Source organism: Hyla sarda, chromosome 4 (genome assembly GCF_029499605.1).
Source record: "Hyla sarda isolate aHylSar1 chromosome 4, aHylSar1.hap1, whole genome shotgun sequence".
In the NCBI taxonomy this organism is placed as follows: domain Eukaryota; kingdom Metazoa; phylum Chordata; class Amphibia; order Anura; family Hylidae; genus Hyla; species Hyla sarda.
This window is the reverse complement of record NC_079192.1, coordinates 202,430,395-202,502,483: the sequence shown is the minus strand read 5'-3', so window position 1 is coordinate 202,502,483 and position 72,089 is coordinate 202,430,395. Positions and strand designations below refer to the sequence as shown.

The 72,089-nt window shown below is 40.1% G+C and overlaps 1 pseudogene; it reads left to right on the top strand.

Moving 5' to 3' along the window:
• Nucleotides 1–46,301: 46,301 nt before the first annotated feature.
• On the top strand, nt 46,302–46,481 carry LOC130267823 (U2 spliceosomal RNA; annotated as a pseudogene).
• The last annotated feature ends 25,608 nt before the right edge of the window (nt 46,482–72,089 follow it).

Sequence of the window (72,089 nt, the reverse complement as noted above, 5' to 3'; positions counted from 1 at the left end):
CTGTGAGCCTAATAGCATGGTTTTATTACAGGGCTGGGTGATCGCTGTGACTACAAGTAACTACAAGTTGGGAAATACACTTTATTGATTTGCATGCGACCATTGTCGGCAAAGGATTACAGAGATTGCTGTTGATTTCTTAGCAGTTTTTTACTTCTTTGATTTGTTTCAGTGGCACAGACAGAATTAAAATACCAGTTATTATTAGTAACAAAGCTTTTTTTCACATGAAACACTGATATGGATGACCACTTCAAATACATTTGCTAAATTGCACATTGATGGTCTAGTACATAGTTCTTAAGAAACCAGTTAGATGAAATTCAAATGATGACTAAACTTAGATTATTGCTTTTATTATCGCAACTTATTGGTCTCCACCTCTTCACCACCTCCCTTATTTAATATATCCTGAATGCTTATTTCTATCTATGCTGATGCCCCTACCTTGTCCCAGCCATTGCATTCTCACCTATAACGCTCTTCACAGTGCTGCACAGCTTTATTTCTACTCCCTTATCTTTAACACTCTTTAACCCCTTAAGGAAAAGGCCAGTTTTCATTGTTGCCCTTTTGTTTTGTTTTTTTACCTCACCCTTTAATAGCCATAAGTCTTTTATTTGACAATTGGTGATACCAAATATGTTTATTTTTAAAAAATGAGGAGGAGGAAATTATAAAAGGGGATCAGGAAAAAACAAATATATTAAACAAATTCTTCTCCATTGTATTCACATAGGAAAATGAAATGCCAGGTGAAATACAGCAAGATAAGGTAAACTCCCCAGTACAGGTCCCCTGTCTAACCAGGAAGAAGTACAGTGCAGCCTACAAAAAATCTAAATAGAAAAATCACCAGGTCCAGGTGGCATTCACCCCCGTATTCTAAAGGAATGAAGTCATCTAATAGACAGACCCCTATTTTTAAAATTCAGGGACTCTATAGTAACAGGGACTGTTCCCCAGGGCTGGCGCATGGTAAATGTGGTGCCAATATTTAAAAAGGGGTCAAAAGATGACCCCGGGAATTATAGGCCTGTTAGTTTAACCTCCGTTGTATGTAAATTGTTTGAGGGTTTTCTAAGGGATGCTATTTTGGAGTATCTTGTTAAAAATAAATGTATGACTCCATATCAGCATGGCTTTATGAGGGATCGGTCCTGTCAAACTAACCTGATTAGCTTTTATGAGGAGGTGAGCTCCAGACTGGACCAGGGGCAATCACTGGATGTCATATATCTGGATTTTTCCAAAGCATTTGATACGGTGCTACATAAAAGGTTGGTGCATAAAATGAGAATGCTTGGACTGGAGGAACATGTGTGCAAGTAACTGGCTCAGTGATAGGAAACAGAGGGTAGTTATTAATGGTACTTATTCTGATTGGTTGACTGTTACTAGTGGGGTACCAAAGGGGTCAGTCTTGGGTCCTGTTCTATTTAATATATTTATTAATGACCTTGTAGAGGGGTTGAATAGTAAAGTGGCACTCTTTGCAGATCATACTAAACTCTGTAAAGCGATAAACACTATAAAGGAAAGTGCACTGTTACAAATGGATCTGGATAGTTAGAATTTTTGGGCTAGGATGTGGCAGATGAGGTTCAACACTGATAAATGTAAGATAATGAACATGGAGAAGAAAAATCCAGGCTGGGATTATGTATTATATGAGAGAACACTTGGGACGACTGACGTGGAAAAGGACTTGGGAGTCTTAGTAAATAGTAAATTTAGCTATAGTGACCAGTGTCGGGAGGCTGCTGCCAAGGCAAATAAAATCATGGGGTGCATCAATAGGAGCATAGATGCCCACGACAAGGAAATAATTCTACCGCTGTACAAATCACTAGTCAGACCACACAGAATACTGTGTACAGTACTGGGCACCAGTGTACAATAAAGATATAGTGGAGCTGGAGAGGGTTCAAAGACGGGCAACCAGAGTAATACGGGGAATGGGAGGACTACAGTACCCAGAAAGATTATCAGAATTAGGGTTATTTAGTTTAGAAAAAAGAAGGCTTAGGGGACACCAAATATCTATGTATAAATTTATCAGGGGACCTTACAGAGATCTCTTCCATGATCTATTTATACCCAGGACTGTATCTATAACAAGGGCGCATCCTCTACGTCTTGAGGAAAGAAGGTTTCTACACCAGCACAGACGGGGGTTCTTTACTGTAAGAGTAGTGAGACTGTGGAATTCTCTGCCAGAGGGGGTGGTCATGGTGAACTCTGTAAAAGAATTTAAAGGGGTCTGGATGCATTTTTGGAGAATAAAAACATTACAGGTTATGGATTCTAGATCTATATGGACAGAAGGTTGATCCAGGGATCTATTCTGATGCCATATTTGGAGTCGGGAATAAATTTTTACCTTGAGTATGAGGTTTTTTTTTTTCATTCCTCTGGATCAACTCAGTAGGGACTCATTAGGGTTATAGGTTGAACTCGATGGACTCTGGTCTTTTTTTGACCTTATGAACTATGTTATGATTTTTTCATATTTTTTGTATCGAAAATTGGAAAAGGGGGTGATTTAAACTTTTAATATGGAAGGGGTTAATGGGTGTTTTTGAAACTTTTTTGAAACTTTTTTTTTACTTTATTAGCTGAGGGGACTTTTAGGAGGAATTAATTAGATTCCTTATACAGATCAATTCAGTTCAGATCTCGATTGATAAAGCCTGGTCCAGCCAGGCTCTATCAATCACAGAGCCTCAGCGAGCATGGGAGAAGAGGTAAGCCCTCTGGCTACCTCAGCAGTGGATTGCCCCACTAGCCCACCAGATTCCATTTTGACAGCAGCGATCTAAAGGGTTAATCGCTGTGGTGATCACCACATGTCGGCTATTACCGGCAGCCCTCAGCTACAGAAATCTGAGCCTGCGCCATACACTGTTAAGGCCACAATAAGGTGTATACATGTCATTGATCAGTAACAGGTTAATCTAACTAATCACTATTTATTTATTACCTTCTGCAATATTTCTCAGTAACATAGCCTTAGTTTAACTGTAACCCATACATTTCCCTTATTTTACAAACCTTTCCCATTCCATTTGAATATACTTTTGGGTCTGGTTCAAATACTACAGTGGCAGTTAAAAAAAAAAATCCTGTTGTATTAATGCAATGTCTGTTTTTGTATTGTTCTGTTTTAGGTGTCCATTTAGACATTAGGCACTGTTCAGACTTTGTGTGTATTATCAGTTTCTGTGCTATTCCCCCTGCATGGGGAATAGATAATGCTCTGAGCCAATGACTACTTAGGTGTGGTTTTATAACCCGAGCTCTGTTGGAAGTCTGTGCTGGTTATTTGTGCAGCATTGCTACTATGATGTCTGTTTTATGATGTACCTTGCTTTGACTGTCTCAGTATTTATCTGAGTTTTAACCATGGTTATGCCTGTTTGATTTAGATTTGATTTAGATTTTAGTCAGATTGGTTTTTAGAACATCTATCTGTCTGTTAGGATTTGGATGTCCGTTTTGCTTTGCTTAGTTTGTGTTCACACTGTGAGAATCCTGTCCCTCCACATAGTGGAGTTTGATTTTGAATTGATCATGTCTTGTATCTTGAAAAATAGCCTGTCTAGTATCCTGACCAGGGTTCCTCTATGTTGTAGAGTTTGGTTTTCTTGTATCCATTTTTATGGATATAAGTTCATGTTAGTTATCTCAGTCCAGTGTGAACAGAATTCTATGTTCCTGATCAGTTTCGTATTTTACATTCAGTTCTTCTGTTCATCCCATTAATTTCCTGGCTTCTGATATTTACTCATTTTATACCTTGTCAAGTTCATTTACTCATATCTGCCGTTTATCTGGATTCTGGTTTGTGAACTGTTTGTTAATATCCTGCCCTGTTAGTATTGGTATGCTGTCTGGTTTATCTGTTCTGTTTTTTGTATTCACATTCTGTTTCTGTCCTATGACTGACTATCTATATTATCTTTAGTTTTACGCCTATTATCCTTTAGCGCAGGGAGGGACCGGCTCCAAGTTGTCGAACCACCTTTTAGGGTGGATGAGCAAGTATTCAGGGAGAGTATTACTAGGGGTAGCTTGGGGTTCAGTCTCCCTGTCCCCCAACTCGGTCATGACAAATAATGTTGAAAACAAAAAGTGTCTTATTAGCCAAATAACTGCAAACTAAGGGCAATTTTTCATTTTACCAGAGCTCACTAAGATATAAAATCTGAGCTGTAATTGGTTCCTTTGGGTAAATCAGACAGATGCTGTATGTGAAATCCTCATTAGGCCAGGTTCACACATAGGGGAGAAATTAAAAATTGTTGCCCAAAAATGTATTTTTGGACAAACGTATTAAGTCATGTACATTTTTCAACAATTTGTCTCATTGGGTTGTGCAGCAAACTTTGCTTACCATTCATTTTAATACTATTTCTCTTACAGTGCCTTGTGCATTGCCATAAAATACCTTACAGTTTTTGTCTACACATTCAATATATGCGTCCGAAACTAGAACTGATAGGTGGGAATGGCCACTTTTTTTTTTTTTTGAAAAAAAAAAAAAAATATGTAGCAGTCCGAAACAGTAGGATTTTTGGGCAACCAATGATAACATGTTTTAGTCAAAGTGTGCTCCAAAAATAAGGTGGTTACCACCAAATACTTGTCTGCTGACCACTGGTAAACTTCACCCCCCCCCCCCCCCATAGTATTTTGGTCAGTATTTTTTTGCCAACCAAGAGTGGGTACAGATAGTCTCGGTCTACGTGTAAACCTGGCCCTATACTTGTTTTGAACCGCTTTGGTGACCATTTATGTATTATTGATGTCAGGGACCATCCAGGGGACAGGGAGAGTGAGCCCTAAACTGGCCCTAAAACCGCTCTCCCTGCCTACTTGCCCATCCACCCTAAATGGTGGATCTACAACTGGGCGCCAGTCTCTCCCTGAACTAAAGTGCAGGGGCCTAATAAAAAACATACATTCAAACCAGAAACATACAGGAACATAGAACTCCATAGTATAAAAGTTCAGAGGGCACAGATCAGACAATTATTACAGAGGACACTATATCAGAGGTCATAAACAGAGGACTCCATAGATCAGCGGACATGAACAGAGGACTCAGAAGTCGTGAACAGAGGACACTATAGATCGGCGATCATGAAAAGAGGACACTGTAGATAAGTGTCATAAACAGAACTCCAAAGATCTGAATAAAGAACTAACAAACATAGAGTTCAAAACACCAGACTGGAAAAGAGATGAGTCTGAACATCCTCCAGAAACAAAACTGGAATAAGCTGAATCCCCAAGAAAAACCTCCTGTAGACACAGGAATAACAATACCCTCTGAGTCCCCATGGACAGGTAAACAGGATCTATCACTAAACAGGAATATTTGCAACCCACATAAAACCTCCAGTAGACACGGAGTACCCATGGACAGGTAACAGGGATAACTAGATACACAGGATATATTTATAGAACACTGTTCACACTGAACACAAGACAGGATTAATCACAATCCCTTCAGAACACCTCCAGTAGACGCAGAAAAAACAATAACCTCTGAGTCCCATGGAGAGGTAACAGAGATGCCTAAATACACAGGATATAGATATGGAACACAGTTCACACTGAACACAAGACAGGAATAGCAATCCATCCGAACACCTCCAGAAGACAAGAAGTCCCCATGGAATGGATACAGGTATGCAACATAGTACACGGTTCACACTGGACAAACAAACTGTACACTCCACTAACAAAGTAACCATTAATCCCTTAAGGACACAGGGTTTTTCCGTTTTTGGATCTTTGTTTTTTTATCCTTACCTTTAAAAAATCATAGCTCTTTAAATTTTTCACCTAAAAATACATATGATGGCTTATGTTTTGCACCACCAATTCTACTTTGTAATGACATCAGTCATTTTACCCAAAAATCTACGGAGAAACAGAAAAAAAAATCATTGTGAGACAAAATTGAAAAAAGAAAACGCCATTTTGTAACTTTTGGGGGCTTCCGTGTCTACAAAGCACATTTTTTGGTAAAAATGGCACCTTCTCTTTATTCTGTAGGTCCATATGATTAAAATGATACCCTACTTACATAGGTTTGGTTTTGTCGTACGTCTGGAAAAAAATCATAACTACATGCAGGAAAATGTATACGTTTAACTGTCATCTTCTGACCTCTATAACTTTTCTCATAGGAAACCATTGATCAATGATTCTGCCGCTTGACTGCTCATGCCTGGATCTCAGGCACTGAGCAGTCATTCGGCGATCGGACACCAGGAGGCAAGATAAGGGACCCTCCTGCTGTGTCACAGCTGCTTGGGATGCCGCAATTTCACCGCAGACATTCCGAACAGCCCCCTGAGCTAACCTGCAATTATTTACTTTCACTTTAGACGCAGTGTTCAACTTTGAATGGCGCGTCTAAAGGGTTAATAGCATGCGGCACTGCGATCAGTGCCGCACGCTATTTGTCATGGGTCCGACCCACTATGATGCGGGACCACGTCATGGGTCCTGTAGGGGTTAATAATAAATACAAATAGACTACTGGCCAGCGGCACACTCCACAGTGTGATCAGAAGCTGACCCAGTAGGAATCCTAAATCCAAATGCTAAAATTGACTAAAAAAACACAGCTTAAAATCTACTAAGAGGATAAACCCAGAAATATAAAGTGCATGCTAAAACAGAGATAGTAGATTAAAAGCTCAAACAAAGTGTTTCACCAAGAGCTCCATGAAGCATGTCCAGCATCTAGCAAGTCAGGATATAATGAAGTATCACCAGCCCAGAGGCTAGACTGGGCTGACTTTAACCCCTTACCGCATATGGACGTTTATAAACGTCCATAAGCGGCTCCCAAGCTATGACACGCACTCAGCAGGTGAGCGCGCATCGTACCCGGTGGGACCCGGTTACTATAAGCAGCCAGGACCCACGGCTAATGTTGGATATCGCCGATCGGGCTGATGTCCGACATTAACTCTTTAGATCGCCGCATCGCGACCACCACGGTAAAAACGCGATGTCCCAATCAGCTAGGAGGGTGCCTTATCTGCCTCCTGCATGTCCGATCGGTGATTGATTGCTCCAAGCCTGAAATCCAGGCTTAAGCAATCAACCGCCGATAACACTGATCCCTGCCATTGCATTGCAATGGCAGTGATCAGTGTAATGAATCAATGTACTGCATTTTATAGTCCCCTATGGGGGCTATAACATTGCAAAAGAAAGTGATGCAACGATCAAAGTCGATCGCCGCATCGTGACCATCGCAGTAAATTCGCAATTTCCCGATCAGCTAGAACGCAACAGGAGGGTGCCTTACCCTAAAAATAAATATAAACATATGTGGTATCACTGCTTGCGTAAATGTCCGAACTATAAAAATATGTCATTAATTAAACCGCACGATCAATGGCGTACGCGAAAAAAAATTCCAAGGCCCAAAATAGCATATTTTTGGTCACTTTTTATACCATAAAAAGTCAGATAAAAACAACAATGGTACCAATAAAAACTTCAGATCACAGCGGAAAAAATAATCCATCATACCGTCCCTTACATGGAAAAATAAAAAAGTTGTAGGGGTCCGAAGGACAATTTTAAATGTATAAATTTTCCTACATGTAGTTATGATTTTTTTCCGAAGTAATACAAAATCAAGCCTATTTAAGTAGGGTATCATTTTAACCGTCTGGACATACAGAATAAAGATAAGGTGTCATTTTTACCAAAAAATTTACTGCATAGAAACGGAAGCACAATGTAGCACAATGTAGCACAATGAATTTTTTTATCTGTTTCGCCGTAGATTTGTGGGTAAAATGACTGATGTCATTACAAAGTAGAATTGGTGGCACAAAAAATAAGCCATCATATGGATTTTTTGTTGCAAAATTGAAAGGGTTATGATTTTTAAAAGGTAAGGAGGAAAAAACGAAAGTGCGAAAATGAAAAATTACCAAAGAGGGAAGGGGTTAAATAGACCCTAGGAGCTATTGGCTGAAAAAGCCAAAAGCATTAACTATTCTCTGACCAGGGAACATAAAACTGTTCACAAAACCAACCAATAGCTGTGTGTGAACATAGGCCAATACAGACATGACACTATCCCCCCTTTAATGGGGGGCCTCCAAACCCTCATAAAAACACAAACAAGCATGAAAACATCCCAAATATGTTAAAACATTTACAAAAAATACCTGGGCACCCAGGTGGCTCCATGATTGTCACCTGGACGCAGATGCTTGGTTCAGGAATGGAGGTACGGAATAGTGCAGTCTCCAGGATTGGTCAAAGAATTCCTTGTGTCTGGTCCACTTCCACAGGATTCGGGAAGAAAAACAACAAAGTTGCACCAGAACAAGTGGCAGGCTGGTGATTCTGTCAGGGACCGACCAGGGGAGAGGGTCAGTTTAGAACTCACTCTACCTGTTCCCTGGTTGGTCCCTGACAATTGATATGTACAGGTGTTGAAGCAGTTTAAATTTTAAATGTTTTTAACCCTTTCATTTGAAAATTTTTTTCTCCTTGCCTTCTAAAACCCAAAGCCCATATGTTAGAGTTTTTTTTTTTTTTTTTTTTTTGTAGGACCAATTTTACTTTGTAATGCCACCGGAAATTTTGCCACAAATCTTATAACAAAACAGGAAAAAAAATTGCTGTAGGGTGAATTAGAAAAAAAAACACAAAAGTGCAATTTTGCTAATTTGGGGGGTTTAATTTTCAAGCTATGCAACATACAATAAAACTCTCATGTTATCTGCATTCTGTGAGTCAGTACAATTACTGTTTTATTTTACAACTTTTGTTTATGTCTTATAAATTGAATATACATAAAATTGCTTTGTCATGATCCATATATGAGGGCTAATTTTTCACACCGTAATCTATCATCCTAATATTCTGGTATAAATGAGGCTGCTTTTAATAAAATGTGTTCTGATTTTGGCAAATTATAATTTTTTTTTTGTTTATGTCATTCACAACGTGGGAATTATAATGTTATTTTGTTATAGTTCGGACAATAGTGCATGTGGCGATACCAAATATGTACATTTTTATTTATTTAAAGAATTTCATTAAAAAAATTAAAAAAGGGGAAGATTACAATTTTTATTAGTACTGTAGGTATATGAAAGGGGAAAAAAAGACCGATGGAGGTGCCTTGTGTATTACCACTTAGACCCTTTGGGGAATAAGAGAAAACAAGCGGGCTCAAATGGCCCTTAGGTAGTGGCTGTTCCCCTTGAGTGAATGGAAAATTTGCATATCAACCCACCACTGTGGGTAACTGTAGATTGGGGAACAGCTGCTGAGCCCAGGGTCCCAGGACAAGGTGCAATCCAATCCTGATGCAAGCACATCTAGGTAAAAGAAAATACTACCCTTGAAAAGGCGCTGCTGTTTCCGGTGAAAGTAAAGCCAGACCAGATAGCTTGGTAATTCAAAACACTGGAATAGTTTTATTAAAGATGTAAAACAATAAAACACATGGATGACACATTTCGGGGGAGCCACACCCTTCCTCAGATCAGTATAAGATATACTGATCTGAGGAAGAGGTGGCTCCCCCAAAACATGCCATTCATGTCTTTTATTGTTTTGCATCTTTAATAAAACCACTTCAGTGATTTGAATTACCAATTTCTCTGATTTGGCTTTTACTTTTTTGTTTTCCATTGAAAAGCAGCACCATTTAAAGGATCATTTTTTCCTCTACCTTTATGTATAATTTTTATGAGGAGATGCACTACACTTTTTCAGTTCCCCTGAGGACTTTATAAGAAATCATATGATTGCTTATACTTATCCATGCAATGGCATTACATAGATGAGTTTAATCTGTGCTCTGCTTGTAGAGGCTACCTGAGGCAGAATCTATTAGCAGAGTTACCATGGAAGAAGAGAGGCATAGTAACCGATTGGCATCCCACAATCAGGTTTCAGAGGTACCAATTGGACAGCTGTGGCACCTGTCATTTAGCCATTTGATTTTCACGCTCGCTTTTGATCATGGCATTTAAATGGTTAAATGATCAATATCAGCATGAGCGATGATGTCAGTCTTTATTGGTAGCTGTTGTGGGACCTGCTGTGTATGGAGTGGTGTAACACTGCTGGATGACAACCACCAGCGTACCGTGTGTCCTGATTCTTACCAGCATTGGGCAACATTCTTTCTACAATGTGTCTGCTGTATTTACTGGTCTCCTTGCTCTGATTTGTCTCTTGCTACAGTTTCACTCTGTCTACTGTGCGCCAGCACTGGCTGAGTTTTATAGAAGCAGCGTGCTCTATAGAGCGTAATCCTCTTCTAATCTCAGTCTGGCACACTCTATATAAATCAGCCACACCTGCTGTTCCTGGCCTCAACAATGTTGTGTATTTCTGAACTGCTAAGGTCTCTGTCTGCCTGCTTAGACTGTTTGTCTGCTGATCCCTGTTTTCTGGACTTTGCCTTTGCCTCATCCCTTGGACTCTGACTTGCATCTCATGTGTATGAACTTGGATTGTCTCCAAGATTCCTGTCTGCTTGCAGCTTGTTCCAGCCAGCCTGCACCTGTAGCCATTTTGGGTTGCTGTAGTCACGGTACCTACTCTGTTAATTAACACCTTAATCGGTTTTGCTGCTTCTGACATTCTGTTTAGTGTCAGTTTTCCCCATTCTGCCTGCCTAGCCAGCTCGACTTGTGGCACAGTGAGTCCACACAAGCGGTCTTAGTTAGTACCCCAGCCGGACCAGCGCTGAAATCCATTGACTTTATTGAGCCGACCAGAGTCACCGTTTGACTCCGGTTGGCTAATTTCTGCCCCGTATCTGGTTTTGTGACCGGACCTAAAACCTTAGTATACTACAGTTTTAGGTCCGGTGAGAAAACCGGATACAGTTTGAAAATGAGCCGACCGGAGTCAAACGGTGACTCCGGTCTGCTCATTAAAGTCAATGGATTTAAGCGCTGGTCCGGCTTGGGTACAGGAGCGCACAGTTTTCCCCTCCCCCAGCTGTATCCAGCAGCCGTAGTCTGAAAACGTGGTGTGAAAGCACCCTTAACAAGTTTAAATATTTGTATATCAATGGAATCAGATGAAACCTTTATCTAAAGATATGCTATGCTAAGCTATAAGACTACAACTTCTATCTCTTTATTGCTTTATGAGTGATATGATGTAAATTTTGCCTAAAAGAATGTGTAGATATATGAATGTACGGATTGAGGTTTTTGTTATATTAAATGTGTATTCCAGTGTTTTATAAAAAATAATATGCAGCTAGGGAGGGGGTATAAAATAAGCAATATTTCCCTACCTTCAGTTCACCTCTAGTTCCCCAAAGCTCCCATTTGGCTCCTTTGGGTCCTTCGATCTTCTGTCTTCTTTTTGCTTCTGAAACAAGTGCCTGGTGCTAAACCTGCAAGCTCAGCCAATCACTGGCTGAGGCAGACCAACACTTTGGCCGGCATTTATCATTGTAGGTGCAAGTGAAGCATTTTTCTACACCTTTTTTGTGTGCTGGTAATGTGTAGGAGCACCAAATTTAGTAAATGGTCACAGAGCATTTGATAAATTTTGTGCAGGTCACATTTTCTGAAATTTCTCTCTTCACATACACCAAAAAGCTAAGCTAAGTCTGGTGTAGTTTAGAGACTTTTCAGTGGCTTTGCACCTTTTCTGCGCCTTTTCACAAAAAGGCGCAGTTCATAAAACCGTTCCTTATCATGTGTATTGCCAAAATCAGAGGACTGCAACTCAAAATCAGCAGAAATGTGTAAACCAAAAGAGGCAAAAAAAGGTGCAAATAAAGCCTACTCTCCTACCTTTTTTTTTACAGCTTTTCTAGACACAAAAAACAGTCTAAAGACAATGATAAATGTTGGCCTCTGTGAGTATCAGTCAGATTGTTTACATCTATATAGGAATTCTGTTCTATCTAGATACAGTTGCAAAAAAAAGTATGGGAACCTTTTGGGATTATATGGATTTCTGCACAAATTGGTCATAAAATGTGATCTGATCTTCATCTAAGTCACAACAATAGACAGTCTGCTTAAACAAATAACACAAAGAATTAAATCTTACCATGCTTTTATTGAACACACCATGTAAACATTCACAGTACAGGTGAAAAAAAAGTATGTGAACCCTTGGATTTAATAACTGGTTGAACCTCCTTTTCAGCAATAACTTCAACCATGATGTTTCCTGTAGTTGCAGATCAGATGTGCACAACGGTCAGGAGTAATTCTTGACCATTCCTCTTTACAGAACAGTTTCAGTTCAGCAATATTTTTGGGATGTCTGGTGTGAATCGCTTTCTTGAGGTCATGCCACAGCATCTCAATCGGGTGGAGGTCAGGACGCTGACTGGGCCAATCCAGAAGGCGTATTTTCTTCTGTTTAAGCCATTCTGTTGTTGATTTACTTCTATGCTTTGGGTCTTTGTCCTGTTGCAACATCCATCTTCTGTTGAGCTTCGGCTGGTGGACAGATGGCCTTAAGTTCTCCTGCAAAATGTCTTGATAAACTTGGGAATTCATTTTTCCTTGGATGACAGCAATCCATCCAGGCCCTGATGCAGTAAAACAGCCCCAAACCATGATGCCCCCACCCACCACCATACTTCACAGTTGGGATGAAGTTTTGATGTTGGTGTGTTGTGCCTCTTTTTTTCCACACATAGTGTTGTGTGTTTCCTCCAAACAACTCAACTTTGGTTTCATCTGTCCACAGAATATTTTGCCAGTACTGCTGTGGAACGTCCAGGTTCTCTTGTGCAAACTGTAAACCTGCAGCAATGTTTTCTTTGGACAGCACTGGCTTCCTCTGTGGTATCCTCCCATGAAATCTATTCTTGTTTAGTGTTTTACGTATCATAGATTTGCTAACAGGCTAGCATATGCCAGAGACTTTTGTAAGTCTTTAGCAGACAAGCTAGGATTCTTCTTCACCTCATTGAGCTGTCTGTGCTGTGCTCTTGCAGTCATCTTTACAGGATGGCAACTCCTAGGGAGAGTGGCAGCAGTGCTGAACAGCAGGGCTTTTGGATATACTTTTATAACCCTTTCCAGCTTTATGCATGTCAACAATTCTTAATCGTAGGTCTTCTGAGAGCTTTTTTTGTCCGAGGCATCATTCACATCAGGCAATGCTTCTTGTAAAAAGAAAACCCAGAACTGGTGGATGTTTTTATATAGGGCAGGGCAGCTGTAATCAACACCTCCAATCTCATCTCATTGATTGGACTCCTCAACTCACTCCAATTAGCTCTAGGAGATATCATTAGTCTAGGGGTTCACATACTTTTTCCACCTGCACTGTGAATGTTTACATGGTGTGTTCAATAAAAACATGATAAGATTTAATTATTTGTGTGTTATTAGTTCAAGCAGGCTGTGATTGTCTATTGTTGTCACTTAGATGAAGATCAGATCACATGTATTCTTTCTGGTAATTTTCACTCTAGATGTGCAAATTACCTCAAAGGTATGTTTCATAGCCATCTAGGTAAAGGACAGCAGGAAGGTTATATATAATCATCCCTGGCTGTAGTTTTCCTGAAGGTACAACACTCTTTAGGAAATAGGAACACTCTTTAGGAACACTCTTTAACATATTTAGGAATAAAACTATGGTACCATTAATACTTTCAATACATTTTAAATTCAAGTAATTTTTAAGTCCACATATGTGGGATGTGCTGGAAAAAGAAGTCCAATCCATGGAGGTCTCACCTCACAAGTTACAGGGCTTAAAGGGGTACTCCGTTGGAAAACCATTTTTTAAAATTAACTGGTTCCAAAAAGTTAAAGGGGTATTCCAGGAAAAAACTTTTTTTTACACATCAACTGGCTCCAGAAAGTTAAACAGAATTGTAAATTACTTCTATTAAAAAATCTTAATCCTTTCAGTACTTATGAGCTTCTGAAGTTAAGGTTGTTCTTTTCTGTCTAAGTGATCTCTGATGACACGTGTCTCGGGAAACGCCCAGTTTAGAAGAGGTTTGCTATGGGGATTTGCTTCTAAACTGGTCGTTTCCCGAAATACGTGTCATCAGAGAGCACTTTGACAGAAAAGAACAATCTTAACTTCAGAAGTTCATAAGTACTGAAAAGATTAAGATTTTTTAATAGAAGTAATTTACAAATCTGTTTAACTTTCTGTAGCCAGTTGATATATATAATAAAAAAGCTTTTTTCTGGATAACCCCTTTAAACAGATTAGTAAATTACTTCCATTTAAAATTCGTAAATCCTTCCAGTACTTATCAGCTGCTGTATGCTACAGAGGAAGTTATTTTCTTTTTAAATTTATTTTCTATCCGACCACAGTGCTCTCTGCTGACACCTCTGTGCATGTCAGGAGCTGTCCAGAGCAGGAGAGGCTTGCTATGGGGATTTGCTCCTGCTCTGAACAGTTCCTGACATGGACAAATGTGTCAGCAGAAAGCACTATGGTCAGACAGAAAAGAAATGTAAAAAGAAAATAACTTCCTCTGTAGTATACAGCAGCTAATAAGTACTGGAAGGATTAAGATTTTTAAATAGAAGTAATCTACAAATATGTTAAACTTTCTGGCACCAGTTGATTAATTTTTTTTTTTCCATCAGAGTACTCCTTTTTAGCAAGTTCTAATTTCTTGGTATCAAACACCACAGGACACCTTTAGGGGTGTTGTGGATTCTGTGCTTCAAGATTTGGCAGCACAAAGGGGACTCATACAATAGTAGCCCTTATTGTTATGGCTAATAGGTGTATATCCTTATTTATTTCTTTTGAAATAAACCTGTGTAAAATAATTATTCTATGAAAGCCAAGTATGATTGATTTACCTGCTCATACTCCTGTATTAAAACACAGTATTGTATATTTTGTACTTTAATTGCTTAGTCATATTTTCTTTCAAATTCTTTTTGGTAATATTTTGTACCATGCTGTTTTGACACCTCATACATTGGTCATAATGAGAAAAATAATAACAATGGCAGCAATATTATTTATTGTCCTCATTCACCTATTTAGTTTCAATATGATTTTCTCTTTACTTTTTCATTTTCCTCCTGATCACAAATTTCACAGTGAAGGCTCCAGTAGTTTTTTGTTGGCTGAGATAATAATATGAAATTGGATTGCCATTGTCACTTTCAAATAAATAGTTTTATTCCAGTAGACAGTTCTGTGGCTTTGGCTCAATACTTTTTCTATATTTTGTATGGAATGTCATTGTTATTGATTATATTACTTCAGGCCTGGAGACTGATTGGCTAGTTATTAATTACATGGGACACCATAATGATTATTGAACCTCCTGTCCCTGGGACAATGCTCAACATATGCCATATGCAGTTCACAAGCACATACATTTCTACTTGTCCTTGACGACTCCTGTTTTGAGTAATCACAAATTCTTGTTGGGTGCAGAGGAAAGACTTGCAGGAAGTTGTGAAAAGGTTAAGGATCAGGCAGGTGACCACACTCAGCTCCACAAGGAGGTTATGGTGCATTAGTAACAGGAGAGAGACACGGCTCAATGTTTGCTCTTATAGGGCACAAAGGTTTGGTTGCTCTACAGGGAGGAAAACTTATTGCACAGGTAACAAGCAAACACTAGCAGCTAACCAATACCAACAATATGCAATAAAATTCCTTACTAGAGATGAGCGAAGGTATAAAAAATTTGGTTCAGTTTCTTGGCCAAAGTTCAGTTCGAACAGAATAACTTTAAGACGAACCCAGCCCTTGGCATTAAATGGGCATTGCAAGATCTAAAAACTAGTTTTTATAATATACTTTTTATTTCACATTTTATTAAACAAAACTGCCTTTCAAAATCCCACCGCTTGGTGTCCTCATGCCTGCTGGGACACTGATGAGTCCCACAGCAGCATTAGCTTGTCCAAGGGTCATGGACAAGAGATGGCTGATGGACACAGCTTGTGGCAACACTGTTGTAACACAGAGTTTTACCAAACATGTGCCTCCAGCTGTCGCAAAACTACAATTCCAAGCATGCCCACACAGTCAAAGGATGTCTGGGCATGCCGGGAATTGTAGTTTTGAAAAAGCTGTAGACACACAGCTGAAGGCAACACTGCTGTAAAAAAAGAGTTATCCATAACATTTTAGTTTTTCTGTTTTATCTGACAGGTACGTTTTAATTTTAAAACTTTTGTATAACACTGTTTAACAGCCCTGTATAACACTGATAGGTTATCTAGGAGTTTCTCCGAGTACTTTCATGGAGTTTTTAAGGCTAATTTATTGTCAAAGTTATGGGAAAATGTGGTAACCTGTGGTAACTAACAATACATAAAGAACAAAGCAGCTCACCGACACTGCTGCATAGTGATGAGCAGCAGGGGCCATATTCGAACTTGCTGTATTTTGCGTATATATGGATAAATATTTGTCCTATGTTTATGAAATTCACTATGTTCGTTCACCTTTTTCAATGCGAAAATTGTGATGAAATTCGTTTAGTGCGCATGCGCAATTATATCTTTCAACTAACTAACACTATACCCTACACTAGAACCTATTTGCTAAACTAACCTACCCTCAATGTCCCTCAGTGGATCAGTCCCCTGGAAGTGCCAATATTCATGAATATTGGCATATTTGCATATACAAAATATTCACGCTCCACACCGATTCACGCTCCACATCCACACCAATAATATTGGAGCCTTCTTTAGACCACAAGCTGGAAGCAGGGAGGCATGTTCACTTTTTTTTTTTACACAGTACACATCATTGTTGTGATGTTTACTGTGAAGAAAATAAAGACAAAAAACGAATATTCGTCTTTACGATTATATAGCGCTATATTCTAAATATTTACAAAATTACGAAGTGCCGATATTCATGTTAAAAATTAGGATTTTGAATATTTGTGCTCAACACTACTGCTCTAGCTTGCAATATGTGGATAGGATACCATGCTCCAGCAGGAGAGGAAGATGCCTCATCGGCAACGCAACTGCCCCCTAAGAGATGGTGCTCAGTCTGGTGAATGTAAGGACTTAAATGCAGAAGAATGAAGAGATAAGACAGCACTCACCAATCACAGTGAGCATCGGCTATAGGAAGTGCATCATCGTACACTAAACGGTCGTCCCGATGCATCTTCCGCTGTCTGTCTGACTACCTGACCTGCCGCTGTATGTTCACAATTGAAGAATAAAGTACCCCACTGAGTGGTGAGTGCTGTCTTTTCTCTTCATTCTTCTGTGGTAACTAAATGCTTGTTTAAAAACACACTGCACTAGTGAATTTTTCAACATTTTTCAAATAAAAAAAGGTCCAAAAATGATCAAAATGGATACATTTTTTATTAAACTTGCCTATGAGTATCAAAACGCACACAGAGTTACCCAAAGAACAATGCCCTTACTTTTGTTCAAATGCTATTTAATTGCAAATTCAGGTGTGTAATTTGGAGGGGGCAGTAAGCAAATTGTTGTAAAAAGCAGTTCATATTGGGTTTTATGTAATTTTTCGGTTTAATCAAAAATTTAAACATGCCAGTTGTTTCTGCTATAGTGACTGTTGTCATAAAGTCTTTAAATGAGTTATCCAGGAATAGAAAACAGAGCTGATTTCTTTCAAAAACATCTCCATGTCTGTCCCCAGGTTGTGTGTGGTATTACAACTTGGCTCCATTCATTTCAATGGAACTGAGCTGCAGAACGACACTCAACCTGGACAGATGGGGAGCGTTTTTTTAAAAGAAATTTGTTTTTCTATTCCTGGATATCCCCCTTATTATAGGGTTTTGTAATAGTTTTCAAACTTCAAAATAAAAACGCATTTGGCAAATAAAAGGGTGGGAATGTTCAGGGTAGAGGAATCAATACTTCTGCTATGTACTCTGGCAGTAAGGATGTGTTTGCCAGGCCCAGAACAAGCACTGTGGGCACCAGCCATGGGCCCAGGCCCAGTATAAGCAGCAGTCATGTGCCTAGGCCTGCACATAGTAGTGGCTGCATAGTAGTAGCAACAGCCATGTGCATGGTAGTAGCAGAATCAGCAAGCCATAGTTATACATGTCCACTGGATGTATCAGAAGATATGGTGGTTGGCTCCCTTTCAGTCATCTAAAGAGAAAGTCTATGTTGCTACAATGTTGAGCTAAGTTTCGGTGAATTCCTACTCCTCTACAGTTACTTATCAGTGTACAAGAAGCAGATCAATGATTATGATGTGTTTTGGGACAAAATGTGTGAACCAGGTGACAAGAAGGTGACATTGTCAGAGTAGGATGTCAGTGGTAGAACTTTCTGTAATAAAGAGCCGAGCCGAGGTATTGCCAGAGCATCTTCAAAACATCCCAGGGGTAGGCCTGATGGTGTCAAGTCGGGAACAGGTGACAATAACACTGCTACTGCTTTTGTACGCTCCAACCAGAGCTGGTGAAATGCTTTTTTCTCTGCTGAATGTACCACTTTAGCAGTGTCACCAGGGGTGCCATTAGGGGGTACAGCCGGTACCACAGATAGGGGCCCCGGCACCCAGGGGGGCCCAGGGCCCTAGAGTTGCCACATGCTGGGACCTGTGCTGAAACAGTCCTTGCATGTGCATAACTGGCCCCTTCACCTGCAGGTCCCATTGCACCCCTGCGACTGGGCCAGCAGGTGAAGGGGGGTGGCACCCGCGGATTGGGGACACCTGTCCCGAATCCTCGAGCAACTGAGGATTTCAAGCATGCGTGTCGAGTGTGAGCTCGGCTGCGGCAGCTGACGTGACAGGAAGGAGCCGGAGGTTCCGTCCTGTCACTCCAGCCCGGGCATCCTGTGCGGCAGTGGCTCTGCAAAGGCTGTCCGCATAGGAAGCCTAGAAAGAAGCAGAGCTCCGGGAGAACGAGGCAGAGGTGAGTGGTGTTTTTGTGTTTTTTTGTGAAGGGACATTATTATGTATGTGAGCAATGTGAAGGAGCATTATTATGCATGAGGACCATGTGGGGAACAAAGTAATGTATGGGGGCAATATAAGGGGGCATTATTATATATGAGAGCAATGTATGGGGGCAATATTATGTATGGGGCAATATGAAAGAGCAATAAAATGTATGGGGCAATTTGAGGGGGCAATATTATGTATGAGGGCAAGGTGAGGGGGCAATATTATGTATGATGGCAATATTATGTATGGGGGCAATGTACAGTGGCATGATGGATGGGGCAATGCAAGGGGGCATTATTATATATGGGGCAAAGTACAGTGGCATTATAATGTAGGGGGCAATGCAAGGGGGCATTATTATATATGGGGGCAATGTACAGTGGCATTTTAATGTATGGGGCAATGTGATGGGGCGTAATTATACATGACGGCTATCTGAGGGGGCATTATTATTTATGGTGGCAATGTGAGGGGGCATTATTATATATGGCAGCAATGTGAGGGGGCGTTATAAGATATGAGGACAATGTTGGGACCTGAGGGGGCGTTATAGTATATGAGGACAATGTTGGGGCCTAATACAAAACAGATACACAGAAGGGACTTCTATATGGGGCAGTGTCATATTGGGGGGTTGTATAGCGGTGAGAATTGTGCTGTAGAGAGAAGCCTAAAATATTTGTCCGGCAGATTTGGTGGAAACGAGTTGTGGCCGGGAGACGTCTTCATAATGACCCAGAACAGATGGAGAAGAAAAAAAAAACATGAATGACTCCAATCAGAGAAGACTCCCCCTGTGAGTTTATAACTGTAGTCACTTATATGGTCTGCAGCCCCTGTGTGCAGCTCAAATATACTTCTATATGGGGGTTATTGATCTTTTGTATAGTGGTTTTTATTCAATAACGATTAAGCGGTATTAGTCAGTGGTCATGGTGTGGTGGAATTATATGTCCCTTGTATAGTGGTGTTATTAGTGATACTGGTCTGTGTATAGTGGCTTTGATTTCCTTATAGTATAGTGGTATTTGGTCACTTTAGAATTAAAGGGGTATTCCAGGCAAAAACTTTATTTTATATATCAACTGGCTCCGGAAAGTTAAACAGATTTGTAAATTACTTCTATTAAAAAATCTGAATCCTTCCAATAGTAATTAGCTTATGAAGTGTTCTGTCTAACTGCTCAATAGTGATGTCGTGAACATAAAATTTTCGGTTCGCGAACGGCGAACGCGAACTTCCGCAAATGTTCGCGAACCGGGTGAGCCGCCATTGACTTCAATGGGCAGGCGAATTTTAAAACCCACAGGGACTCTTTCTGGCCACAATAGTGATTTAAAAGTTGTTTCAAGGGGACTAATACCTGGACTGTGGCGTGCTGGAGGGGGATCCATGGCAAAACTCCCATGGAAAATTACATAGTTGATGCAGAGTCTGGTTTTAATCCATAAAGGGCATAAATCACCTATTCTTTGGAATAACGTGCTTTAGCCCCCTTTAGGCAGCACATAGAGCCCACCTTTAGGCATCACATAGTTAGATCCCCCTTTTAGGCAGCACATAGATTCTCCCATATTAGGCATCACAAAGTTAGAGCCCCCCTTTAGGCAGCACATAGGTAGAGCCTCAGTTTAGGCAGCACATAGAGCCCCCTTTAGGCAGCACATAGTTAGATCCCCCCTTTAGGCATCAGATAGTTAGATCCCCCTTTAGGCAGCACATAGAGCCCCCCTTTAGGCATCACATAGTTAGATCCCCCCTTTAGGCAGCACATAGAATCCCCCCATGTTAGGCAGCACATAGTTAGAGCGCCCCTTTAGGCAGCACATAGAGCCCCCTTTAGGCAGCACATAGTTAGATCCCCCCTTTAGGCAGCACATAGATTCCCCCATGTTAGGCAGCACATAGTTAGAGCCCCCCTTTAGGCAGCACATAGAGCCCCCTTTAGGCAGCACATAGATTCCCCCATATTAGGCAGCACATAGTTAGAGCCCCCCTTTAGGCAGCACTGGTTTTATTTCACAGCCAAAAAAGGTATTTTTTTTTATTTGAACAACTGTCACACCAAATGTGATTTGCACTAGTGTGACAATGAGCAAAAACGGATGGCAGCGGAGTTCCCCTTTTAAGCCTCCAGCAGGGTGCCTCCAGCAGTTGCAAGACACACGGAATGAACTTATAGCCCTTTTAATACTGTAGTTAGTTGCTTGAAGGAACTTAAGTTTTACTCTGGAGTATCCCTTTTAACCAGCGGTCCCCTCCCAACCAAGGTGCCTCCAGCTGTTGCAAGACACACGGACTGAACTTATAGCCCTTTTAATACCGTAGTTAGTTGCTTGAAGGAACTTACGTTTTACACTGGAGTATCCCATTTAACCAGCGGTCCCCTCCCAACCAGGGTGCCTCCAGCTGTTGCAAGACACACGGACTGATATCTTTCAGCCCTTTTAATACTGTAGTTAGTTGCTTGAAGGAACTTAAGTTTTATTCTGGAGTACCCCTCTTAACCAGCGGTTCCCTCCCAACCAGGGTGCCTCCAGCTGTTGCAATACACACGGACTGATATTTGAGCCCTTAAAAGGGCTTTTTTGGGTGCTATCCTTAAAGCAGATGTTGGACTAGTGCTTTAGGAGTAAAGTGGACCCTGAATACACCACCTAGCAGCAACCTAGCTATCGCTTTTCCTATTACAGCAGGAGCAGCTTCTCTGTCCCTCCACTTTCTAAGCCTGCAGCATGCCGAATGAAGGTAAAATGGCGTCCGTGCAGGAGATAGGAGGGTCTGGAAGGGAGGGACTGCTGCTGATTGGCTGTAATGTGTCTGCTGACTCTGACTCACAGGGTCAAAGTTTATCGCAATGTTAAAGTATAGGGGGTGAATCAAACTTCACATATGTTCCCCCGGCGATGAGAACGCGAACATGCTAAGTTCGCCAGGAACTGTTTGCCGGCAAACAATTCGCGAAATCTCTACTGCTCAATGATGGTGTCACGTCCCGGGAGCTGTGCATGATGGGGGAATATCCCCATAGGAGCTGGACAGCTCCCGGGACGTGAGTCATCAGAAAGCAGTTAGACAGAAAACAGCAACTCAACTTCTGAAGCTAATAACTATTGGAAGGATTAAGATTTTTTAATAGAAGTAATTTACAAATCTGTTTAACTTTCCGGAGCCAGTTGATATATAAAAAAAAGTTTTGGCCTGGAATACCCCTTTAAAAAGTTGTTTTGAAGTGGAGGTATTATTTTATGTTCCTAAGCCAAATTCTAAGATAAAATCCAGCCTGTGCAACAGTAAGGGGGAGGGGGGGGGGGGGGGGGGTGAACGACTAAAAGCTGTGTAAGGGGCCCCAACATTTCTGATGGCAGGCCAGAGTGTCACTGTCATTCAATCTGTCTTTCTATCTATCTGTCTAGCTGCAATGTTTGAAAAATGAGGGGGAGATTTATCACCGCTTGTGCAAAGAACAATAGTAGTTGCCCATAGCAACCAATCAACTTCTTTCATTTCTCAGTGATCTTTTAGAAAATGAAAGAAGCAATTTAATAATCTTTTTGGTTTCTATGGGTAACTACTCCATTGTTCGTTGCACAATGTTTATTTTACAAAAATTTTTTTTTTAAACAACAGAATATACAACATAGCTGCAACATCTGTCAAATGTGACAAATGGATACAATAATATGTCCAAACATTTATATTAAAGAAGGCTCCAGACTTTGCACACAATTTGATAAATCCCCCCACCTTACGTAAACATTTGCTCTTACATTCATTGGGACTTTTTGTTGATTCATGATTTCTAATAATTCAATTAAAGGGGTATTCCAGGAAAGTTTTATTTGACTATGCTACAGGGGCTGTAAAGTTAGTGTAGTTCATAAAATAGTGTTTGTACCTGAGTGTGACAGTTTTCTCACAATTCCTCTGTGATTTTCTAATCACTATTTATTTTTAACAGCATACAAAATGACTATTGTCTTGGATTTTTCCCAGCTTGCAATGCGGCCAAGACCTGACTCACTAGTCAGCTGATGACAGGGAGCCTGTCTGCTTCAATGGGTGGAGCGATCGCTTGGTGGCAGAGAGATCAATCTGTAACTAATGCAACAGCTGTAGGCACCCTGATTGAAAACCACAGGTCTTTTGTTTCAATGGGTGGAGTGGCTGATGTGTGGGAGGGAGGAAAATGGATTTGTGGGATTTGTAGGAAATACCAGTTCACAAAAAGCTAGCCACAGTGTTATGGTAATCTCATGACATAGCCATTTAGCCCCAAGACAAGCACAGATCCTTCCTAAACATGTTCATTACTGTCTGCCAGGTACGTACTAAAATCACCTTATGGTTGATAACCCTTTTAATGTCTGCAACAGTATGGAAAAATCTTCTGTTGTCTAAAATTCCATTAAGAAACCCATTTATTTTCTCATTCTGCCTAAACAATATAATTTGCAGCTAATCACCACATTAGGGGGCACTGAACTTCTAATGCAATAATTTTCATATATTATGTTTTTCACTTTAAGCTAAATAAATGAGAATTTTAACACTGTTAAAGAGAAATATATGAAACAAAGGATTGTGTCATCAGATAATAACCCATTGTTTAAATCCCATTAAGACATTGAAAATGTTTTTTCATTTTATTTTTTATTTTAGAGGTTATCATTTCCTAATGGGTGATAGTCACTGCTCATCATCTTCCTCTGTAGGAATAGTGCTCGCTACACGGGTCACAGAGCATGACTAGAAAACTCTACCTTATCCTCTTATGGACAAAAGGCAGGATCATAGACATTCAATTTAATAGTTTAGAAGTTTACACATGTGACGATACCAAATATGTTACAGCCTTATATATCGTGACTAAACGAGCCTGCATCATTGGAATGCCGATCGGTGGTAGGAGGCAAGAGATCCTCCTCCACCATTTTAGCTCTCCGAACCCCCACGATCATGTGACGGGGGTTCACTGAGTTCCTGTAAGCACTAACCCAGCTATTCAGTCGGGCTGTTCGGGACCGCCGCAGTGAAATCGCGGCGGTCCTGAACAGCCCTGCTGAACAGCCGGGTTAGTGTCACTTTCCCTTCAGACACGGCAGTCAGCTTTGATCGCCGCATCTGAAGGGTTAATACAGGGTATCACCGCGATCGGTGATGTCCTGTATTAGCCGTGGGTCCCGGCCGTTGATGGCCGCAGGGACCGCCGTGATAGGTGTGTGTATTCGCCGTATAAGACGCACCGACTTTTTCCCCCCAGTTTTGGGGAAGAAAAAGTGCGTCTTATAAGGCGAAAAATACGGTATATAAGGGCTTGTTTTCGCAGGACAATTGTACTTTGTAAAGTCTTCATTCTTTTTTCTGTAATATATGCTCCAAAATGGTAAAAAAATAAATATTTGTGAGGTGAGATTTCTAAAAACTTAACAAAACATTTAGCAAATTTGGGATGTTTTCTTTTTACGCTATTCACCGGTGTAGTCAAACTTACATGTAATCTCGATACTTTTGGTGGGCGCGGTTAAAACAATATCCAATTTGTATCGTTTGCATCCTGTTTTACAAATTTTACTAGTTTTTTTTTTTTTTTTATTGCCATTTTCTGATCACTATAACTTTTAAATGTTCTTGTTTTCCAGGCTCTATGAAGATTGATTTTTTGCGCTGTGATCTGTGATTTTTATCCATACCATTGTGGTATTGATCAAACTTTTTGATTGTTTTTAACTTCATTTTTTCTGGGATATGATGTGTTAGAAAATTTGAGAATTTCCTAGCTATTGTTATGGAAAATATGAATTTTATAAAGCCGGGAGGCAAGTATCATTTGCATTAATCTTTCTTTAACCCCTTCAGGACCAAGCCCATTTTGGCCTTAAGGACCAGAGCGTTTTTTGCACATCTGACCACTGTCACTTTAAACATTAATAACTCTGGAATGCTTTTAGTTATCATTCTGATTCCGAGATTGTTTTTTCGTGACATATTCTACTTTAACATGGTAGTAAATTTTTGTGGTAACTTGCATCCTTTCCTTGTGAAAAATCCTAAAATTTGATGAAAAATTTGAAAATTTTGCATTTTTCTAACTTTGAAGCTCTCTGCTTGTAAGGAAAATGTATATTACAAATAAAAAAAAATTTTATTCACATATACAATATGTCTACTTTATGTTTGCATCATAAAAGTGATGAGTTTTTACTTTTGGAAGACACCAGAGGGCTTCAAAGTTCAGCAGCAATTTTCCAATTTTTCACAAAATTTTCAAACTCACTATTTTTCAGGGACCAGTTCAGGTTTGAAGTGGATTTGAAGGGTCTTCTTATTAGAAATACCCCACAAAAGACCCCATTATAAAAACTGCACCCCCCAAAGTATTCAAAATGACATTCAGTCATCATTTTAACCCTTTAGGTGTTTCACAGGAATAGAAGCAAAGTGAAGGAGAAAATTCACAATCTTCATTTTTTACACTCGCATGTTCTTGTAGACCCAATTTTTAAATTTTTACAAGGGGTAAAAGGAGAAAATGTATACTTATATTTGTAGCCCAATTTCTCTCGAGTAAGCACATACCTCATATGTCTATGTAAAGTGTTCGGCGGGCGCAGTAGAGGGCTCAGAAGGGAAAGAGCGACAAGGGGATTTTGGAGAGTAGGTTTTTCTGAAATGGTTTTTGGGGGCATGTTGCATTTAGGAAGCCCTTATGGTGCCAGAACAGCAAAAAACCCTCACATGGCATACCATTTTGGAAACTAGACCCCTTGAGGTACGTAACAAGGAATAAAGTGAGCCTTAATACCCCACAGGTGTTTCACGACTTTTGCATATGTAAAAAAAAATATTTTTTTTTCACTAAAATGTGTGTTTCCCCCCAAATTTCACATTTTTCCAAGGGTTAATAGCAGGAAATACCCCCCAATATTTGTAACCCCTTCTCTTCTGAGTATGGAGGTACCCCATAAGTTGACCTGAAGTGCACTATGGGTGAACTACAATGCTCAGAAGAGAAGGAGTCATATTTGGCTTTTTGAGAGCAAATTTTGCTCGGGGGGCATGTCGCATTTAGGAAGCCCCTATGGTGCCAGAACAGCAAAAAATACCCACATGGCATACCATTTTGGAAACTAGACCCCTTGAGGAATGTAATAAGGAATAAAGTGAGCCTTATTACCCCACAGGTGTTTCATGACTTTTGCATATGTAAAAAAAAAATTAATAATTTCCACTAAAATGTGTGTTTCCCCCCTAATTTCACCTTTTTGCAAGGGTTAATAGCAGAAAATACTCCCCAAAATTTGTAACCCCATCTCTTCTGAGTATGTAGGTACCCCATAAGTTGACCTGAAGTGCACTATGGGCGAACTACAATGCTCAGAAGAGAAGGAGTCATATTTGGCTTTTTGAGAGCAAATTTTGCTCGGGGAGCATGTCGCATTTAGGAAGCCCCTAAGGTGCCAGAACAGCAAAAAAAAAAAACACATGGCATACCATTTTGGAAACTAGACCCCTTGAGGAACGTAACAAGGGGTACAGTGAGCATTTACCCCCCACTGGTGTCTGACAGATCTTTGGAACAGTGGGCTGTACAAGTTTTCATTTTCATGGACCACTGTTCCAAAGATCCGTCAGACACCTGTGGGGTGTAAATTCTCACTGCACCCCTCATTACATTCCGTGAGGGGTGTCGTTTCCGAAATGGGGTCACATGTGGGGTTTTGTTTTTTTTTGCGTTTGTCAAAACCGCTGTAACAATCAGCCACCCCTGTGCAAATCACCTCAAATGTACATGGTGCACTCTCCCTTCTGGGCCGTGTTGTGCGCCCCCAGAGCACTTTGCGCTCACATATGGGGTATCTCTGTAGTCGGGAGAAATTGCGTTACAAATTTTGGGGGGCTTTTTTCCCTTTTACCTCTTGTGAAAATTTAAAGTATAGGGCAACATCAGCATGTTAGTGTAAAAAATAAAAAATGTTTACACTAACATTCTGGTGTAGACCCCAACATTTCCTTTTCATGAAGGGTTAAAGAAGAAAAAGCCCCCCACACCTTGTAACGCAATTTCTCCCGAGTACGGCGATACCCCATATGTCGCCCTAAACTGTTGCCCTGAAATACGACAGGGCTCCAAAGTGAGAGCGCCATGTGCATTTGAGGCCTAAATTAGGGATTTGCATAGGGGTGGACATAGGGGTATTCTACGCCAGTGATTCCCAAACAGGGTGCCTCCAGCTGTTGCAAAACTCCCAGCATGCCTGGACAGTCAACGGCTGTCCGACAATACTGGGAGTTGTTGTTTTTCAACAGCTGGAGGCTCTGCTTTGGAAACAGTGGCGTACCGGACGTTCTTATTGGGGGAGGGGGGCTGTGTAGGGGTATGTGTATATGTAGTGTTTTTAACTTTTTATTTTATTTTGTGTTAGTGTAGTGTAGTGTTTTTAGGGTACAGTCACATGGGCGGGGGATTACAGCGAGTTTCCCAGCGCAAAATTTGCTGCATCTCAAGATGCGAGAAACCCACTGTAAAAGCCTCGCCCATGTGAATGTACCCTGTACATTCAAGGGGGTGGCGGGGCGGGGGGGGGGGCTTGCATCAGCTGTTGCAAAACCACAACTCCCAGCATGCATGGTCTGTTAGTGCATGCTGGGAGTCATAGTTTTGCAACAGCTGGAGGCACACAGGTTAGGAAACACTGAGTTAGAAACAGACAATGTTTCCCAACCAGTGTGTCTCCAGTTGTTGCAAAACTACAACTCCCAGCATGCCCAGACAGCTGAAGGGCATGCTGGGAGTTGCAGTACGGCAACATCTGAAGGGCCAGATGTTGCTGAACTAAAACTCCCAGCATGCCTGGACAGTCAGTGCATACTGGGAGTTGTAGTTTTGCAACAGCTGGAAGAGCACAGATTGGAGACCATTATACAATGGTCTCCAAACTGGGGCCCTCCAGATGTTGCAAAACTACAACTCCCAGCATGCATGATCTTTAGTGCATGCTGGGAGTTATAGTTTTGCAACAGCTGGAGGCACACAGGTTAGGAAACACTGAGTTAGAAACAATGTTTCCCAACCAGTGTGTCTCCAGCTGTTGCAAAACTACAACTCCCAGCATGCCCAGACAGCTGAAGGGCATGCTGGGAGTTGTAGTTTGGCAACATCTGAAGGGCCAGATGTTGCTTAACTAAAACTCCCAGCATGCCTGGACAGTCAGTGCATGCTGGGAGTTGTAGTTTTGCAACAGCTGGAAGAGCACAGATTGGAGACCATTATACAATGGTCTCCAAACTGAGGCCCTCCAGATGTTGCAAAACTACAACTCCCAGCATGCCCAGACAGCCAAAGGCTGTCTAGGCATGCTGGGAGTTGTAGTTTTCAGACTCCTAGAAGCAGCAGTGAAGATCTTCACTGCTGCTTCTGAGGACCATATACTCACCCGTCGCTGCTCGTCCACGTGGCCGGTCCCGCGCTGCTCCTCGGTCCCGCCGCTGGATCAGGTAAGTCCGCCGGTCCCCACGTGTTCCCCCCGAATGCCGCAGGTCCCGAGCGACCCCCCCGCAGCCTTCGTCCCCCGTTCTGCCCGACTTCCAGGGGCGGGCAGTGCGGGGGATCTGAACTTTCACCCCAGATCACTGTGATTGGTCCACAGGGACCAATCACAGTGATCGCTGACCAGGACCATCAATTGATGGTCCTGGGGGTGAAGCAGAAGTTGTCCCCTGCTGGAAACAGCGGGACTTCTGCCAGTTAACCCGTGCGATGCTGCGCATCGCCGGGTTAACTGAATGTCATTTATAAACGCCGGGATGCGCGAACGCACTGCACAACCCGGCGTTTATATATGACATTCTGCGGGAAGGGGTTAATGCTCCAAATAGCAATAAACAATAACATAATGACAGTGGTGTACAATTTTTTTTCCAGAAGTCTGCCCAGCAACATATGTTAATAAGCTGCAAGGAATGTCCAATCGGGGTTTGCCCCAGTCTATAAAAGATGCAACAGCTAATTAATCTTCCTCTTTTTTTTATGGCAACTGGAATAAAAGCAAGAATATGAAAGATGAAACAACACATTCTTGGATATCCTAGAAGATATTGGAAAGTAGAGAAACTTGGAAGGAATCCTCTGAACCATGGAGAATGAAGAATAGAAGGTCATGTTTTTGGAACGGAAACCATAAACTTGAAAGAAGATCAGAAGGCCATCTGAAATATCAATGATTAAAATTTTTCTTCAGAATGATGTCAATATCCTGAAACATAGGAAGTGGTATTATAAGGTGGGTTAAAGGGAGGGATGATACTCGCCTCCCATCTTTCTAAAATCCATATTTTCCATTACAATAGCTAGGAAAATCTTGAATTTTATGACAGACTTGAGGCTCCTATCATTTGCAATTTTAAAGCTTTAAAGGGGTACTCCACCCCAGACATATTATTCTTGGGGTCCAGCTTCTGGGGACCCCTGCAAACTCTCCTGCAGTACCCCTGTATATCAGCAGCATGGAGCTATGTTTGCTTGCATTGAGCGGGCAGGGTGTGACATCATGAGGGGGCGAGGTCATGACATCACAATACCCCAGTCCCTGTATCGCCCATAATTAGCCACGGAGTAAACATAGCCCCATGTTGCTGATATACATGGGTGCTGCAGGAGAGGTCATGGGTGTCCCCAGCGGCGGGACCCTCAGCGATCAGACATCTTATCCCCTATCCTTTGGATATTGGATAAGATGTCTGGGGGGGAGTACCCCTTTAAGCATAAAATATGTATATATAAGCATAAAATCAATACTTAATAAAAACATTATGAAAGAACAGACATAGAAACATGAGATTGAGGTTTAAAATAGTAAGTTTTGAAAGTAAAGTCAGAAGACCAGTCTGCTGCTTTGAGAATGTCGGATAGAGAGCCTCCCGATTGGGCTGCTTTTGTTGACATAGCGCTTCTGGTGGGATGAGCGCAAAAAGCAGAAGTGTCAATACCAGCCATGGTTTTAGTATGTCGTACCCATCTGGCCAGAGTAAGGGAAGATACTGGTAATTGGGGTTTGCAATAGGAAATATGTTATTGGGAACAAGAAGATGAACGAATAAGAAAAGTTTTCTGTTAATAAGACTTCAGACAACAAACTACACAGAGTTTGGGATGTTGAGGAAAAATGTTGCACACATGCTGAAAATTTGTTTTTGCACACATACTGAAAACTCCACACAATGAGGGGAATATTGACATTGTGTAATACCTAAAACCTTCACATCAGATATCCTTTTAATAAAAATCAAGCATAATAAGGCTGTAATTTTAAGAAACAATCATTTCAGAGAAAGATCATTATCTTCCCAGGAAGAGAAGAGGTTTAGAAGAATTGACATGTCCCATGTAGAATGATATTTGGGAATGCGGTGGTCTCTTAAACCTAATATCTTTCATGAGATGACAGACTAAAGGATGTCATCCAATTGTGATAGAGTCAATAGGAATATGACCAGAAGAAATAGCTGAACTATATACATTAACCGTTCGATAGGCTTTTCCAGAGACAAAAGATTCGGATAAGTAATTTAAGATGTTGGAAATAGGTGTGTGTACGGGATCCAAATCACGTTGAGAGCACCAATGTAGCCAAAGTTTCAAGGCTGATCTGTAAGCAGATCTGGTACCTGGAGCCCAGGAATCGGCGAGAATTTCTTTAGTATGTTGTGAAAACTCTGTATCAGGTGCGGTTGACCCAAAATCAACCAGGCCACCAGAGACAGATGACCTGATTGAATAAGAGGATGATGGTTCTTGGAAGGATCTAATGGAGAAAGAAAGAAATAGAAAAAGCGGTGCTCATCCACTTAAAATAAAACAAAGTGTTAATGACCCTGATCAAACAGGTAGACTCACCTGGTGTATATGGAGGGCCACCTGCTTAGGTATAGTAGCTCCCCACAACACCTTGAGCCAGATAAACATATCAACAGATCCCTTTTCCTCTTTTACAAGATCCCTGATGAGATTGAGGATGCAGCTCCAGATCCCAGATGGTAAAAACTCCATCCAGACTCAATATGCAAACAAAACAAAATAACAAAGTGCTTGCACTCAGGTGGAGGGAATTGGCAGCAGTTTCACCTGGCCAGATATCCGGCATTCTATTTTCTTAATTTTAAAAAGCGCAAGTCTCACATTTCTTATTATTGTGCTATGTCCATTTTCTCTGGTTTTATGGAGTCTATCCATGTGTTCTTGCCAGCGGCCTTCAACTACTGCCAAGGGGGATCTGATATCATACATATAACTAAAATAACACTGGTAATATAATCAATATTCATACAAAAATATGATCTAAAATGTTAAAATAAAAACTATTATTAATAATAATTATATTTAATAATCATTTTTATTTGAACATTTTAGATCATATTTTAGTATGAATATTCATTATATTACCCAAGGCGTTGCTATAGCACCTTTTAAAGATTTTTATGATTTGTAATAAAACATCCTCAACTACAGACGCCTCCAGTACCTTCTTTGGGTGTAATCCAGTAACATATTGTTCCACCAGTGAGGAAAAGCGGACGTGGAGGGAGGTACCAATATATTATGCTTTGGTCCCCCCACTGAGGAGTGAGTTATATCTTTGTTGGTTTTATAACTTCCATTTTATACTGCTACCAATTCCCTCCACCTGAGCACAAGCACTTTGTTTTTTTGTTTTGTTTTGAAAGATCTAATAAGAGAGATCGAAGTGGAGGAAGAAATCTTGGTATAGCTATTGCCATTCCTAAGATTTGGATAAACCAGGATTGAGTTGGCCACCACGGAGTGAGGATGACTATCGTTGATTCCTGGTTTGAAACATGAAGTAGTACTCTGTGAATCAAGGCGGAGGGAGGAAACGCATACAGATTTTCCGGAGGCCAAATTTGATGAAAAGCATCTACCCCTAGGGATTATGGATCTGGGCGCCAGCTGAAGAACAGGGTGTGAAGAGGTCAAAGTGGAGAGGACCCCAAAGAAGGTTGATTTGATGAAACTTCCAATGGCTGTGATCTGCCAGGGAATTCTAGTCTGCTTTAGAGTTGGAAATACCTGGAATATATTCCGCTTTGATGAAAATGTTCCGCTTTGATGAAAATGTTCCTGTCGAAAATGCTTGGCAATTTGGGACCTCCAAGGCGGTTGATACTGTATATATATATATATATATATATATATATATATATATACAAAAAATGGCTGCAGCACTCAGGATTATAAACGTAACAAAAGGTGTTTATTCCGTATCAATACAGCATATCAATACAGCAAGCAACGTTTCTGATGCCAATGCAGCCTTTTTCAAGCAACAAACAGTGATCACATGGGTGATATATATATATATATATATATATATATATATATATATATATATATGCAAATGTACAAACACTTCAATTAAACATACAATCAAGTAATTAAGAGGTATATACCATGTATAGTGTTATAAGATATAGGGCATAAGCTGCCACTATAATGGTAAGGTGCATCAGTGAATGGTGTTGGTTAAAAATATTAAAAGAACTTTGCAAAGGTTTCATTTTACAGCAAAAAATTTCTTATTCCAGTCATTACATAGTTAATCCAAACATGTGTTGCATAATTAATGTCGCTACAGGAGGCGGGATGGATCAGTTGCACTCACCCTATTTAGTAGTATTCAGAAATACAGTGTATCCTCCAGTGCGGTATGGAAGATCGCACGCGGTCACGTGACACGCCAAGTCACATGATTCCCCTCCATCATCATGTCACGTGACCGCACGCGCTTCCGACCATGCGCACTATTATGTAAACAATACGAGCTGTGCAAGAGCAATTGCACATACTACATATGTTCAGCAGGGGTGACTCTAGAGGCGGTTCACAAAAACCACAATAAGAATGTGTATAAGGTCCAATAGGCATAGATATAGTATAGCCAAATGTAGGTGTAAAGATAAAATTAAAATAGAGGAATAGAATATAGAATAAAGTGAAACAAATAAAGATACACATTAGATGATAATAATAATAATAATAATAATAATAATAAAATTAATAATAATAAACAACTAAAAAAAAAATAGAAAAATAAAAAAATAAAAAATATAAAAAATAAATGATAAATAAAAATATCATAAATATGAAATTGGTAACAAACGTAATAAATGGACAACATTGGCACACTTCAGTCTGTTATCCAAGCGCATATTTGAAATCAAACAGGGATCATTCTGCCACTTGCCTCCATCACCTTTGTGAGTCCACCCAGGAAGGTGGTGTATCCTCACCCGGGTAAAACCCACCCACTGAACATGAAGGCGTATTTAACCGTCCTCCAGTCAAGAGTGGTAGGCCATTCAATGAGGTGGGATCATCCCCATGGCGGCCACTGCATTCATATAGCCATCCATACTTGATCAGACTGTTCCCGTGTATGTCCAAAATTAGGAAAAAATTTATAAATAAGTAACAAAGTGATAAACAATGATAACAAATAAATGAAATAAAAATAATAGAGAATGAGTTAAGGAAGCAAATAGAGAGCGTGAATTATAGAATCAGAAAATCATTTATTAAAGAGTCACCATGTTTGTGGCATAATAAAAAAATTACAATATAGTAAAAAAAATATATATAGGGCGACTGCAACATCCTTCTCTCGCCGACCTGAAAGACATAATAAAACAAAAATCAGTAAAACGATTTATAAATACGTAAATAAGTAAGTGATCACAATCCCTATCTGTATACGATGTCTGGATACCAAGTGTCTTGGGGTTTATGCACTGTATATTTGGGGTGTTACAGTAAAGTCTACATTGAGACCTTTCGGACGAAGTGTCTGCAACTCAAAGATCCATTTAAGTTCAAGTTTTTTTAATTTACTGATACGATCACCCCCCCCCTCTTTTGTTGGGGTACGTGATCTATCAGAACAAATTTAAAATCACGTTCAGTATGGCCATGTTCAGTACAATGTTTGGCAACCGGTAAATCCAGGCGCTTTTTCTTCTTTACAGTGTACCGGTGATGGTTGAGCCGGGTTTTGAAATCCCATGTGGTCTCACCCACATAGATGAGACCACATGGGCAAATCAAAGCATATACCACATATGTTGAGGTACAGGTCAAGTAATGCTTAAGATCATACACCTTGCCGCTTTTTGGATGTGTGAACTGGGACCCCTTGACCATCTGGGGACAGTTAACACATTGGCAGCAAGGGTATGATCCCTTGTTCTGTACTGTAAGGTAACGTTGGGTAGAGGTCTGTCGGGACACATCCGTTTTGATTAGTTTGTCCCTGAGGTTGCGAGGCCATATGTATGACATATGTGTGACATAAGCGGTGCATTTGCAAACTCGGGGATTTCTGAGAAGGACTCTCTTAGTAATCTCCAGTGTTTGTTGATCACTCTGGAAATCAACCCAGAGTGATCTCCAAATGTGGAAACAAATGGGACTCGGGACATAGATGACCTAGTTCTAGATACGTGAATTAGTTTGTTTCTATCCATATACATAACCTTCTATTTACTGTCTTCCAAAAGTTCAGAGGGATAACCACGTTGGGAAAAATGTTTTATCATTTTGTCTCATGCCAGTTCAATTTCATCTTCTCGCTCGATGATCCGTCTCGCCCTCATCATCTGGCTTGTAGGCAAGGAACGGACCATCAAGCAGGATGGTTTCTCTTAAAAACAAGCATAGAGTTACAATCTGTAGGTTTTGTATACATACTTGTAACTAAACGGAGCTCGTGAATAGAAACAGTAGTATCCAGAAAATTAACCGAATTTCGTGATGCTGACAAAGTAAATTTAATGTGAGTATTTATTGAATTCAAATAGTGATGAAAATCATAAAGTGAATCTAATGTGCCCTTCCAGACCAAGAAGACGTCATCTATGTATCTCCACCACTCCAACAAATTGTCGGAGTGGTGGTACACATAGACAGACGTCTCCTCCAGCACTGCCATGTACACGTTCGCATACGTGGGCGCCACATTCGTGCCCATGGCGGTGCCGGTGGTCTGGAGGTAAAAAACATCATTAAAAAGAAAGTAGTTGTTTTGTAAAATTGTGTACAGTAAATTAATCACAAATTCAGTTTGTTCTGGTGAGTAGTCAGATTCAATCATGGACCTGACAGCCTGCACACCCCCATCCTACAATAGCATCATTGGGGATAAAAAAAATTTGGAGAAAATCTGATGTATCTCTCAGATAAGATCTTGCGTGCATAGCGTATGGGCGCAAGATCTGATCTGTAAAAATAGACAAGCCACTGGTAATTGAACCCCTCCTGGAGACGATGGGTCTTCGGGGGGGTTTTGCAGTGACTTGTGTATTTTCGGGAGCAAGTATAAAACAGGTGTCACAGGATGTTCAACATGTAGGAAATTGTACAATGTCTTGTCAATTAAACCTTGTTCTAGAGCGGAATCCAGCAGGACCTTGACTCTTGTGGAAATTTATTTGGTCGGGTCACGAGATAAAGTACGGTAAGTATTCTGATCACTCAATTGTCGATACGACTCCTCAATGTATTTACTGCGATCCATAACCACAATGGCTCCGCCCTTGTCAGCAGGCTTCATTACCAAATTGTGGTTATGCATCAAATCATTGAGGGACTGAATTTCAGCTCTAGTAAGGTTAAAGTGAAATAAATCTGTTTGTGTAGTTCTTAATTTCACAATGTCTTGTTTTAAAAATTGACAAAAAGTATCAAATCCACAAGAGTCAATGGCTGGCTGGAAATGGCTGGGAATCTGTAAATTGAAATCAGAAAAAGCAAAACCTTGTGTCCGAGGTTGATCAGATGGTATAAACGTATCATTAGTTACTGGGTGTTGTGCAAACCAGATTTTCAACTTGATTTTTCTGAAAAATTGCAAACAGTCTAATTCTAACTGAAACCAATCTGTATAATGAGAAGGGCAGTAATTCAGTACCTTAGATAACAATTTTAATTGGTCAGGTGTCAATAAAACTGATGAGATATTTACCGTAGCTCTTGTATCTACTTCTTCTTGAATGGTAGTTTGGCTTGTTGAGATTTTATATTCCTCTGTGCTCTGGTTTTTCCGGAATTTTCTGTGACGTCGCCCGCCCCTTCGGGTGGGTCTTCTTTTGGTCGTGGTTCCAAACCTAAAAAATCAAGGTTATTTTGTACAACATTTTTAGGGTCAGATGGAATGTTTTTAGAGTCAGTATCAGTGTCTTTTTGACGGCAAAATTTCTTCTGAGCATATTGGTTTCCCCATGTATATACACGTCCTGTCAAATAGTCATGATTGTCCCTGTGCCACTTGTGTCTTTTCATGGTCTCCTGATCCGTTTTAAACTTAGAAAGAAAATTATCCTGTTTATCAACAAATTTTCCGAAGTCCTCCTCCGGACATATAGATCGTAATGATGTCACAATTGTGTCAATGCGAAGTTGAGTGTATTTAAAGTCCTTTTGTAGAAACTCCAGATTAAGTAACATAATGTCAAAAGAATACTTATTTGAAATTAACTCATATTTAGACCGGTAATCCAAGTCATGTGCATATGCATTTTCACTTGGTTGAGATCTTAGGCCTCTCGGGATCCATTGAAATTTGAGATATTCATTCAAAGTAACAATGTGCAGATTTAAGGCAGACAGTCTTTTGGTCTCATTAGTGTACTGACGTTGCAAATCAACAAGTGATGGCGTATGCAAAAAAAAAAGCATCCCCACTTACTTCACTGCATATCCTTTCAACATCATCGACAGAGTAGGAAAAAGTATTGATAGGAGTCACCGTATCAGTAGTAGAAGCCGAAGCTCAAGTTATCATAATATCAGGCTCCAGTGACCAACTCTAAACAGCAAAACAGATTTGTGGAGCAGCGCCCAATTCAAAGTGCAGGTGGTGCAAGCAGCAAAAAAGGTCCCGGTCAAGGCACGTCACACATCCAAAAAATAGCTGCAGCACTCGGGATTATACAGGTAACAAAAGGTGTTTATTCCATATCAATACAGCAAGCAACTTTCTGCTGCCAATGCTGCCTTTTTCAAGCAACAAACAGTGATCACATGGGTGATATATATATATATATATATATATATATATATGCAAATGTACAAACACTTCAATTAAACATACAATCAAGTAATTAAGAGGTATATACCATGTATAGTGTTATAAGATATCAGTGAATGGTGTTGGTTAAAAATCTTAAAAGAAATTTGCAAAGGTTACATTTTACAGCAAAAAATGTCTTATTCCAGTCATTACATAGTTAATCCAAACATGTGTTGCATAATTAATGTCGCCACAGGAGGCGGGATGGATCTTCTTGGTCTGGAAGGGCACATTAGATTCACCTTATAATTTTCATCACTATTTGAATTCAATAAATACTCACATTAAATTTACTTTGACAGCATCACGAAATTCGGTAAATTTTCTGGACACTATTGTTTCTATTCACGAGCACCGTTTAGTTACAAGTCTGTATACAAAACCTACAGATCGTAACTCTATGCTTCATTTTAAGAGTAACCATCCTTGCTCGATGGTCCGTTCCTTGCCTACAAGCCAGATGATGAGGGCAAGACGGATCATCGAGCGAGAAGATGAAATTGTACCGGCATTAGACAAAATGATTTTAAAAAATTCCCAACGTGGTTATCCCTCTAAACTTTTGGTAGACACTAAACAGAAGGTTATGCAGATGGATAGAAACAAAATAATTCACAAATCTAGAACTAGGTCATCTATGTCCCGAGTCCCATTTGTTTCCACATTTGGAGATCACTCTGGGTTGATGAGTTTGCGAATGCACCGCTTATGTCATACCGGCGGCATCGCAACCTCAGGGACAAACTAATCAAAACGGATGTGTCCCGACAGACCTCTACCCAACGTAACCTAACAGTACAGAACAAGGGATCAGACCTTGCTGCCAATGTGTTAAATGCCCCCAGATGGTCAAGGGGTCCCAGTTCACACATCCAAAAAGCGGCAAGGTGTATGATCTTAAGCATTACTTGACCTGTACCTCAACATACGTGGTATATGCTTTGATTTGCCCGTGTGGTCTCATCTATGTGGGTGAGACCACATGTGATTTCAAAACCTGGTTCAACCATCATCGGTACACGGTAAGGAAAAAACGCCTGGATTAACTAAACGCCTGGATTCACCGGTACACTGTAAAGAAGTAAAAGCACCTGGATTTACAGGTTGCCAAACATTGTACTGAACATGGCCATACTGAACGTGATTTGAAATTTGTTCTGATAGATCACGTACCCCAACAAAAGAGGTGGGTGATTGTATCAGTAAATAAAAAAAAAACTTGAACTTAAATGGATCTTTGAGTTGCAGACACTTTGTCCGAAAGGTCTCTATGTAGACTTTATTGTAACACCCCAAATATACAGTGCATAAACCTCAAGACACTTGGTATCCAGACATCGTATACAGATTGTGATCACTTACTTATTTACATATTTATAAATCGTTTTACTGATTTTAGTTTTGTTATGTCTTTCAGGTCGGCAAGAGGAGAATGTTGCAGTCGCCCTATATATATTTTTTTGTTATATTGTAATTTTTTTGATTATGCCACAAACATGGTGACTCTTTAATAAATGATTTTCTGATTCTATAATTCACGCTCTCTATTTACTTCCTTACCTCATTATTCTCTATTATTTTTATTTTATTTATTTATTATTGTTTATCACTTTGTTACTTATTTATTAATTTTTTCCTAATTTTGGACATACACAGGAACAGTCTGATCAAGTATGGATGGCTAGATGAATGCAGTGGCCACCATGGAGATGATCCCACCTCATTGAATGGCCTACCACTCTTGACTGGAGGACGGTTAAATACGCCTTCATGTCTTCAGTGGGTGGGTTTTACCCGCGTGAGGATACACCACCTTCCTGGGTGGACTCACAAAGGTGATGGAGGCAAGTGGCAGAATGAGCCCTGTTTGATTTCAAATATGCGCTTGGATAACAGACTGAAGTGTGCCAATGTTGTCCATTTATTACTTTTGTTACCAATTTCATATATATGATATTTGTATTTATTGTTATTTTTTATTTTTTTATATATATTTTTTTTTCAATTTTTCAATTTTTTAGTTGTTCATTATTATTATTATTATCATCTAATGTGTATCTTTATTTGTTTCACTTTATTCTATATTCTATTCCTCTATTTTAATTTTATCTTTACACCTACCTTTGGCTATACTATATCTATGCCTATTGGACCTTATACACATTCTTATTGCGGTTTTTGTGAACCGCCTCTAGAGTCACCCCTGCTAGAACATATGTAGTATGTGCAATTGCTCTTGCACAGCTCGTATTGTTTACATAGTATTGCGCATGGTTGGAAGAGAGCGCGGTCACGTGACATGATGATGGAGGGGAATCATGTGACTTGGCGTGTCACATGACCGCGCGTGCGATCTTCCATACCGCACTGGAGGATACACTGTATTTCTGAATACTACTAAATAGGGTGAGTGCAACTGATCCATCCCGCCTCCTGTAGCGACATTAATTATGCAACACATGTTTGGATTAACTATGTAATGACTGGAATAAGACATTTTTTGCTGTAAAATGAAACCTTTGCAAAGTTCTTTTAATATTTTTAACCAACACGATTCACTGATGCACCTTACCATTATAGTGGCAGCTTATGCCCTATATCTTATAACACTATACATGGTATATACCTCTTAATTACTTGATTGTATGTTTAATTGAAGTGTTTGTACATTTGCATATATATATATATATATATATATATATATATATATATATCACCCATGTGATCACTGTTTGTTGCTTGAAAAAGGCTGCATTGGCAGCAGAAACGTTGCTTGCTGTATTGATATGGAATAAACACCTTTTGTTACGTGTATAATCCCGAGTGCTGCAGCAATTTTTTGGATGTGTGACGTGCCTTGACCGGGACCTTTTTTGCTGCTTGCACCACCTGCACTTTGAATTGGATGCTGCTCCACAAATCTGTTTTGCTATATATATATATATATATATATATATATACACATCTGGAGCTAAGCTGATACCAGGGAACATCGCCTGAGAAGGTGATGTAATGAGCTGACTTGCATATTCCCCTATATATATATATATATATATATATATATATATATATATACACACATAAATGTGGTGGACTATCGGGTGAAATGGCGGGACCACGGGTGTAGTGGTGTGAGTGATGGGATCAGATGGTATTAACCCCGGGGACTGGATGGTATTAACCCCTAGTGTTCGTGATGCCAGTGTGATTTTTTGAGTTCCGGAACACCACACGCCTCAATTCTCCACTATCCCAATTGCTATAAGTGAAATGATAGTCCACAACCACTTATGGTCAAACGGAGGCTCTACTGAGTACAAGACAGGTGTAATTATCTTCTCTGCTAAGGCCAGAATTCCCAGAGAGGTGGCCAGGGCCCAGAGGACCTCGCAGCTTGCTGGATCAATATACTTGTAGTTAACTTGACTTGATTATGTGCAGGACTTGACTACTTGTAGTGACAGCAGACATAGACTGGAGACTTACCTGAAGGACTGTAGCTTTTGGGGTCTTCCAGATGCTGATCACTTGCACTGAGACATCTGTACTGGCTGGTTCTCAGTAACGGAAGAGAGAGCATTGTAATGGCTGCCCCTTTATATAGCAGGGGGCTGGACTAAAGCCCATTAGTCAAACTGCGGGTCATAGGTTAAACTGGTGCTATCTATGAGAATATGTAACAACAAATCATGTGACTGCAGAACATAACATGTGACAGACTTACACAGGTCCTTGAGAACTCCCACATGTCCTCTATACTACCTATACATAGGGATCCTGTTTAGGCATTAAAGTGACACACACACCTTTATAAAACCAACAGGGGGAGACCTTTACCTTGAAGGTGAGCCCCACGGTCACTGAGGGACTCAACCTGACAAGGCCTCAGGGTAGTACAGGACCATGTCCTGGGACATCACATATATATATATATATATATATATATATATATATATATATATATATATATTAACTAAATTAATTATTAATTATATATTTTTTTAAATGTTATATATAATATTAAATAATTAATTTATTTAATGAGTTATGGTGGGAAACAGTAACTAAATAATAACAATTCCTATACAGTTTTATGAGGAGAAAGAGATGAACGTCCTGTCAGGGAAGAAGCCGCGGGGTGTGTGAGGAGAAGATGCGAGCACAGGAGAATGACAAGTAAGAAAAAACGCAAGACTTTAGACTAAGTCTCTGAGACCACGACAGTGACAATGTAAGATACAGGCAAGGTCGTTAGAGGAGATACGCCGGCAGGAGACAAGAGAAAAATTGACAGCAGTGTGTGAGGAGATCAGAAAAGAAAATAGGAAGGTATGAAGTATATTGATAAACTATATATTGCAGGGAAAAGCGGAATGAGTGGGGACTCTGGTGTGAGAAAGGGAGACTGCTTGATAAAGGCTGCACTGGCAGCTGAAACGTTGCATCTGTATTTATAATGGATTAAAGCTACCATCATTTTTTCACCTATTTTGTGTGCTGCAGCCGCTTTTTGCCATATATATATATATATATATATATATATATATATATATATGAATATTGGCGCATGTGATGAATTTTATTCTTTCATGTCAAACAAAAGCAAAGTTTCAGCTTCTTCAGCTCCTTTCGAGCAATTTCCTGAACAAGAGCAAAGACATTGTAGTTCCCCCTGACATCATTTTGGTTTCATTTGACATCATGAGTTTGTACACTTTAATAAATCATGAATGCGGCATGGGCCCAATACGAAACACCTTATCTAAGTCCACAATCTCCAAAATTTTATGTTATAACTACTTTTTTTGATTCTTACACATAATTATTTTTTGTTTGAAGATCAATTTTATTTACAGTTCATTAGGACCACCATGGGGACGAATTTGGCGCCCATTTATGCCAATCTTTACGTTACAGCTATGGAGGAAGATGTCGTCTATGGATCCCACCACTTCAGACATTGTCTGGGGTGGTGGAGATTCATTGACGATGTCTTCCTCATAGTAACATAGTTCGTAAGGTTGAAAAAAGACTGGAGTCCATCTAGTTCAACCTATATCTCTAATGAGTCCCTACTGAGTTGATCCAGGGGAAGGCAAAAAACCCTCATACTAGAGGTAAAAATTCCTTCCCGACTCCAAATATGGCAGTCAGAATAAATCTCTGGATCAACATGCTGTCCCTAAATATCTAGTATACATAATGTTATTATTCTCCAAAAAATCATACAGACCCCTTTTAAATTCTTATACAGAGTTCACCATGACCACCTCCTCCGGGACCGGGAGAGAATTCCACAATCCCACTGCTCTTACAGTAAAGAACCCCCCGTCTGTGGTGGTGTGGAAACCTTCTTTCCTCTAAACGTAGAGGATGCCCCCTTGTTATTGATACAGTCCTGAGAATAAATAGATCATGGGAGAGATCTCTGTACTGCCCCCTGATATATTTATACATAGTTATTAGGTCTACCCTAAGCCTTCTTTTTTCTAAACTAAATAACCCAAATTCTGATAATCTTTCTGGGTTCTGTAGTCCTCCCATTCCCCACATTACTCTGGTTGCCCTTCTTTGAACCCTATCCAGCTCCACTATATCTTTCTTGTACACTGGTGCCCAGTACTGTACACAGTATTCTATGTGTGGTCTGACTAGTGATTTATACAGCGGTAGAATTATTTCCTTGTCATTGGCATCTATGCCCCTATTGATGCACCCCATGATTTTATTTGTCTTGGCAGCAGCTGCCCGACACTGGTCACTACAGCTAAGTTTACTATTAACTAAGACCCCTAAGTCCTTTTCCACGTCAGTCGTTCCAAGTGTGCTCCCATTTAATATATAACCCCGTCCCAGATTTTTCCTCCCCATGTGCATTACCTTACATTTATCAGTGTTGAACCTTATCTGCCACTTCTCAGCCCAAACGCCCAAACTATCCAGATCCATTTGTAACAGTGCACTGTCCTCTATTGTGTTTACCGCTTTACAGAGTTTAGTATCATCTGCAAAGATTGCTATTGTACTATTCAACCCCTCTAAAAGGTCATTAATAAATATATTAAATAGAACAGGACCCAAGACTGACCCCTGTGGTACCCCACTAGAAACAGTCACCCAATCAGAATAAGTACCATTAATAACCAACCTCTGTTTCCTATCGCTGAGCCAGTTACTAACCCACTTACACACATTCTTCCCCAGCCCCATTCTTCTCATTTTATGTACCAATCTTTTATGTGGCACCGTATCAAATGCTTTGGAAAAATCCAGATATACGACATCCAGCGATTGCCCCTGGTCCAGTCTGGAGCTCACCTCCTCATAAAAGCATACCTGTATTCTGAACCCACTGATAAGAACACACTCCTTCCTTATACTAGTTGCCATTCATGCAGAATGATAGAATCACTCCCTTATTCTCAAATGTTGAAAGCGAGAAGAATAATAGATGATACAAGCGCACTGGAGACAACACTTGACAAAATGACTGAGGATTTCCTAGAGAGGGGATATCCCTAATTAATAGTTGACAAACACAAATTTGACACAAATGAGTAGAGAAGAAACATTAACAACTAGACCTAGACAGAGAAGCAATAGGATTCCTTTCACATCTGTATATTCCACCTGCAGTGGACAGATCTCCAAAATTATCAAGAAACATTGGTATATTCTGAGAGACAGCTTTAGGAACATTCCAGAGTTTTCTTTGAACCCTTTAATGTCATATAAAAGGTCAAAAAACGAAAAGACAGATTGGTGCGGACGTGCGTTCGACCAAGGGTTGGGCTAAGGCAGACGATGATAGGGAGTACCAAGTTGGGCTCATTTCCTTGTTTGTCATGAGGTAACTGTCCACTAATGATTAAAGGTTCTGCCTTTGTACACCCCTAGACCCCGCGGATGTACCCCATCAAACATTTTCTTACTTGCGATTCCTCCTGGGTTATATACGTTATAGAATGCCTTTGCAAATTATTGTATGTGGGACAGACAACATGGAGTGTGAAAGTGCATATTAATAACCATCGTCACAGTATTAGACAATCAAGACATGATCTACCTGTTTGAAAGCACTTCTGTGAAAAAGGTCACACTGAAAAGGATGTGCATTTCATGATAAAAGACCATGTACCTGTTCCCCACAGAGGAGGGGACAGACTAGCTCTTTTAAGGAGAAGGGAGTTATGGTGGATACACCAATTGAATTGTCTATATCTTCATGGTCTAAACGTAGAGTTTAATGCTAATTAATTTAATGCTATTTAGAGGCTTCACCCCCAACCACTCTAAAATACTGTACTGACCTCAGAATAGATATGGTGATATATTGTAACAATATGATATTAATTATATTTTTTAAATGTATCTACAGATTTCAGCACAAGAGACTACAATGACGATATGTGAAGGGAGATGCTACTCGCTCTGTATTAAGTTTTCCTTTTTGTATGCACTGTTAACATATTTTTTGAATGAGCAATTCCAGAAGGCATTGATATTGACGGCTGCATGATGTGGTGTAATAAATTTGGATTGGTTTACAACAGCTACTCATCAATATGTATATTTTTACACATTTACATGAGCACTTATTTTTATTTCTCAAAAAAAAAAAATTTTCCCTTCCCCCTATTTTTTCATTATTATTTTTTCATTGTTTTTATTTTATTTCATTATAATTATTTTTTTATTTTCATTTATTATATATATTTTTCATTGGTTTATAATTGTTTACACTCTCGTGAGTTGTTTACATTTTATTATATAGGTCTGTGGTACTTGTGACCCACAAATTAATTTTTTTACCCTGTGGCCCATTTTTAATATACAATTATCGCAGGTGGGACAATGGGGCGCCGCTAAATAAGCAGACACACTCCTGAATAGGATGTAGAGGGTTTGACTAGGTGGCATGGGACTGTGAGGTCTCTGGTACCTGAGTCCCCCAGTGACCATGAGCCTCCGATCCTCCTAGGAGAATGGTAGCTCTGGGTTCAACATACCAGGGAGTTACCTTGAGGCGACAGTTTAATAGGTGTGCAAGACATATAGTACAAATGTCACACATCGGAAACTTTATTGGGGCCACAATAATAAAAAGAAAGGGGTTAACCTTTAATTTTCTAGCTTTGGGTCACAGTTTCCGGATCTGATTATTTTATTTATTTTATTTTTTATTTCATCTTTATTATTTTATTATTTCTTTATTTTTATTTTATTTGTAAAAAAAAAAAATTCTGTATAGAAAAAAATATTTTCCATATTTTTTTTATTTTTTTCGCTTTTTCCCCCCTTTTTTTTATTTTTCTCCTTTTTTCTTTCATTCATCATTTTTTTACTTTTTTAATCTTTTATATATTCTCATTCACATTACTTAGTGGAAAGGAATCATTTTTTCTCTTTTTTTCTCTTTCTCTTTTTACACGTTCACACATTATTTTCACACCTTACACATTCCACTTATTTCCTGTTCTCTTAACACACTTTTCTCACAAACCAGTCACACTTACATGGATACAATCACCAGCACATATCACTGCAATAAATTTTTTAATTGATGTCTTCACCAGTACATCTACATATATAATTAAGTTTATTGACCCATTTTCATTCATTTCAATTACCCTGTTACAAATGGTTTCATGTAGAATGTGCCTGGAGATTACGAGCAAGTTCTTTTTACATTGATCAATGCAGTAGCCAATCCTGTTGTTTGTTTACATCCGTTGCCGGATGACCGAACCCACGTGGTTAGCGTGACTGCGTGTCACATAGACATCACAAGATTTGTTGCATGTCAGGTGACACGCAACAATATGCAAAGCAGCTCATTAAACAACCTTTTCAGGTAGTGTTCCCTGGTATCAGCTTAGCTCCTGTTAAGGAATTTAAAAAGCTGAACAGGATATATGCCAAACCAGACTACTCCCCAAAAGGGAAGTTTCGATCCATCTGCAGACAGCTGTTTCAGGGTTTTTGCCCCTCGTCAGTACAGAGCAGGAGCTAAGCTGATACCAGGGAACACTACCTGAAAAGGTTGTGTAATGAGCTGCTTTGCATATTCCCCTACCCAGAATGCCTGCGGAGTGCTAAATGGCCTAACCTGAATCTCCGTTATACCTGAAGAGGGGTCCTCTCCCTGAGGAAAGTACTGACCCCTTTTAAAGCCTCAGGCCTCTCACCACAGCCAAGCCAGATCACCCTGCTCTGTACTGACGAGGGGCAAAAACCCCGAAACAGCTGTCTGCAGATTCTCGGCCTTTTGGCTAAGATCAAGTGTAGTATCTGTTCTTATCAGTTTACATGCTGGTGGGGATGGGTGCTGCATGGAGGATGCAGGTGTACCAGGGCTTTCCGGGGCTGGTTCTGAGGAATCAGCTCGACGGCTGCCCCGATGTGACCTGTTCCCTCCGGGTCTCACCATAAGGCTGAGAGGGTCTAGAGCCGAGGTACTTTTGTGCCTCGGGGAGTGGTGACCCCGAGGTGCCGAAACTCACTGGGAGGATAGACTCACTGAGTTGAAGCATGGGCACCATAATCTCTTCACCTTGTGGCACTCACCTCTTTATTCCTGGCCTTCTGGCTAGGATCAGATAAATTTTTATAGATCCGGCCGGATGTCCGGGCAGTATATCTGCACACATTCACTTATTTATTTCTTTTTTGTCTCACTGTGTCACTTTTTGTGTGTTGTGTGTTCACAGGATTTGTCAGGATGCGGTAGCCCTTCTGGGTGTCCCTCCTGGCGGTCTAGGGGAGGTGTGTGTGGCCATTAGGTTCCGCACCTCCCTGCAAACACCCCGGGTACTCCTGCTTTGGCAGGGTACCTACCGTAATCGGCTCTGCGGGCAGATACCTTGGCTAACGCCAAGGGGGATGCCGGGAGCATATGTGGTCCCCTAGTAGCTTTGGCGAAAAGGGACATCGAACCTGGAACCTCGCAGGTACCTTTTGGTCCGGAGGCGAAGGGTAAGGTTTGTTGGGGGGCCTCTCTCCTATCGGAGAAGGGCTTGCGATAGACCGCATCCTTTGTGCACGTTTTTTTTAGTGTAACACGTTTGCACTTTTTCTTGCACTTTGGGTGAATCGAAAGCACGTTCCTCGGCTATTAAAAAAAAAAAAAAAAAAAAAGCTGTCTGCAGATGGGTCAAAACTTCCCTTTTGGAGAGTAGTCTGGTTTGGCATATATCCCGTTCAGCTTTTTATATTCCTTAACAGGAGCTAAGCTGATACCAGGGAACACTACCTGAAAAGGTTGTGTAATGAGCTGCTTTGCATATTCCCATATATATATATATATATATATATATATATATATATATATATATGTGTGTGTGTGTGTGTGTGTGTGTGTCCACAGAAACGGTCCAGCAGCACATTAGAGGTATAAACAACTGTGTCTTTGATTCAGCCCATGAGCAAACAATGTGACATTTCGATGGCCTCATGCCATCTTTCTCAATGATCACAATACATATTATTTATTGGGTGAGTAATAAAGCAATCAATCAAGGCTCATTATACAAAATATAAATATAGCAAAGTGTTAATAAATCATGAAAACAAAATACATAAATGAATAAAATCATAAATAACAAAATGCATCAAATTATATATTGCAAAAACATAAGCCATGCGTGTTACAGTGCAACAATTATAATTACCCATAAAGTGCAGCTGGGTGCAGATTAAAAACAATTAAAAACACTGGTGAGGGGTTTAAGATAGCTTTCTGAGCCAGCATGTTGTATGCGGCGATCAGCGCTATCTCCGGCGGCGTGTCACGTGATTGACATATCACGTGTACCACACGTCTCCATGGAGATGCAGTGATGTGATCTAAGTTAGTATAGCAGCTATTGCGCGAACTAGTGTGCGCGATCGCTGCAATGTAGTAATGTTTTATCAATAGATATAGCAAGTACATGTAGTGAAATACAAGCAAATTAATGGGTAATAGGATATGTGTTGTATGTTGTGGGTGTAAAAAAGTTTACTGTGATGTGCGGTGTGCGGTCCGAGAAAAATTTGCAGAACTTAATCTGAACAAATGCCTAGTGCCTGTCATAGAGGTGAATATAGGGAGATGTGTAGGACTTATTGTACAAAATGGATGAAAATACTATATTAACTAAGTATATAGTGTATATAGATGTAGTGGAAGGTCAGTGCAGAAAAAGGGAGGGAGTGTGATTAAATCTAAATAAAATGAAAGAAAAAATATGTAAAAAATAAAAAATAAAGATATAAAAAATGTAAACAATAGGAAAATAAAAATAGAAGAATAGAGATGAAAAGTGTAAAGGGTGTGAGAAGTGTAAAAAATGTGGAAAAAAAATAATAAAGTGTAAGTGAAATAATAATGTGAAGGATTACATTACAGAATCTCTAGATATCATATTATATTATTATTTATTTAATATATACATATATACATAATTGTAGAACTCACAAGGAGAATTAATGTGTCACTAATAAAGAACGCTGGCTTGGTTTTCAGATCTTTGTCCCATATCACCATAAGCTTCAGAATCTGTAACGAAACAAAAATATTGTAAATAGAGGTTACATAATAGAATTGAGACATATTTAGATAATAGTAAGAAAATTGATCACTTCACACTTATAATACATACTGTAGAGGAGGCGATAACTTAAAACTATAGATATTTCCCTTAAATTTTCAACAAGCTGTGGCTCATATTTAGGCTCTATAAATAGGAGATACTGTAAAATCAACATTTAAGCCCTGTGGCCGTAGTGTGTTAAGTTCAAAAATCCAAAACAATTCTCGCTTTTTTAACAGACTAATCCTGTTACCTCCACGTTTTGAGGTCGGAACATGGTCCAACATCTCAATAAAATGTTTAGACACAGGTAGATCCATACATTTTTTTTTCCGTATGGAGTACCTGTGCTGGTTAAGGCGGGTCCTGAATTCCAATGTTATCTCTCCCACGTACAGTTTCTTACATGGACAGAATAAAACTTAAACGACAAAAGTAGAGGTACATGTCATGAAGAATTTGATGTTATATTCTTTCTGTGTTTGAGGGTGGCCTAATATGGGACCCTTTATCATGTGAGGGCAGCTAATGCAAGTCCTGCATGGAAAGGAACCTTTCTTATCAACCATTAGATATTTGGGTCTACCTTTTTCACCTGTAGCCACGTCTGTCTTCCACAATTTATTTTGTAAACTAGGTGGTCTGCAGTACGACATAACTGGTGGATACCAAAATTATGGGATCTCTGGGAAGCTGTCTCTCAGTATCCCCCAGTGTTTTCGCACCACTCTAGTTAATGCCCCAGCCCTCTCATTGTGTGTGGAAATGAAAGCAATGCAAGATGGTTTTTCTTTTTTACCATTGTGGTGAATCAATGTTTTGCGGTCCATCGACAAGACCCTGTCTTTATTTGACTTAAGTAACTTTGGGGGGTAGCCTCTCCATGAAAAGTTTTTGGTCATGGTGTCAAGAGCTGACTCGATCCTGCCCTCCAGTCCTACAATGCGACGAGCTCGCACCATTTGACTGGTTGGGAAGGACCTCACCATGGAGCGTGGATGGTGGCTACCATACCGTGATATTGAGTTACTATCGGTAGGCTTGACATGTAGATCCGTGACCAGCCGGCCATCTTGAATGATGACCAGCGTATCAAGGAAGTGCTCCGATTGTGTTGAAGATGTAAGAGTAAATGATATATGGATATTGATATTATTTAAAAAGGTGAGAAAATCAAGAAGTTGTGTGTGAGTGCTAGTCCAAATGAGGAAGATGTCATCTATGTAGCGCCACCACCCCAGCACAAGGCTGAAGTGATGGCATGAATAGATTGACATCTCCTCCAGGGCCGCCATGAACACTTTGGCGTACGTGGGCACCACATTCGTGCCCATGGCGGTCCCTGACAACTGTAAATGAAATTGATCATTAAAAAGAAAATAATTATTTTTAAGAACAATTTTGAGAAGTGACATAATGAATGCACATTTTTCTGGTGTGTGATCTGCGATGATGGCCTGTTGTACCACCTCCATCCCTGCCTCATGTGGGATAGAGGCATACAATGAGGTCACATCCAATGTGGCGATGATGGGGTCTGGTGGAATGTCAATTGGTTTGATTTTGTTTAAAAAATCAGTAGTGTCCCTGATGAATGATTTAGAATTAAAAGCATATGGTCTCAAGACTTAATCTAAGAAGATTGAGATGTGACTGGTGATTGATTCCCTCCCAGAGACAATGGTTCTTCCGGGAGGGTCCACCAAGCATTTGTGAATTTTTGGTAAAATATAAAGAAAAGGTGTAGTTGGATGTGTGACAGTAAGAAAATCAAACAGGGCCTTGTCGATGATCCCTTCTTGTAGAGCAGGTTCTAAACACAAATTATTTTTTCTGACAATACTATTTTTTGGGTCCAAGCTCAACTCCAAGTAAATGGTTTTATCCCCCAGTTGGTGGTTGACCCCCAACTATATATTTTGAGCAGTCAATGATCACAACTGCCCCGCCCTCGTTGGTGGGTTTAATGATTAGGTTGTGATCATGGACCAGCTCGTTGATAGCCAGGTGTTGGGCTTTCGGCAAATTAAATTGGTGTCCTGGTGTATTAGAAGCACGTATTTTAGCTAAGTCCTGTTTAACTAGCTTGCAGTATGTTTCAATGGTGCTAGAATTAACCTGGGGATTAAAGTTACTTGTAGTATGCAATTCAAAATCAGAGGCTACAAAAAGGGAAGATGAAATGGTAGATGTAGAAGTCCCAATATCGTCATTGGTTTTGCCTGCAAACCATACTTTTAATTTTAACTTCCTGAAAAATTGTATACAGTCTAGTTCGAGCTGGAACCAATTAGGCGAGTAGGTGGGGCAGAAGCTCAGACCTTTTGCCAATAATTGTGTGTGCCAGTTAAATTTACAGAAGAGATATTTACCACTTCCTTCTGTATTGTGCCTTGGTCTGTGGTGCTCTTGGATTCCTCTGTCCTCTGGTTCTTGCCACTCCTTCTGTGCCGCCAATCTCCTTTCCTGGTGGGGCATCGTTGGGGTGCCTGCTTGGGTCTAAAAAATGGTCATCGGTCACAACATTGGAAAAAGCAGATACATTAGATGCATTGGTAGATTTAGCAACCATATCATGTTTATTGTCCCATTTCTTAATTGGGGATTTACTCTGTATGTAGGATTGTTGCCCCCACATGTAAACTCGGTTATTGGTATAATCAATAGTATCCCGAAACCACTTGTGTCTCTTGGTACCCTCTAGATCATTTTTCAATTTTTGAAAAGTGGAATGTTTGATGTTTAATTTCTCTAGTTCCTCTTCGTTCAACAGGGTTTTTAGCGTTGCCTCAGCCGAGGAAATTATACCCTTGGTGGTTTCAATGTCTCTCTCGAGAAAGTCCATTTTGAGCAAAATCAGATCTAGAGAGTATCTATTGGACAATAATTCATATCGGGCACCGAACTCTGGGTCCCCATGTATGCATTGTTGTTCGGTTGGATGCGCATGCCATGGGGGATATGGTGAGCCTTATATATTATTCAGCAAGAGTAGATAGATGCAAGTTTAGAGAGACTAAGCGTTTAGTATCATTTTCAAGCTGTCCATGTACATCAAGGATAGATGGTACATGCAGGAAAGATACATCACCATCTGCTGGGCCCAGTATACGGTCGATGTCCTCCTCAGAGTACGTATACACATGGGTGGAGGTATGTCTGGAAGGAATTTCCATGGTGCTGGGATGGGCAGCCAGTCAGGCGGGTGCAGGCTCCGAAGCAGACAGTGCAAGGTAGCAGAACCACGGAAGGAGCAGCACAACCTCAGTTCCAAGGTGCAAAGAGTGCAGGTGGGTGCAAGCAAACCAGAGACTAGTCCCAGTCGCAGGTATCCACAGAAACGGTCGAGCAGTACACCAGAGGTATAAATTGTGTCTTTTATTCAGCCCATATGCAAACAATGCACCATTTCGATGGCCTCACGCCATCTTTCTCAAGCATGGTCAAGTGATCACAATACATATTATTTATAGGGTGAGTAATAAAGCAATCAATCAAGGCTCATTATACAAAATATAAATATAGCAAGGTGTACATAAATAATGAAATCAAGATACATAAATGAATAAAATTATAAATAACAAAATGCATCAAATTACATATTGCAAAAACATAAGCCGTGCGTGTTACAGTGCAACAATTATAATTACCCATAAAGTGCAGCTGGGTGCAGATTAAAAACAATTAAAAACACTGGTGAGGGATTTAAGATAGCTTACCGAGCCAGCGTGTTGTATGTGGCGATCAACGCCATCTCCAGCAGCGTGTCACGTGATTGACGTATCACGTCTCCATGGAGATGCAGTCATGTGATCTAAGTTAGTGTAGCAGCTATTGCGCGAACTAGTGTGCACGCTCGCTGCAATGTAGTAATGTTTTATCAATAGATATAGCAAATACATGTAGTGAAATACATGAAAATTGATGGGAAATAGGATATGTGTTTTATGTTGTGGGTGTAAAAAAAAAGTTTACTGTGATGTGCGATGCGGTGCGGTCTGAGAAAAATTTATGGAACCTAATCTGAACAAGTGCCTAGTGCCTGTCATAGAGGTGAATATAGGGAGATTTTGTAGGACTTACTGTACAAAATGGATGAAAATACTATATTAACTAAGTATATAGTGCATATATGGATGTAGTGAAAGGTCAGTGCAGAAAAAGGGAGTGGAGTGTGATTAAATGTAAATAAAATGAAATAAAAAATATTGAAAAAATAAAAAATAAAGATATAGAAAATATAAACAATACAAAAATAAAAATAGAATAGAAATTGATAATGAGATAATCGAGGTAGAATAGAGATGAAAAGTGTAAAGGGTGTGAGATGTGTAAATAAACATGAAAAATAATAATAAAGTGTAAGTGAAATAATAATGTGAAGGATTACATTACAGAATCTCTAGATATCAATTATATTATTATTTATTTAATGAGTATAATACATTTATACATCATTGTAGAACTCACAAGGAGTATTAACCCCTTAAGGACCCGGCCATTTTACACCTTAGGACCCGGCCATTTTTTGAACATCTGACCACTGTCACTTTGAACATTAATAACTCTGGAATGCTTTTAGTTATCATTCTGATTCCGAGACTGTTTTTTCGTGACATATTCTACTTTAACATAATGGTAAAATTTTGTGGTAACTTGCAAATTTAGCATTTTTCTAACTTTGAAGCTCTCTGCTTGTAAGGAAAATGGATATTCCCCCCCCAAAAAAAATTATTCACATATACAATATGTCTACTTTATGTTTGCATCATAAAATTGACATGTTATTACTTTTGGAAGACACCAGAGGGCTTCAAAGTTCAGCAGTAATTTTTCACAAAATTTTCAAACTCACTATTTTTCAGGGACCAGTTCAGGTTTGAAGTGGAATTGAAGGGTCTTCATATTAGAAATACCCCACATTATAAAAACTGCACCCCCAAAGTATTCAAAATGACATTCAGTCAGCATTTTAACCCTTTAGGTGTTACACTGGAATAGCAGCAAAGTGAAGGAGAAAATTCACAATCTTCATTTTTAACACTTGCATGTTCTTGTAGACCCAATTTTTGAATGTTTACAAGAGGTAAAAGGAGAAAATCTATACTTATATTTGTAGCCCAATTTCTCTCGAGTAAGCACATACCTCATTTGTCTATGTAAATTGTTCGGCGGGCGCAGTAGAGGGCTCAGAAGCGAAGGAGCGACAAGGGGATTTTTTTGAGAGTACGTTTTTCTGAAATGGTTTTTGGGGGGCATGTTGCATTTAGGAAGCCCCAATGGTGCCAGAACAGCAAAAAAAAAAAAAAAAACACATGGCATACCATTTTGGAAACTAGACCCCTTAAGGAACGTAACAAGGAATTAAGTGAGCCTTAATACCCCACAGGTGTTTCATGACTTTTGCATTTGAAAAAAAAATAGCTTCCACTAAAATGTGTGTTTCCCCTCAAATTTCAGATTTTTGCAAGGGTTAATAGCAGAAAAGACCCCCAAAATGTGTAACGCCATCTCTTCTGAGTAAGGTGGTACCCCATAAGTTGACCTGAAGTGCACTACGGGCGAACTACAATGCTCAGAAGAGAAGGAGTAATATTTGGCTTTTTGAGAGCAAATTTTGCTCAGGGGGCATGTCGCATTTAGGAAGCCCCTATGGTGCCAGGACAGCAAAAAAAAAAAACACATGGCATACCATTTTGGAAACTAGACCCCTTGAGGAACGTAACAAGGAATTAAGTGAGCCTTAATACCCCACAGGGGTTTCACGACTTTTGCATATGTAAAAAATAATTTTTTTTCACTACAATGTGTGTTTCCCCCCCCCAAATTTCACATTTTTGCAAGGGTTAATAGCAGAAAAGACCCCCCCCCCCAAAATTTGTAACCCCATCTCTTCTGAGTATGGAGGTACCCCATAAGTGGACCTGTAGTGCACTGCAGGAGCGCCACAATGCTCAGAAGAGAAGGAGTCACATTGCAAACTTTGCTGAAATGGTGGGGGACATGTCGCATTTAGGAAGCCCCTATGGTGCCAGGACAGCAAAAAAAAAAAACACATGGCCTACCATTTTGGAAACTAGACCCCTTGAGGAATGTAACAAGTGGTAAAGTAAGCCTTAATACCCCACAGGGGTTTCACGACTTTTGCATATGTAAAAAAAATAATAAAATGTCCACTAAAATGTGGGCTTTCCCCAAAATTTTACATTTTTACAAGGGTTAATAGCAGAAAAGACCCCCCAAAATTTGTAAATACATTTTTTTGGGAGTAAGGACATACCTTAATTTTTGATGATTTTCGCCCCCTGGGTGGACACCAGGTCTTGGAGTGGGAGGTCAGTCAGGGGCCTTGAGATTATTATAGCAGCCAGGATGTGGGACCCCCCCTCAAGGAGCGTTAATGGGGGGGAGCACTGAGCCATAAAATAGTGTTGAGAGGCATAGGCCATATTCGAATTCGCGAATATTCGCGAATATATGGACGAATATTCGTCATATATTCGCAAATATTCGCATATTCGTAATATTCCCGTTTTATTTTCGCATATGTGCAAATTTGCGTATGCGGAAATTAACATATGCGAAAATTAACATATGCGAAAATTAGTATAAACAATAATTCGCATATGCGGAAATTAGAATATGCTAATTTTCGCATATGCGAAAATTCGCACACCAGTCTCACACAGTAGTATTAGAGCCTTCTTTACACCACACAAGCTGGAAGCAGAGAGGGGTGATCACTGTGATGTGTACTGTGAAAAAAATAAAATAAAAAAAAAGAATATTCGTAATTACGAATATATAGCGCTATATTCGCGAATATTCGAGAATTCGCGAATATGCGATATTCGCGAATAAAATTCGTATTGCGAATATTCGCAAGCAACACTACCATAAAATAGGGAAACACTATGGGGGACAATGGGCCGTAACTGGGGTAGACAGGTGGGGTACAGAGGCCCGTAATATGGGGTACAGTGGGCCAGAAAACTATAAATCATAAAATAATAAAACAGGATATGTTCCCAGAATGATGACCCAGAGCATAGTCAAAAGTAAAAAAAAAAATGCCCGCTCCCAAACCCTATACTCTGAATCATCATTCTGGGAATGTGATGAGTGTGGCCGTCCCTAATCTGTTGCCTCAAATGCGCACCCACTCAGGTGGAGAGAGAGTGCTGTGCATTTTAGGCAACATAAAAAGTCCCGATGATAGTGACTCAGTGACCTATGACCCATTTCTGAAAAAACACCCCCAGAGGTCTTATCAGGTTTTTTTTTCAGATTTTTTGGGCAATTTAGTGATTTACGGGGTTAACAATTTTGAATGTACTCTGGACTTGGTACATTGGTCAAATTATGGAAAATTTAAATGAAAAGGGAAAATTTAGTACTCCATGGAAGTGTGATACTCCCTGAAGCAGCCTATGCAGAGGCCCGGTTTATCTGGGCAAGTGTCGCATTGATGCGTGGTGTCCTTCCGTCTCCCCTTCCTGCGACAAACTACATTTTTTCTGGGATCGTCCCATCTTTCCAGTGGGGGGATTACACCTGGAAAGTGCTTGCCAGGGACGATCCTGGCGCCTATAACTCCAGACCCTTGGGAAGTCCAGCCTGATCTTTCCTGGTCAGCAAAGATCAGGAACCTTAGGACTTGTTCTTGGTACTGGAGGAATGTCCCTGTGTTGCCAGCGTACTGGGATCGTACAAAAGCGTTGTACATGGCAACCTGTACCAAGTAGACCGCAACTTTTTTGTACCATGCCCGTGTTTTCCGCATGGCATTATATGGCTTGAGGACTTGATCTGAGAGATTAACTCCCCCCCATATACCCATTGTAGTCCAGAATACAATCGGGTTTGAGGACCGCTCCCACGGTACCTCGCACAGAAACAGGGGTGCTGCCGTTCCCATGAATAGTGGTGAGTATAAGGACATCCCTCTTATCCTTATGCCTGACCAACAACAGGTTATCATGGGGAAGGGCACGGGACTCACCCTTGAGGATAGGAGTCTTAACAAATTTAGAGGGAGGTCTCTTTGGTTCTTCCGCACTGTCCCACAAGCGGACATGGATCTGGCGGAAAGGGATTTGAATACGTGGAAACCCTTATGCATACGTGGAAACCCTTATGCAGCAATGGGTGCATAAGGTCCCAAACGAGTTTCCCGCTAACACCCAGAGTGGGGGGACATTCTGGGGGTTCAATACGGGAATCTCGTCCCTCATATACTCTAAACTTGCAAGTGTACCCGGAGGTACTCTCGCAAAGTTTGTAGAGTTTCACGCCATACCGCGCCCGCTTCGAGGGAATATACTGGCGGAAGCTGAGTCTCCCCTTAAAACTGATGAGAGACTCATCTACCTAGAGGTCCCTGAGCGGTATGTAGGCCTCCAAAAACTTGGCCCCAAAGTGATCGATGACCGACCTCACTTTGTAAAGCCAGTCATAGGCCGGTTCACCTCGGGGCAGACGTGACGCATTATCTGCATAATGCAGGCATTTCTGAATCAACTCGTACCGCTTCCGTGTCATCGCCATACTGTAAAGCTGGGTCTGATAGAGGACGTCCCCGGTCCAGTAATGACGGACACTTGGTTTTTTGACCAGGCCCATATGCAGCGAGAGGCCCCAAAATGTCCTCATTTCCGCTGCATCAATGGCATACCATTCATTGGACCTGGCCAAAAACTAATCTGGGTGGTGGGCAATGAACTGCTGGGCGTTCAAGTTCATTTGCTCCACCATTAGATTGACCAGGCTGTCACTGAAAGAAAACTTTAAAAAGTTAAGATCAGTGAAGCCAGCATGGTCAATCCGGATTCCTGAGTCGCCAACATACTCAGGAATCCGTGTCTGAGAAAAAAAAAAAAAGCTGCGGCCCCCCCAAAAAAATAGTGGTGGCACACGCAGCACCCTGAACCCCTAATAGGGCCCGGGGTCACACGGATAAGGTGACGGCGGACCCTTGGGGACCTATTAGGGGGTCAGGGGGGGGTTACTTTTTATTTTTTACTTTTTCTTTCACTTTTGATTTACTGTTTTACCATACCTTTCCCTGCAACAAGCTGACCCTGATCTAGGGGCTCTTCTTTCTGAGGGGGCTCCGGCACTCCGAGGGGGGGATCCCGGTCCTCTTCACACAGCTCTGCTCGCTGACTGAACTCAGCGAGCGCGCAGAGCTGCGTGAGGGGATCGTTAACCCCTCCTCTGCTGCACTGCTATTGGCCGACGATCGCCGGCCAATAGCAGCGTTGCTGGGGCGGTGACCGTATTTTCACCGCTCCCCAGCAACTGGAGGTGATTGGCGGTGTATCGTACACAGCTGATCACCTTTGTTTTCCGGGTCATCGGGTCACAAGTGACCCGAATACCCGGAATCGCCGCAGATCGCGGACGTGAATTCATCCGCGATCTGCGCTGATCGCCGACATGCGGGGGTCCCGGGACCCCCCTCGGCATTTGCACGGCATGCCTACTGAACGATATCAGTAGGCATTCCATACCGATCTACGCCCAACGAGCGGCGGAGACTGGAAAACGCCAGGGCTTATGGATTCGCCCTGGATCCTTAAGGCCCAGGGTGTGAGGGCGTATCCAAAACAACAACTCAACTTCAGCAGCTGATAATTATTGAAAGGATTAAGATTTTTTAATAGAAGTAATTTACAAATCTGTTTAACTTTCTGGAGCCAGTTGATATAAAAAAAGTTTTTTCCTGGAATACCCCTTTAATGTGTCACTATTAAAGAACGCTGGCTCGGTTTTCAGATCTTTGCCTCAAAACACTGTAAGCTTCAGAATCTCCACGTTTTGAGTTATATATATATATATATATATATATATATATATATATATATACTAAGGGTATATTATAAGTTAACAAAATGAATTGGTCAATAAGATTGAACAATAATGGTACTTATCTTTATCCTGAGCAATGAAGAAAGAGGAAGACTCATTAGGAGTAGCATCTTGTATAGACTGGGTCAAACCCTGATTGGACATTCCTCGCAGCTCATTAACATATGTTGCTGGGCAGACTTCTGGACATTTTTTTTTACACCTCTGGTATTATATGTTATTGTTTATTGCTATTTGGAGCATTAAAGAAAGATTAATGCAAATGATAGGAGCCTCACGTCTGTCATAAAATCACAAATTCTATGGTTTGGTATTTTTTTATATTTACAACGTTAACGAAGCAGGAAAAATGATGTTATATTTTAATAGTCCAGATAATTACGCACACGGTGATACCAAAAATGTTTATTTTTATTATTTTTGCATTTTTTTATTTTTTTTACTTGGAAAAGGGGGGCAATTTTTACTTTTAATATTGGAAGGGGTTAATGTATGTGGGTTAAATGTTTATCACATTTTTTTGTTTTATACTTTGTTGGTCCACTTAGGGGACTTTAAGGAGAAATCATTAAATTCCTCATACAGATCAATGTAGTGCCATAGAACTACATTGATCTGTGTGCTCTGCGCTCGATTGATAGACCCTTCTGAAGAGAAAATGTATCAATCCCAGAGCCACAGATTGGACCGCAGGAGAGGTAAGCCCTCTGGCTACCTCTGCTACCTCTGCAGATCAACAACCCTGCAATCGCACTGCGGAAGGGTCCTTGAGGCGATCCACCCCACACTAGGGTCCCTTTTAACCCCTTAATGACCAAGGACGTATATTTACGTCCTTGGCCGTCTCCTGCGATATAACGCGGGGTCACGCGGTGACCCCGCGTCATATCGGGTCGGTCCCGGCATGTATCTGATGCCGGGACCCAGGGCTAATAGCGCGCGGCAGCGATCGCGGTGCCGCACGCTATTAACCCTTTAGACCGAAAGTGAAAGCTGCCCGGCTGCTCAGCAGGGCTGATTGGGACTACTGCAGTGAAAATGCGGTGTCCCGATCAGCTGGGACACGAGCGGAGGTCCTCTTACCTGCCTCCAGTGTGTCCCCTCGGCGATTGATTGCTCCAAGCCTGAGATTCAGGCTTGAGCAATCGACCGCTGATAACGCTGATCATAGCAAACCTATGGCTTTGCAGTGAACAGTGCTGGCAATCAGTGTGTGCAGTGTTATAGGTCCCTATGGGAGCTATAACACTGCAAAAAAAGTGTAAAAAAAAAGTTAATAAATGTGATTTAACCCTTTCCTTAATAAAAGTTCAAATCACCCCCTTTTCCCATAAAAAAAACACCATGTAAATAAAAATAAATATAAACATATGCGGTATCGCTGCATGCGTAAATGTCCAAACTATAAAAATATATCATTAATTAAACCGCACGGTCAATGGTGTATGCGCAAAAAATTCCAAAGTCCAAAATAACTTATTGTTGGTAGTTTTTTATATCATGAAAAAATGAATAAAAAGCGATCAAAAAGTCCGATCAATACAAAAATGGTACTTCTAAAAACTTCAGATCACTGCGCAAAAAATGAGCCCTCATACCGCCCCATATGCGGAAAAATAAAAAAGTTATAGGGGTCAGAATATGACAATTTTAAACGTATACATTTTTCTGCATGTAGTTATGATTTTTTACAGAAGTACAACAAAATCAAACCTATATAAGTAGGGTATCATTTTAATCGTATGGACCTACAGAATAAATAATTTTTACCGAAAAATGTACTGCGTAGAAATGGAAGCCCCCAAAAGTTACAAAATGGCGTTTTTTCTTCAATTTCATCGCACAATGATTTTTCTTCCGTTTCGCCGTAGATTTTTGGGTAAAACGACTGATGTCACTGCAAAGTAGAATTGGTGGCGCAAAAAATAAGCCATCATATGGAATTTTAGGTGGAAAATTGAAAGGGTTATGATTTTTAAAAGGTGAGGAGGAAAAAACGAAAGTGCAAAAACGGAAAAACCCGTGGTCCTTAAGGGGTTAATGTTCCGCTGTCAGCCAAATACTGGCTATTAGCGACGGCCTTCAGCTACAAGAATCAGCTGAGGGCTTCCCATTATGGCAGGGGCTTGAGTCAGGATCCCGCATAATACATCCTTAACAGCACAATGACATGTATACACATCATTTGTCATTAAGGGGTTAAAGCAAATAAACGGATTTGGTCATTGATGGAAAATACATAGCTTTATTATCAACCACAAATAAAGTGAAGGGCATGTCTGGCATCATAAAAAGTACATATAGTTTTAGTACAGGACACATTTTGTTTAGCAAATGGTCTGTATTAATTTATGTACAGTATTTACCAGTGACTTTTGATGGTGCATAATATGTCACATGTAACACAGAATTGTGGTTTACTTTCTGCTTAATATAGTTCTACTGTAGTGAGTAATCAGCATACACAACCTATGGTACAGCTAGAAACAAAATGTACCAATACTTTCCCTTTCAGAAAAAAAATTACTATGTGATAAAAAGGTATATTTTAGTATACTGCTTGTTTATGCCTTTATTGCCTTGTATGATAATTTAAATTTAACAACTTTCAAAAAGCATTGTCATAAAGAGCTCTTTTGACCCTAAACAGTTTATCTGACTTGAAAGTCTTGTTTTAAGGGAGCCATTGACGGCACTTTTTTCCTTTAAATAGTACCTCTCACCAAACAAAACTTTTAATATATTGTTCCTTATGTAATTATAAGACACTTCGCTTTGTACTTGCTGTTAAAATTCTCACCCTGTATATGTTGTTAATGTGATTGAAAAAATGGCCATTAGGTGGCTCTGTTCTGTTCCCTGCACAAGTTAAACAGTTAGTTTGGTCTCCTCCCAATCTGGCAGAAGACCAAACTCGGGAAGTGGGTGTGGGGCATGGCGAGGCACAGCTCTTGCAGGCTTCAGTGATGCTGCACCTGCTTGGGAACGCCCGGTTTTTGTCCAGGTGACGGGATGGTCTATAATGGGCTAACCATATGGCCTCTAAAGAATGGTTATTGACTTCATCCTACCAACTGAAGTAGTGTGTAAAAGTGGAGAGACTAAAGCTGGTTACACATCTTAGAGAGAAAATGAAGGGTATTTATTTATTAGAACTTGGTCCATGTTTGGTAGCTAAAGCCAGTCACAGATAATTTAATTTTAAATGATAAACGTGTAAAGTGTACACATCTTTCCAGGTAGATTTTCCAAATATGTGTGCATGATATATGAGAACTGAAAGCCTTGCTAAACACCCCAGTCTAATGACAGTCTGGAGGCTGTATTTATCCGTGATACATAGGAACTAACAGACTGTTTGAAGATCCCATGTCTCAAACAACTCGGACCGTAAGAAAAGGGGTAAAAATGTTGGCATAGTAACATGTAACCTACTCTTGACAAGTTTAAATCTTTTTTGTCAACACATTAATGTATAATTATGTAAATACTTGCATGATTTGTAAGCTTAAAAAAGCACTTGTCCACAAGTTCATCCAAGATTGGGAAGAATATTAAGATGATAGGAATGGATATGAATATCTTTAGGACTTTCTTCCCTTTATCGATTTTCATGTAAGGTTAGAAACACAAGCCCGATCCCTGTAAAGGTAAACGGACAGCAGGATTTCCACCGCTGAATATGCAGGTAGATAGTATGGGTGACCCTGTTTATTACTGGGTGAAAATCGGTGTAGCCATTCAGGACATATTCATCTTGGGGGCGTGGTTATCAGCAGAACAGTGTGAATTTATCCCTGAAGTGGGTAGGAGAATATACAATATTAGCAACAAGATGAATATCTACTGAATAGCAACATAAATTTTCTCCTAGTGACAAGCATTAGAAACAGGGTCACCTGCACTATCTACCAGTATGTTCAGGTTAGTGCAGTGGAGCCTGCTGTCAGTTTTTAAAGGGGTACTCCGGTGAAAACCTTTTTTCTTTTAAATCAACTGGTGGCAGAAAGTTAAACATATTTGTTAAATTATTTTCTTTTTGGAATGCTCTCTGATGACATCACGAGCACAGTTCTCTCTGCTGACGTTATTATAATAATAATAACACTTTATTTATTGTTGTCCTTAGTGGGATTTGAACCCAAGTCCCCAGCACTGCAAGGCAGCAGTGCTAACCACTGAGCCACCATGCTGCCCTTAGCATACATCTGCTATGCATGGTTGCTAAAATGGACAGAGATGTCAGCAGAGAGCACTGTGCTCTTGATGTCATCAGTGTTCCAAAAAGAAAGGAATTTCCTCTGTAGCATTCAGCAGCTAATAAGTACTGGAAGGATTAAGATTTTTTTAATAGAAGTAATTTACAAATATGTTTAACTTTCTGCCACCAGTTGATTTAAAAGAAAAAAGGTTTTCACCGGAGTACCCCTTTAAAAAAAACTAATTGATCCTGATCCTGTGTGGCACTTAGAGTGGTTCAACATTTAAAATAAGATTTCTATAGGAGGAACTTAACATTTTATTTATGATTTTTAATTTTTAGCAGAAAAAGTAGCCCATTTTTGTGCAATAAGTGGTTGGGGCTTCACAGAGAAGGAGTATAGCCAACAAAGACTGGCACATTTATTTTTGTGCAACAATAAATTACTTATATTTAACCCCTTAAGGACACAGCACATTTTGGCTTTAACGCGTGTCAGATCACCCAAAAAAAAAAAAAATGTATATGTTGCTCAGTATCTCATCTTTACATGTGTCTGTGACCTATATTTCTCTCAGGATTAGCTTTATTTCTGAATCATCTTAATGTTGTTGACTAGAAGCAAGGGGGCGGGGCTCTTTCTTCACCTCAGGTGATTACCACTCCCCCTCCTCCCCCTCCCTCACTCTCCTCAGTCACTGGTCCTGGGAGTAAGCATTTGTAACCCTTTCCTTTCTGGTTTTATGCTGCACACACACACTGTGTGCTTACAGCTTTTGCAAAACTACAGCTCCCAGCATGCCCACACATCTTTTGAATTGTAGTTTTGAAACAGATAAAAGCATATGATTGTAGTCCCCCTGTATTAGATACACACATTAACTTCATTTATTCATCCACATGCACATTACCTAGAAAACACAAATTTACACACATACATATATATCCACACACACATATATACATGCAGGGACACTTTCTTTTTAAACAAAAAATCCTGCATTCAGTCCCCATCTTCAGTCACCAGCTTCTTTCATCATCTGCTCACAGGCAGCAGTGTACTCCCACCCCTCCCCTCTTCTCCTTACACAGGAGACTGTGAAGGAAACACAGAGAGTGAGGGAGCCGATCACAGCAGCTTAAGATCTGCAGACCTGTCAATCATGAAGTGGGTCCATGACGTAGGTGATGATGAGTGGACATAGCAAGGCTGGTATATATTCCACGAGGCAGGGAAGCAGTTTATTGACTGGCATTTTCAGTATGAAATACTGAATTTTTTTAAATGAAAGCAATTGCAAAACCTATTGGTATTGCATGCTTTAAAATATATCAAAAGTTTTTTTTATCTGACAGTGTCCATTTAAAGGAATACTCCCCACAATCTCCAGGTCAGCATCTGCAGCATTCAGAACATGGTACAGAACCATATCGCCTCCTCCCATAGACTTGAATGGAGGGGTCTTGGTGGCCTAAATCGCTCCGTGACCCGAATGACAGTTTGCTCCGTGACCTGAATGACAGGGGTGCTGGCCTGGAGATCGTGGGGTCCCCAGCAGTGGGACCCCAACAATATAACATTTTATCCCTTATCCTTTGGATAGGGGATATGAAGTGTGCGGCAGGGTACCCCTTTAAGAACACAAACAATTTTGTTTTTGCATTTTCATTTTTTCCTCCTCGCATTCTTAAATCCATAACTCTTTTATATTTTCTTCCACAGACCTAAAGGAGGGCTTATTTTTGAACAACTAATTGTCCTTTGTAATGACATCAATCATTTTACTATAAAATGTATGGCGCAAAAAAATAATTATATTATTTGTGTGGGGAAATTGAAAAGAAAACCGCAATTTAGCAAATTTTGGAAGGTTTCGTTTTCATGCTGTACACTTTACAAAATTACATGTTCTCTCAATTCTGTGGGTTAATACGATTAAAATGATACCCATGTTATATACTTTTCTAACTTTTCTATTATTGTGTGGCTTTAAAAAAATCTCAAACTCTTTAAACAAAAAGTAGTGTGCTTAAAATCACTTTTCTGTATACAGGACTATATAAGGGCTACATTTTTTGCCATGATCTATACTTTTTATTGGTACTACTTTTGCATATATGTAACTTTTTAATCGCTTTTTATAAATTTTTTGGGAATGTGATGTCACAAAAACACAGCAATTTTGGATTTTTTTTTAACGTTTATGCCGTTCACCTTAGGGGATAATTATCATTATATTTTGGACATTTCCATATGCGGCAATACCAAATATATTTATTTAATTTTTTTATGTGTAGGACGTAAATGTACGTCTTGGTGCTTTAAGTACCAGTGCATTAGGGCATACATTAATGTTCTATGACGTTAAGGAGTTAAAAATCTTAATCCTACCAGTACTTATCAGCTACCATATGTTCCAGAGGAAGTTGTGTAGTTCTTTACAGTCTGACCACAGGAACTATTAAGAGCAGGAGATGTTTGCTATGAAAATGTTCTTCTTCATTGGACAGTTCCTGACATGGACAAGGGTGGCAGCAGAGAGCACTGTGGTCAGACTGGAAAGAACTACACAACTTCCTCTGTAGTATAAAGCAGCTGATAAGTACTGGAAGGCTCACAATTTTTTTTTAAAAAGAAGTAAATTACAAATCTGTTTAACTTTCTGGCACCAGTTAATTTGAAACTATTTTTTTTCCCTCTGGAGCACCCCTTTAAGATTGGCATATCAAATATTGATCTTGATATATTGCCTCCTTTATGTTTACATGTTAAATTTTAGAAGAGTGAAAATATCTAAACACATATTTAAAATTAAACTTTATGCAAAGGTTAAATTGTTAAAGTCAAATATATACATAAATACTCAGTGTAGATCTTAAAATATCCTGCTGTCTCCTTTCTTCAACTGGTTGTTAAAGCTTGCTCTCTGTTCTTTCTTAGCAGATGCCATAGACCACCTGGGAGTTTGCACATAAGAAAAAAATCCCTGAGCATTCCCACACTGAGTTTTGTCTTTTGCAGTTTGCTTGGCTGCTTGTCATAGTCTCAGAAAAGATTAGAAAAATAGAACAAGCTTCAGTTCAGGCCTGACCAAAAATGGGTACAGGAAATGTTATAATTTTTGCGAGGTAGATAATTTCATCCTTTGGAGTAAGTATGAACCTTTATATCTAATTAAAAACTGCCCCCCCCCCTATGAATTTTCCATTAAAGTGGTTGTCCAGGATTAGAAAAATATAGTTTTTTTTTTCTCTTATAACAGCGCCACTTATGCCCTCAGTTTATGTGTCCGCTCCATTTCTATAACGCGGGGCCACGGCTGGGACCCGTGGCTAATAGCGCACCACACTGTGATCAATGCTGCGCGCTATTGACCCTTTAGAAGCGGAATTCAAAGTTGATCGCTGCATCTAAAGTGAAAGTAAACTACTCCCAGCTAGCTCAGTGAGCTGTTCAGGACCGCCATGGGGAAATCGCGGCATCCTGAACAGCTGGAGGACAAATGACTGTCCGATCGCCAAATGACTGCTCCGTGCTTGAGATCAAGGCATGAGCAGTCAAGCGGCAGAATCATTGATCAATGTCATCCTATGGAATAACAATGATCAATGTAAAAGATAAGTGTGTGCAGTGTCATAGCCTTCTATGGGGGCGATAACACTGCAAAAAAAAAAAATCACCCTCCTTTTCTCATAAAAAACAAACAAAAACAAAAAAAACTGCGTAAATAAAAATAAACATATGTGGTATCGCTGCGTGCAGAAATGTCCGAATTATAAAAATGTATCATTAATTAAACCGCACGGTTAATGGCATACTCGCGAAAAAATTCCAAAGTCCAAAATAGCGTGTTTTTGGTCACTTTTTATATCATGAAAAATTTATAAAAAGCGATCAAAAAGTCAGATCAAAACAAAAATGGTACCACTAAAAACTGTAGATAACGGTGCACTATATGAGCCCAGATATCGCCCCGCATGCAGAAACTTAAAAAAGTTATAGAGGTCAGTAAATGCCAATTTCAAATGTATAAATTTTCCTGCATGTAGTTATGATTTTTTCCAGAAGTACAACAAAATCAAACCTATATAAGTAGGGTATCATTTTAATCCCATGGACCTACAGAATAAAGAGAAAGTGTAATTTTTACAGAAAAATTTACTGCGTAAAAACAGAAGCCCCCAAAATTTACAAAATGGTCTTTTTTCTTCAATTCTGTCGCACAATAAAATGTTTTTTTCGTTTCACGGTAGATTTTTATGTATGATGACTGGTGTCATTACAAAGTAGACTTGGTGGCGCAAAAAATAAGCCATCATATGGATTTTTAGGTGCAAAATTTAAAGAATTACGATTTTTTAAAGGTAAGGAGGAAAAAACGAAAGTGCAAAAACAGAAAACCCCTGGGTCCTTAAGGGGGTTAAAGAAACAGCTGGATTTTTTAAATGTTTTTGTTTATGTAATGCAGCATAGACTATTATTAGAGAATAATGTAGAGGTGTATGCCTTGTACCTACCTATTTTAGCTAATGTGGCAGGAATGAATTTGGCTTTGTACTGATTTGCAATTCTACCTCTGAAGTTTATTTCTAATGGTGCCTACATTTCCCAGAAATCCTCTGGCAGAGGGTGTGGAGTTGATTGTACCTTGCACCTGGTCATAATAACATAAGGGGAGATTTATCAAAACCTATGCAGAGGAAGAGTGGTGCAGTTGCCCATAGCAACCAATCAGATTGCTTCTTTCATTTTTAAAGAGGCCTGGGAAAAAATGAAAGAATCAATCTGATTGGTTGCTATGGGCAACTGCACCACACTTTCTCTAGACAGGTTTTGATAAATCTCCCCCATAGTTTCTAAGGTAGAAAATAAGACAAGTGTCTCTTAAGTTCAACCTAAAATCCTGATGTCTAGATCCTTAGGAAGGCAAAAAAAAAAAAACATGAGACTATTGCCAATTGCCCCATGAGGCAATTATTTCCAGACTCCAATATGACAATCAGGACAGGTCCTTGGATCAACTTTCTATCCCCATACATCTAGAATCCACGGGGGAAATGTATCATTGTCTTTAGAGCGGTTTTTGTGTGTATATTTGTCTCAAAGTTGGTGCTGTATATGTTGTTTTTATGGCCTTACATTTATAACCTTACATGTATCCACAATAAATGTCTTTTTCCATGTCTGTGCCCAAGCCTCAAGCATCCCAAATCCCTCTGTAATATTATGTTATCCTCTTGTGTGGTGATCACCGTACCCAGTTTAGTGTCATCGGCAAATATTGAAATTCTACGCTACAATTAATAAACATATTGAAAAGAAATGGACCCAGTACAGACCCATGTGGTACCCCACATGTAACTGTCACCTAACCATAGTAAGTTACATTAATCCCCACCCTCTGTCCTATCACTGAATCAGTTGCTAACAATTTACATGTATCCTCCCCTAGTCCCACCATCCCCATTTTAAGCACTAATCTCTTGTGTGGCACAGTAGCAATTGAACTGTTGGTGCTGTAGTTTACCCATGTTAGACTTAGAAGTGGGTGGGTGACAGTTCTCACTACATGTAGACTTAATACATTTTCTCTTTTAGGGTATTTTTCTTTTTTTGGGTATATAGTCACACATACAGTGTCCTGCACAAATTTGATGCACAGGATTTGAAGCTGCAGATTTTATTTTTTATATGCAGCATCAAATCTGCAGCTTCAAATCCTGTGCATCAAATATTTAGTGGATACTATAAATACTGTACATGTGAATAGACCCTAAAAGTGTATTATTTAGAGAAATATTACCATCATTGAGGTTAATTATAAAGATAAAAGTATTTCAGCTGTGTTGGATTTGTTGAAACCCTACTCCATTTTTTACATGTTTTAAAGGGGGTACTCAAGTGGATTTTTTTTTTAAATCAGCTAGTGCCAGAAAGGTAAACAGATTTGTAAATTACTTCAATTTAAAAATCTTAATCCTTCCAGTACTTATCTGCTGCTGTATGCTCCACAGGAAGTTATTTTCTTTTTTAGATTATTTTCTGTCTGACCACAGTGCTCTCTGCTGACACCTCTGCCCATGTCAGGAACTGTCCAGAGCAGGATATGTTTGTATGGGGATTTGCTCCTGCTCTGGACAGTTCCTGACATGGACAGAGGTGTCAGCAGAGAGCACTGTGGTCAGACTGGAAAGAAATTCAAAAAGAAAAGAGCAGCAAGCAAATGTGTGAACACAGCTTTAGAAGAAGTGTATATCTGACATCCATCTATCTAAAAACTAACATACAAAACCTATATAGCTCCTGTTTGTTAGCATACATCAAAAAATATAAGCAGGCCAATTGTATGGCAAAAAAGTTTATTAATACTCAAAGATCCAAGTATCACATAACAATGGTAAGACACATAAGAAAGTTAAAAACAGGGTTGAGGGGTATACAGACTTGCATAGCATGTAGCCAAACATAATGAACAAAATGTAAAATGAAATAATTCAACAATTATAATATTCCTAATGTATAAATATAAGCCCTGCTGCAATGTTATTGGTGAGGTATGGAAATGACATAACTAAATTTAACCCCTTAAGGACCCAGCCATTTTACACCTTAGGACCCGGCCATTTTTTGCACATCTGACCACTGTCACTTTAAACATTAATAACTCTGGAATGCTTTTAGTTATCATTCTGATTCCGAGATTATTTTTTTGTGACATATTCTACTTTAACTTAGTGGTAACATTTTTTGGTAACTTGCATCCTTTCTTGGTGAAAAATCCCAAAATTTGATGAAAAATGTGAACATTTTGCATTTTTCTAACTTTGAAGCTCTCTGCTTGTAAGGAAAATGGATATTCCAAATATTTTTTTTTATTCACATATACAATATGTTTACTTTATATTTGCATAATAAAATTGACATGTTTTTACTTTTGGAAGACACCAGAGGGCTTCAAAGTTCAGCAGCAATTTTCCAATTTTTCACAAAATTTCCAAAATCACAATTTTTCAGGGACCAGTTCAGGTTTGAAATGGATTTGAATGGTCTTCATCTTAGAAATATCTCACAAATGACCCCATTATAAAAACTGCATTCAAAATGACATTCAGACAGTGTTTTAACCCTTTAGGTGTTTCACAGGAATAGCAGCAAAGTGAAGGAGAAATTTCACAATCTTCATTTTTTATTCTTGCATGTTCTTGTAGACCCAATTTATGTCTATGTAAAGTGTTCGGCGGGCGCAGTAGAGGGCTCAGAAGGGAAGGAGCAACAAGGGGATTTTGGAGCGTATGTTTTTCTGAAAATTTCTATAAAATGTGTGTTTCCCCCCAAATTTCACATTTTTGCAAGGGTTAATAGCAGAAAATACCCCCCAACATTTGTAATCCCATCTCTTCTGAATATGGAGGTACCCCATAAGTTGACCTGAAGTGCACTACGGGCGAACTACAATGCTCAGAAGAGAAGGAGTCATATTTGGCTTTTTGAGAGCAAATTTTGCTCGGGGGCATGTCGCATTTAGGAATCCGCTATGGTGCCAGGACAGCAAAAAATACCCACATGCCATATCATTTTGGAAACTAGACCCCTTGAGGAATGTAACAAGGAATAAAGTGAGCCTTAATACCCCACAAGGGTTTCACGACTTTTGCATATGTAAAAAAAAAAAAAAAAATGTTTTCACTAAAATAACAGGGAGTAAAACAAGGAGTACAGGAGTAACAAGGAGTACAGTGAGCATTTACCCCCCACTGGTGTGTCAGATCTTTGGAACAGTGGGCTGTACAAAATTTTTAATTTGCGCAGCCCACTGTTCCAAAGATCTGTCAGACACCAGTGGGGTGTAAATTCTCACTGCACCCCTCATTACATTCCGTGATAGTGTAGTTTCCGAAATGGGGTCACATGTGTTTTTTTTTTTTTTTTGCGTTTGTCAAAACCGCTGTAACAATCAGCCACCCCTGTGCAAATCACCTCAAATGTACATGGTGCACTCTCCCTTCTGGGCCTTGTTGTGCGCCCCCAGAGCACTTTGCGCCGACATATGGGGTATATCCATACTTGGGAGAAATTGCATTACAAATTTTGGGGGGCTTTTTTCCCTTTTACCTCTTGTCAAAATGAAAAGTATAGGGCAACACCAGCATGTTAGTGTAAACAAATTATTTTTTTACACTAACATGCTGGTGTAGACCCCAACTTCACCTTTTCATAAGGGGTGAAAGGAGAAAAAGCCCCCCAAAATTTGCAAGGCAATTTCTCCCGAGTACGGCGATACCCCATATGTGCCCCTAAACTGTTGCCTTGAAATACGACAGGGCTCCAAAGTGAGAGTGCCATGCGCATTTGAGGCCTGAATTAGGGATTTGCATAGGGGTGGACATCGGGGTATTCTACGCCAGTGATTCCCAAACAGGGTGCCTCCAGCTGTTGCAAAACTCCCAGCATGCTTGGACAGTCAACGGCTGTCCGGCAATACTGGGAGTTGTTGTTTTGCAACAGCTGGAGGCTCCATTTTGAAAAAAGGGGCGTACCAGACGTTTTTCATTTTTATTGGGGAGGGGGGCTGTGTAGGGGTATGTGTATATGTAGTGTTTTTTACTTTTTATTTTATTTTGTGGTAGTGTAGTGTTTTTAGGGTACAGTCACACGGGCGGGGGATTACAGCGAGTTTCCCGCTGCGAGTTTGAGCTGCCGTGCAAAATTTGCTGCATCGCAAACTTGCAGCCTGATACTCACTGTAAGCCCCTGCCCATGTGAATGTACCCGGTACATTCACAGGGGGGGGGGACCTCCAGCTGTTGCAAAACTACAACTCCCAGCATGCACAGTCTATCAGTGCATGCTGGTAGTTATAGTTTTGCAACAGCTGGAGGCACACGGGTTGGGAAACACTGAGTTAGGAAACAGACAATGTTTCCCAACCAGTGTGCCTCCTGTTGTTGCAAAACTACAACTCCCAAACATTCTCAGGCATGCTGGAAGTAGTAGTTCGGCAACATCTTTAGAGCCAGATGTTGCCGAACTACAACTCCCAGCATGCTTGGAGTTGTAATTTGCAACATCTGGAGGACTACAGTTTGCAGACCACTAACACAGTGGTTCCCAATCTGTGCCCTTCCAGATGTTGCAAAACTACAACTCCCAGTATGCCAAAACTGTCCAGGCATGCTGGGAGTTGTAGTTCTGTAATATCTGTCCCTTCAGATGTTGCAGAACTACAACTCCCAGCATGCCTGGACAGTAAGGGAATGCTGAGGATGTGTAGTTTTGCAACATCTGGAAGGGCACAGTGTTCCCAAAACTGTGGACCTCCAGATGTTGCAAAACTGCAACTCCCAGCATGCCCAGATGCCAAGGGCTGTCTGGGCATGCTGGGAGTTGTAGTATAC